General features: G+C 40.4%; 2 protein-coding genes across 2 annotated transcripts in view; one reads left to right on the top strand and one right to left on the bottom strand.

Moving 5' to 3' along the window:
* Positions 1-6299: 6299 nt before the first annotated feature.
* On the top strand, positions 6300-42850 carry NAALAD2 (N-acetylated alpha-linked acidic dipeptidase 2; the record flags this gene model as incomplete). The annotated part of the gene is made up of 19 exons (XM_082491666.1): positions 6300-6381; positions 7922-8033; positions 11061-11247; positions 12649-12750; positions 13571-13696; positions 14693-14879; positions 16002-16095; positions 16369-16467; positions 18634-18719; positions 19315-19434; positions 19872-19954; positions 22730-22793; positions 25463-25530; positions 31133-31224; positions 32662-32752; positions 33406-33670; positions 39681-39762; positions 40689-40781; positions 41639-42850. The coding sequence occupies 19 exons, from the start codon at positions 6300-6302 to the stop codon at positions 41826-41828; spliced, it is 2223 nt and encodes a 740-aa protein (XP_082347792.1). The 3' UTR covers positions 41829-42850.
* Positions 42851-52650: 9800 nt separating this feature from the next.
* Positions 52651-60948, bottom strand: part of CHORDC1 (cysteine and histidine rich domain containing 1) — a 19173-nt gene continuing 10875 nt past the window's right edge. Inside the window, exons 7-11 of the mRNA XM_082481799.1 lie at positions 60345-60415; positions 60034-60139; positions 58242-58361; positions 57512-57574; positions 52651-56967 (exon numbers count right to left, since the gene is read on the bottom strand). Of these exons, the coding sequence (XP_082337925.1) occupies positions 56824-56967; positions 57512-57574; positions 58242-58361; positions 60034-60139; positions 60345-60415 (504 nt within the window). The 3' untranslated portion in view covers positions 52651-56823. The remainder of the gene's footprint in view (positions 56968-57511; positions 57575-58241; positions 58362-60033; positions 60140-60344; positions 60416-60948) is intronic.

Raw genomic sequence — 60948 nt, 5'->3', positions numbered from 1 at the left:
CCAGATACAGGAATAACTACTATTTAAGCATCTGTGGTTTTTGTTAGATCTGCCAGGGTATCTCATGGGCATAGCTATTAGTTGACTCAAGCCCTAAGTGTGAAATCGTTTCCTATACAAGAATTCAAGATAAGGTTTGTGTGCTAATTGTCCTTCAGCAAAGTAGAATTTGAAACATAAAAAAGTATTTTTTCTAGACTTCTACAGTGAGTTGAAATTCACTCTTAACACTGCCAAGTGCAGTTGACCAGATTAGCTGTTTTGGTTCTCAAGTTTGATATTATTCCATAGGAAGTGGCCAACTACTGTTGAATTAAGTAAAAAAAAAAAAAAAATCAGTTGTTAACAGGAACAAAATCCAAAATCAACTAAGTATGTTGAATTTACAGTTTACTAATCATCTAACACGAAACAATTATTCATGTAACTACAGGTGTTTTCAGCTAGAGATGGCCATTAGCAGAGTTGTTTACTATAATCAACTTTAGGTTCTTCTATTTTCTAAATATGCTGTAATTAATACCTGGAAGAACGGAGATCCTAATTCCAGACAGCTTCTTTCAAACACTCATTTGGCTTTTACAGTTGCTGCAGGCAAACTCACCGAGTCATTGATTTATGTACAGCATCAGATGACTTGATTACAAGATGAGCTTTAGAAGTACTTAGTAAGCAGAGGGAGGAACCTAGCTGGCACAGTGGCATTGTTGAGAGCATCCTTTCCAATTTGAGGAATTACGTTAAAGAATTTGGAGATGAAATGAAAAAGGAACGGTATTTTTTGAAGAATACTTCCTATCATATGATCACAAATTGGATGCTATCAAAATTTTCCAAAGAACTCCAGACAATGACCATCCTATGCACTAAGGGTTCAAATCAAATGAAATGAAAGCATACTCATGTGTGGAAAAGGTAGAAACTATACTTGTATTAAAATGAATCCTTGCTATTATGAAACCAGTAATGTCAATGTTACTTTGGCTGGAAAGTCTGTTGACCTGGTAGCGTGATTTCTAAATTCAGGTGCTCTCAACACAGATCTTACCTCAAGTGTTGAGGTTTAGCTGAGACAGAGCAATCACTGGTAGTCAACATCTTTGAGCTGGGACCTGTGCTCGTCCCTGCTGGTATGAGCAGTTTGAAATGAGCTGCTGGACTACAGACAGTACCGTGGTGGAGCAGAGCAGCCAACTCTCACAGCTGGAGTCAGTAAATTGTAGACTTTCACTTGATGGACAGCAGCTCCCCAGGGCAGAGGATTGTAATGAATGGATGAATATCACACAATCATAGGATCATAGGGTTGGAAGAGAACTCAGGAGGTTTCTAGTCCAAACTCCTGCTCAAAGCAGGGTGAGCTCCAAGGTCAGACCAGGTTGCATGGAGTTTTATCAAGTTCAGTCTTGAAAATCTCTAAGGATGGAGACTGCATAACGTCTGTGCAACATACTCCGGTGCTTCACTGCCCTCATGATGGAAAAGCTTTTCCTTATATCCAGACAGAACCTCTTGTTTCAGTTTATGACTGCTGTTTCTCATCCTCCTGTCATGCACCACTGAAGAGGCTGACTCTGTCTTCTTGAGAAACTGGTGCATGCTGGAAGATATCATTTGGTTTATGTTCAATGCACAGTCTTTTACTCTCTCTGCCTCACTGAGTATATTCCTCTTGTAGAAGAAAGGGTCAAAGTTTGCAAGCCGAACTTGTCAGCTGCAGGCAATGTAAACTTTATTTTAGCTGGACTCTGGTAATGGACTCCTGAAGTTCAAGATAACAGAGACTCCAACTCAAAGCATCAAAATCTACTACCCTTTTAATCTGGCAGTCAGATAGACTGCAGAGGCCGTGAGAAAGTTCCAGGGGGCTGTGCAACTGGCAGAGTCAGAAGGAATCTACTGATTTGAAATTGCGGTAGAGCGTTCCCCTGTTGCCGTTTTTCCTGCCACAGCTGCCTCTCCCACAAACCGGGGCCCTTTGATCTCTCAGGACACGAGTACCACCTTTAGTCAAACAATAGGTCAAGCAGCACAACAGCAGCATATCTTTCTTGCTGCAAATAACCTGTGGGGCCCAGTAGCTGAGCAGCTGCTACCAACAGTTTGCAAGCCCTGGCATTTATTCTGTGTATTCTGTATTTTTATGTTCTGTTGCTGGTTTTGCTAATTGGCTGCATAGCATAATTATGCATTCAACAAATGCATGCTACCTTTGCATTTGGCATGTGTATCTTTGCTGTTTGCAGAGCTTTTTGAGTTTACTAGGGATATATATATTTTTTTTTTTAACTAAGTAGAACATATGTCTGGAGTAGAATATCTGCAAATTCTGCTAGGTTTGGCTGAACCTCACTTGTTTTCACTCTCAACATGTGCAATTATCACCACTCCTGAGGTCAATATAAGGCCTATAAATGATTGTTTTCTTGCTGGTTTTAAAAGTGATACTAATTTGAAGAAGTACTGTGTGTTCAGGAGTTCATCTGTGTTTTGGGCCTTTCTTCAGTTTTGTCACCTGGTCTGAGGAAAGAAATCGCTTTTCCTAGTATTTTTTTCACACTGCTTGTCTTGCAGAATTTTTGTGACTTACTTAGGACTGGTTTTATCCCTCATCAGCCTCAAGTCTTGACTTTGATTAAACATAGGCTGAGGTTGTTTTTTTCAGCACTGAATAAAATACCCAGCTATTATCCGAGAAGCAGTCTGAGCAGTATCTCACACTGGTAATACCTTAATTCTAGCAGGAAACCCCCCTGTAAAAGAATAGGGTGGCTGATAGATGTGGTTTTGATTTGGTCAGGAAGTGCTTCAAAGAGAGATGAGTCTTATGGGATACTAATCGTCTTACCAGCTCTGAGCTCTCTCCTTGGCTGCTAAGTGAGGTGCTCAGTAACAGCTAAGAGTGAGATGAGGTTTGGTTTGGAGCAGCTTCTTCCACCTCCTCACAGATGTGCCTTTGCATTCCAGGCATGCTCTACTTTAGATCTCACCATGTTGGGCTCATTGTTCTCTGGCTCCAGTTATTCTAAGGAGCATTTGTAAGACACAATACTACAGCTTTTGCTTTGTGATTTAGTAATGTGTAGAGTGGGTTATTTAGGCCATGTCCCAAGACTCTGGAAACAGGGAATATGCAGGATAGATACTGCATGCTGCATATTGTGGAACAAGTAGTACCAGCAAAGGAGAGAAAGTAAAGGAAGTACAGAAACAAAAAAAAAAAGGGGGGGGGGGAGGACGGGGGAGGACGGGGGACGACACGACACAAGAAAGGAGCAGCAAAACAGTGCTAAAGAAAAGAGAACCCGAGAACCCCCACTGCCAGCCCAGGCAGAGGAAGATGGAAGCTGGTATAGGAGGAGGTGGCTTTATTCCACCTCCATTCTTTTGGAAAACTTAGTTCTAGCTGCTCTCTCCCCACATTCTTTAAGAAACCTCTGGATTGCTGCACCCCGTTCCCCCTTCCAAAAGGGAAGCCAGCTGCATCTATAAATTCTGTTATCAAGCGAAAACTTCTGTTTCGCCTCGGTAAATGGTATTTATTTAGCCTTTATATGCCATTTTTCTCATCTTCTTGGGAAGTGTGCAGATGCGATAGCTCAGGGATACTTATGCAACATATGAGCAAGCAATTTCAAATATCTGTGTATAAAATAGACATGATCTGAGAGGGACAACAAAAATGATTGTGTAGTAATTTCACTCCTTACACTGGCCTCCACAGCATAACAGGCTGGTTCATAGAATAGAATAGAATAGAATAGAATAGAATAGAATAGTTTGGGTTGGAAGGGACCTCCAAAGATCATCTAGTCCAACTCCCCTGCAATGAGCAGGGACATCTTTGACTAGATCAGGTTGCTCAGAGCCCCATTCAGCCTAACCTTGAATCTTTCCAGGGATGGGGCATCTACCACCTCTCTGGTTGTAAACCCACCCTCATTGTAAAACTTTCTTCCTTATATCTAGTCTAAATCTGCCCTCTTTTACTTTAAAGCCATTACCCCTTGTCCTGTCACAACAGGCGTTGCTGAAAAGTCTGTCCCCATCTTTCCTGTAGGCCCCCTTGAAGTACTGAAAGACCACAATAAGGTCTCCTCAGAGCCTTCTCTTCTCCAGGCTGAACAACCCCAATTCGCTCAGCCTGTCCTCATAGGAGAGGTGATCCATTCCTCTGATCATCTTCATGGCCCTCATGGAAGAAGCGCTAAGTCATCCCTTATTCAGCTGGGACAGAAGAATAAATGTTTCAAGAATTTAAGGCTAGAAAGAACCCAAAATTTCCAATTTATGAAAATAGGAGTTTTCAGAATGTGTTTTTTATTCAACACTGGCATAGGACTACAACAATTTGTGAGAAAGAGACCAACTTTCTTTAAAACAGTTGATTGCTCAGTTGTTTAGTAATCTTTTCCAGCAATACATATATGAAGGTCATTACTTTTCTATGCCTGATGTAAAGCATGATGGTAATTGGGAAGTGATGTCCCTGTCTTTATCTCAACCCATGAGCTTTTTTATCTTATTTCCTGCCCCTGTCCTGTTGTGGAGGGCGTGTGATTCAAGGCACAGATTTATACTGTATGTTATACTTGCATTTAAATGGAATGTAATGTATTCCAGTAGTGGCCAAACCATGGAATGTAAGGACGTGACACAACTAATAACTAATAGTACTAGGACTGTATTTTAAGTGGTAGAAGCTGCTGGGTTACTACTATTGTTCAACCTCAGCATAGCTGATGTCCTTATCACTTTAAAAAGATGTAGGCATAAAAATAAATACATTTCATACTTTCTCACTGCTGCTATTCTTACGTTCTTTCTCGACTGATGTTATCATCATGTGAGGTCTAATTTAGATAGTAATCTCCAAAAGCCCTTGTCACTTTACTGTCTATTATGTGCCAGTCCTACACCTGTGGTGCTGTATAAATGCTAATAATACATCAATATGTTCATTCTTTGTAAGTTCTGTAGGTGGAATTCCATCTGGTTTGTATAATGTCAAATGAGATGTTGGTGTGAAAAGTCCTTGCTGTTCAGAATTCATGATTGCTTATGAGCAGTTGGGAAACGACAGAAAAAAAATCGCAAAACTGGACGTGCTTATGATTTGAACAAAGACGTCCAGATGTATGCTTAAGACAGTGGCTGTGACTGGTGCAGAATACCCAAGTGGTGTAATTCTCTAATCTCTGAAGAGCTTTAGTGAAGTAATTAGGACATTAACCAGTCTCTTCAGCTGTTTCTGAATATTTTCAGCTCAACCTAGTCTATTTAAGAAAGTTTGGATACTTGGAGCACTGCCATTTCTTTGACATGATATATCTGCTTTGGACTCTTTTGGGAGTGAGTGGTAAGAGCTCAGAGCATGTCCAGGCTCCCAGAAAAGCTTTCTCCCTTCAGCAGGATGACTGGTCTCAGGTGGGCAGGTACTCAGTTCCAGAGACATCAGGCTTGGCTTCCACGTAGCTGTGCAGGAACTCACCAGCAGGGAGTGATGTATGAGGCCAGGGTAAGTTTGTACAAAATATTATGATTCTGTGATTCTGTGAAAGTACCTTGACTATTCCCTGGGCTGAAGTTGTATCCTTTGCCATGAGATACTGGTGGATTTGGCTGAATTAGACTAGGAAAACTTGATCCTAAGAAAATTGTAATCCAAAATGTAAAAAGCTAGAGAATATAGATGATAGTTACGCAACGTTTCCCAGTTGCAAATGTGATGAGGTCTGGAAGTGTCTCCATTGGCTAATCTAAATTGTGTTCTGAGCTGCTCTAAGTATTCATCACTTGCCAAGGATTAACGTAACCACGGATTACAAAGGGGAGCAATTCAATGCTTCCTTGGTAAAGAGAAAACAAGTTTTCCCTTGCTCCATTTCATCTCTTGGCCACTTCCACTGGAACAAATACTGATTGTGATTAAGCCTAAAACAGGAACTTTCACAACCATAAAGTCCTGATAGTTAACAGATAGCAGCAATAATGCATTGCTTGGTGCACAGTCTAGATGCATATTTGTTGCAGAGATACACATGCAGCTACACACAAGCTGCCTTGTGGGGTGAGACTAAGAAATGGAAGTGCTTTATTGCACTCAGAAAATCATATCATCACCATTCAGGGCTTGAGGCTGGTTAGGCAGGAGGAGAGCTGAGAATCGCAGAAGCCGGGGCAGCCCTGGGACTGAGGGCGGGAGGAGGAGGAGAGGGAGGAGGAGGAGGAGGAGGAGGAAGGCAGCTGCTTGCCTGCCCTCCTTGCAGCCTGCAGAGCTGCCGGCCACCGGTGCCGGTATGGCCAGGAGCAAGGCCACCCTCTGCACATGGCTGGGCTGCCCAGGGCTGCTGGGCTGCTTCTTGCTGGGCTTTCTTGCAGGTGAGTGGAGAGACACCAGGGCTCAGCTCACAGCCTTTACCCTCTACGGATACTTCTCTGCAACTCCTGTTGTGATTAACTCCCTGTCAGGGAGCTTTTACTGCTTTTTAGGGATGTTACATGATACTGGTCCCACTGTTTGTCTAAAGGGTTGTTCTTTCTAGCAGTTTTGGTCTTTAGGGGGTGAGGAGTATAACGGCTGCGTGCTTCAGCCCAAGATGAGCCCTGGTGAACCGACAGCTTCCTGTAATGGGTAATCAGATATTCAAAGAGGAGAAATTAATAGAAGAGTTTGAGAATTCTGTGATTGCAAAACGTCCAGGATTATTTTTTTGTTGTTTGTATTTCCTGATTTTTACTGAAAATGTGTTTAAATGCTCCCATTCAGTTGCTATTTTAGAAATCAAAGGGCAGAATGTAGAGGAGGAGTTTTGACAGACAGCCAAGATTGGAGTTGCTGAATTTTCCATCATGTAAAATGAACTTCACTAGAACATTAGATTCTTTTCTGCGGTCACTTGCAGCATTTGCTTTTAAGTTTAAAATTAAATGTCTGCATCTGTTCTTTTTAAACTTGTATTGTAGCACACACCTAAGGCTAAAGCATGAAAGAAAAATCCATGAGGGCTATTAAATATAAAAATCATTAATTTGATTTAGGAGATCCCTGAGCTGCAAATTTCTAATGCTTGTGCTGTTCTCATACATTTCCCTGAACCTCATCTTTTGGCGAAGCTCCAAAAAAGAATACTGGGAAAGACGGACCTTTGGTCTGATCCAGTACCACTGTTATGTTCAGAGCGTTACTACAATTGCATTTAAGTCTGAGAGATCATGTATATTGTGCATGTGGCAGGACATATATGTGGCTTTATTATTACAGTTTTCTCAGTTTGGGATTTTTCTAGCTGGAATAGGAAAGGACTTTTTTTTTTTTTTAAGACAAATTCATGTAGTTAGTATACTCTCACCTTTCAGATTTATGGCAACTGAAAAATCTTTAACTTTTAAAAACTGACTAGGGTCATAGTTAACTTTATTCCTTTAATTATTAAATAGACTAAACCCACTTTTCCCCAAATCTATAACAATTATAATGCTGGCAGGGTGGCTGTTGAGTCTTAGACCTTCGCTTTAAATTTGCACATATTTTTAAATATATAAATAAATTAAATAAAGGGATTTCATCATGAGTATGAGTAGTTCAATCCTCCCACTGCAAACAGTTAATTGAGAATTTAAACTGTAGTTTAAAATTAATGAGACATGAATCTGCCTTAAAAAGGGGACTGTATTTAACTGATATTTAGGGTGTGCTCTTTTAAATATCTCCATTTTTTGGCAATTCAGTCAATGAAGTATATTTAACTTTTCTATTTCACTTCTATGTTTGAGCCAGCAAACACTGACAGAGGGTGCTCTAAGCCCAGTTCGTCCTCCTGGTTTTAGTGAGACTGTTCAGTACTTTATGTGCACATGGGCTCAAATATGTGAGGACTGGGGTTCTTGCTAAGCAGGAAGCTTTTCAAATGTGTTTCAGGATGGTTTACAAAACCGACTGAGAGAACACCCAACTCTTCAGATGGCTATCAAAATGTGAGACACAAACTTGTGGCTGAAATGAAAGCAGAAAACATCAAGCGTTTCCTTCGGTAAGCCCTGCGCGTCTTGGTTTTTGAATAATTTTATCACTCACAGAAGCCAGAAAGTGATAAATCAGCTCCAAGGAACAGCCTCAGAAAGCAGAGCTGTTTAGATGCTTTGGAAGTATTTTGGTTGGTACAGAATGTCTGTGGGGAGGAGAAGGGAGAGACTCACAACCCGTCTGTCCCCTCCTCCCTCTTTTTGAAGTTACCTTTTTGGAGTGGTTGTAATGTTAAATGTACGTTCCTCAAGATTCATTACTGCCAGTGCTTGTCATGCTTTTTATTATGGTTTTCCATAGTCTTGATATAAGTATAAGTTTCAGTTTTTTCCTCACAAATGTCTGAAACTCTAACATCAGATAACTTTGCTTTGTCTCAGACTGATGATTTTACTGTATTTGAGATACACTGATAGCTATTAATTACATTTGATTGATTGATAATCTGTCCAGTGTCTGTTTAGACTTTCTATTTGAGTGGCTAATAGCCCAATTAGTCTAAGTAGAAAATTAATCTCTTCAAAATGCTACAAAGTTTGCATGGCACTGAGGTGCACGTATAGTTACAACTGCTAATTCCTTTAGTGTGGCCAGATTGGATAATGTCCTGTTAAATTGGATGCTTGAGATCCCATTACACCCTGTCTTCTGACTCAGAAGGTGAAGGTCCCTGTCCAAGCGCAATGTGCGTTGGTTAAGTTTTGCATGATGCAATTGTTATTAAATATACTTTTTTGCATCCTAGTTTATCTGTGCAGTTCTTTCCAAACATCTAAAACAGTAGGAATGTAGAAATATCCTCCCGATTTTCCATCTATTTCACTGAAAAAGAAAAAAAATCATTCTTGTGCATATTTGTATCTTCTACAAAGGAACAAATATATTAAAAATATATTAATACAAAAAAGTAAACAAATATAACCTCTGGTTAGTAACATGTTGATATTCAGCATGTAAGTCAGCAACTGCATCATAAACATCAAAGGTTTGCTGACAAATTTGATTTCTGTCCATTTATTCTTAAACCAAAAGGTTTCATTTCTAACACCAATTAGCTTTTTAAGTCTATAGGCCTTATCTTATTTTGTATTTGTTGCTCTCAGTAGATTGGAGAGTTTCTGAAGATTATGTTTGAGTGAGAGTCCAGGCAACATAGAGATTGATGACAGCATGAAATAGTGCTCCAATTATGCTAAAGTTTCTTGGGCATAGGGTATTAATGGTGTCTGGTTTGCCTGCTCACTTTGATGATGGGCCAAATTCTTCATACTGGGTTTTTTTTTTTCCCCTAAATTCAAATAAAAAGCAGGAACCGCAGAAAAATTATACTAATATGCAATCCAAAAATTTGTTAAAAGCATAAAAAATGTGAGCTTGAAAATTTTTGATCCCTATTCGTAGTTATTCAGACTACTAAACCTGTTTTTATCAAGTGGGGAAAACAAACTTTGAGTCTCAGAAAATGCAGACACCTTGACCTTTGCATTGAGTCATAGCTCTGGAAAGGATGAGACTGTTTGGAAGTGAAAAATTGCAAAAAGGCATCATGTTATTCAGTATGTTTTTCCTGATGGCATATGTAGTATTTAAACTAGAGTACTTAAGGAATTAAAAGGTACTTAAAATACTCTAGAGAATTAAAGTGCAAGAAGAAGACAGGCAACGAGCTTTGGCAAAGGTTGCTTCCAAACCTCGGTGCATACCTGCACAATTAAAAGAGAAGGAAAGACAACAGCAGAGGGCAGAAGGTTGTGGTCTACCTGGAGAACGTTGATGCATTCAAATCCAGGGGGCCAGGTGGCATTCGTGTGAAAGACCTGGAAGTTATGACTGCAAGGCTGCTGTCTATGACAAGTTCTGGTGATTGGACAAGGCTGATGTCCCCTACTTTAAGTAAGGCAAGAAGGACAATCTGTCGGAACTGTGGCCCTGGAAAGTTGACAAAATATCCTTCTGGAATCTGCTTCCAAACACACGAAGGACACAGAGATAATTAGGAACAGTCAGCATTTTTTTTAATATGTGTTTACATGACCGCTCTGATCAGGGTGATTGTCTTCTGCAAGAAAATGGCTGGCTGCGTGTATCCATGGAAATGTTAGAGTGGCTGAAGCATCCTTGACTTTAACAAGGCTTTGGCCATCGTCTCCCACAGCATTCTCATTTGGAAGCTGAAGAAGCGCATACTGAAGAGCATGTCGTTACATGGGTTGAAAATAGTCTGAACTGACAAGTTGAAGTGGTACTAATCATGGTACTTGGCACCACTAATTAATGGTAATTAATGGTATTTGACATCCGTGGGGCAGCCATTAACAAGTAGCCTGTCGGGAATTGGAAGTTGGTGCTTCGTGCACAGCTGACTGATCAGCATTCACCATAACTCATCTATTCAGTGGGCCAAACAAATTGTAGGCAGATTTCTGTAGGGTAGCCCAGAGGGGCTGGTTATTGTTTCTGACTATTTGTCACCATTATGCGTTATGTCTTATCTGGATGTAAATGTTGTTTAGAGGCTTTCATTATTCAGGCTTTTATTAAGAAAAAAAAAGAACAAATCTGTGCAGATAATTTGTCATAAAGATTTTCAAGTTAAACTTATTAGTATATGTTATGCCAACAGTGTACAAACCCATCATCAGATACCAGAATTATTTGGAGGGCTTGTTTCTGAATGGGTAGCTTTCCTGTAGCTATTTCTGCTCCTTGCATACTGTTCATATCCTGATGCTGAGTGTCTTTGACACTGATTTTCATTGCTTGTGCATAGATGTGGCTATTTCTGTTACTCAAAGAGAAAGGTTCAAATGACTTATCTTAAGACCTCAGGAAAGATCCTCTGCTCTGACTACATTTTGTGCTTATGCTGATGCAGACTCTGATAAACAATCGTGTTATACAGCTCAGACTTTAACTACAAGACCTTCCTTTCCATGCGTGTGGCTTGAAGACAAGCTTTATACACACTGATCTGCGTTCAGCATTGTGATTCTCTGCATTTGCTGCCTACTAGCGATTTTCTGTTTTATTTTAGCTCATTTACCAAGTTGCCTCACCTCGCAGGAACTGAACAGAATCTTCTTCTTGCCAAACAAATCCAAGGCCAGTGGAAGGAATTTGGACTGGATTCAGCAGAACTTGTTCATTATGATGTGCTTCTTTCGTACCCAGATGAAAAGCAGCCAAATTACATCTCAGTAATTGATGATCAAGGGAATGAGGTGATCTTTTTAATGACTAAACTATATTTATGTAAGATCTCTTTAAAGAAATGGTGTCTTTCTCTGCTTTCCCACCCACTCGTCCCAGTATGTGCTTTATAATATGAGAAAAAGTCCAGTGCAAAGGGACCTCATATTTAGAAATGATTTTCCAGACAGTGCAGCAGAACAGCGGAAATCTCAGTGCCTCATACAGCAGAAGGCGGACGTGTGGAGAGGCTGCAATTAGCACCAACAGATCATAAGGTGTAAGAATGGCCATACTGGTTCAGTTTAAGGACACATCTAGGCCAATATCCCGTTTCCATAGAGAGCCCTAAGTGGATGCACTGGGAAGTTTATGAACAAATAAATGTATTTAAGGCATGCAGTTCTTCCAGTGTCTAGCTGTTTTCAGCTCGTGTTCTCTGAAAGTGATTAGTCTCTTTAAGAATCTTTATTAGACCTCTTTTCCAAGTATTTATCCAGTTAGTGACCCTCGTTAGATCTCTCTTCCAAGTACCTATCCAAACTCCTCTTGAACATCTGTACAATTTTTGCTTCCATAAGATGCTGAGAGGTAAGGAATGCCACGCAAATACTCTCCATTGTGTGCAGCACTGCCTTGTTTCATTGGCTCTGAACCTGATCCTACTGGCTTCCTGTGGTGTCTCCTAAGTTAGTGTTGGAAGTAATAATGAACAGTCAGTCTGTAGTCACCTTCTCCATTTTTTACACCCAGGGGAATAAAGAAGTAGATGTAGAATCTGACACGGAGCCTGAGCAAGGAGAGGAGATGGGACTGCTAGAGCAGCATCATAGCACATAGGTGGGGATGAAGAGCCCTGGTAGAAACTAAGGCACATGTTCTCAGGGATGACTTGAGCTTAGAGGTGAAATAATAGAGAAATTCTTCCCAAAACTCCCTAACACAGTCTCTCAACTATAAACTCACAAGGTGAGAAAAGAGTGGATGTGAACCTTGAGGCAACATAAGTGTTGCAATAGATAGTGATGAAAAGCAGCATGTTTAACTGGAGCGTAACTAGCAAAGAGAGGAGTAATGCAGGTGAGAGTAATCACAAAAAATACCTGTGATGGCATGGATGAACTAGGTGTCTTTTTATGGTCACCACTTCTTGGCAATTTTCAGCTACTTCTCTGCTTAGGTTCAGGCAGTGACTGATGAGCACCTGACAAGTGATCTACCTCTGTATTCATACCTGCTTTCTGTTATAAAAATTCAGCTATGTATCCCTGGCTGTTTTTTTTTTATATGAATCTATGTGTGTCAGTTAGAATTGTATTTTTTGCTAACAATTTATGGAAACTAGCATATCATTTGCAATAATCAAGTTTACTGTACAAACTTGTGCCTGGAGGTAGAGTGTTTGACCAAAGACTTCTGGTTTTTATTGATAGATTTTCAATACATCATTATTTGAACCAGCTCCACAGGGGTATGAAAACATTACTGATATACTGCCACCATATAATGCTTTTTCAGCACAAGGAGTGCCAGAGGTAAGAAAAAAAAAAAATATGTAAGAGTATTATTAGCTGAGGTCATACATTGCAACACACTTGCTGGGATAGATTGCTCCAACTTCTCGAAAGATTTCTTGTAGTAGTTTTAATTAACCATTACTATAAGAGAACATGTGAAGATAGCTAGGCCACATATTGTGTGAAAGTTAGAAGTCTCCTATTAGAAAAAGAGCTTTCTCAAATTGCTAGAAATTTGAATCACATAATAAGTGAAAAGCTTTTATCTTTATGGAAAATGTTGGATACATCTCAGGTTACTCCACATTACTCAATTATATGGAGAGGACTTGCTTAAGTTGTAAGGACAAATAGCAATATATAAATCAATTTGGAAGACATTTTGGATTAAGTGAATGTCTTCAAAGGCTACAAAAGTCCCTCACTTAATCTGATAATTCGTCATGGAGGAACAAGTCAGGGACAAGTTTGCATTGCATAGATGAATGAAATTATATAATAGTGAGTGTATGTGCAAGAAATACCACAAGTTTTTCACGGCCACAGAAGTTTGTCAGTTTAGCAAAGTACATTAGTTTTGTTTCCAACCTCAGTTTATAGGCTTGCTGTTAAGTGAAGGATAATATAGAAAGGTAAGCAGTTTGAACCAAGGCATCCTATAGAATATTATGGAAATCTTTTGCTGTTGTTTTTATAGGCACTGGTTCTCATTTGTAGAAATGAAAAAAGGACCCCAAACTATATCATACATAATGAATAAAACTGTGTATTGCCAAAAATAGATATTTTGTTTGTTGAATGACCAGTTGCCATGAAACTGCTTTTCTTTTCTGTGCAGGCAGATCTGGTATATGTGAATTATGGCCGCACTGAAGATTTTTTTAAGCTGGAGCGTGAAATGGGAATTAACTGTACAGGAAAGATTGTCATTGCCAGATATGGGAAGATCTTCAGAGGAAACAAAGTAAGCATTGTGTTTTATTTTTTTCTGTGTGGGTCAGACAGTGCTCATAGCTAATGCAGGCTGTAAGTTGGAACGTATGAGCAGAAGAAAGCCTGCAATGTGTCCATTGTGACTGCATTCTAAGAATAACTTCCAAAACAATAAAAAACAGATGAATGTATTAATCTCCTGAGACTGAGATGACTGCAAACTCCTCAGGCAGTTCTTGCAAGAGATTGTTTTAGGGAACTGAGTAGTTTGTAGGGCCAAGGCTTTCGATGCTTTTCATATGGAATCACGGAATCATGGAATCACGGAGTTTTCAGAGTTGGAAGGGACCTCTAGAGATCATCTAGTCCAACTCCGCTGCTAAAGCAGGTTTGCCTGGAGCACATTACTCAGGACTGCATCCAGGCGGGTCTTGAAAATCTCCAGAGAAGGGGACTCCACACCCTCCCTGGGCAGCCTGTGCCAGTGCTCTGTCACCCTCACCGTAAAGAAGTGTTTCCATGTATTTGAACGGAACTTCCTGTGTTCTAACTTGTGCCCATTACCGCTCGTCCTGTCACTTGGAACTATTGAAAAGAGCCTGGCTCCATCCTCCTTCAACCCACCCTTTAGATACTTGTAAGTATACAAGGAACTGTGTTATTTTGAAGAAGTATTTGACAAGGAGTCTGATGCACAGAAGTTGAATAACTAACTCTTCTGACTTTAGAGAACAACTGACAAAATTGGTGATAGTGGAACAGTGGAGATAGTGGTCAGTTTTTGTGCCTCAGTTTTATGTCCTGTGCTTTATTTCATAGCCTTGAGCTATGACTAAAGGCGTGACACAAATAATGTACATACTGTGTTTCACTGTGGTTTGTTCTTCTGCTGAGTCTGTGGTCATTTTCACTCTTCCACATACACAACTTCTAAAGCTATGTCCCCATGGAAGTAAATTGCAACATTCAGATTTATTACTGCATTAAAAAAAAAAAAGGCATTTCTTAAAAGCAAATAATTTCACAGGTTAAAAATGCCATATTAGCAGGAGCCCAAGGGATCATACTTTATTCAGATCCTGCTGACTACTGCGCCCCAGGAGTAGATGCTTATCCAAATGGATGGAACCTCCCAGGCAGAGGAGCCCAGCGTGGGAATGTGTTAAACCTGAATGGAGCAGGGGACCCTCTGACACCAGGTTATCCTGCAAAAGGTGACTGAAAGATCTGTACCCTGGGCCATCAAGTACTTTATGAGCCGGTGCTGAAAGATATTGTGGCTCTAGAAATTCATCTCTCTTCAGTACATATGCAAAGAAAAAAGCTGCTTAAAATTATTTTTAGCAGTAGTTCATTTTCCTATTGCAGACTAAGTTCTACCTGTATGTCATTTCAACTGGTTGCTCTTTAGTTAGTCAGGGAAAGTAAGTTTTTAAGAAAATCTCTTTGTATGATCCTAGCTTTGTAACTCTTAGAAAAGAAGGACACGTAGGTTTACAGGCTGTGAAGCAGTAGAAAATGGCTGAGAATTTATAGCCATTTTTAAATATCTGCGTTTCTCAAGAGGACCAGTTTAAAGTAGATTATAGTCTACCATCAAAGAGGAGTAATAGTTTTACTTGGAGGTGTGTTTCTTTGCTGATCCTGAATTCCAAGCAGAAAAACAATTTAAAATCCTCTTTACAGGGACTAAAATTTCTGTATTAAAAATAACAGCAGCTTGGAGTCTTTTGAAACTTGGCACCGTGTACTTGTCCTGTCCTTGTAGGCATCTTAAACTCAGTATGAACTAAGGTGCCAACCAGTCCTGTCTGCCAATGGGATGGGAACACACGGGTGCTTCTGGAAAGCTCACTGGCTTGTGTGACCATTGTTGGGTGCATAAGACAACACAATACTGAAAAAAAGATAGATTGTGTGTGCCTGGCCCACCAGATTCAGAGAGACATTGACTGTCTTCGACATAGGTAAATGCATCTGTGAATGTCCGCTGCAGCTTGTAAACAGGCTGCATAGGGGCTGTCTTCACCTCACACACCAGCTTGGTTGTCCCACAGTCAACTTTGAGGAGATGTAATAATATGGGTGGACAGCAAATCTAACCTCCCATCAAATTTGGGGATTTGCCTTACACAGTTGTGCAGATGCGCTCTTGGGTTTGTGCCTCTGTCATTACATTTTGGTTTCCTTGAAGCAATATTTAAGAAACAATGTAAGAATTAAAAAAATGATGCATGCTTGTGGCTACTGTGTGGCTGCACTATTCAAAAGTATTTCCAGTTTGGTGAAAGTTGCTAAGAACACTATAAACATGACATTTTGTTCTGGTTTCTCAGAGTACACTTTCAGGTATAAAGTTAATGAAGGTGTAGGGATTCCCAAAATCCCAGTTCATCCCATTGGATATCATGATGCAGAAGTTTTATTACGGTGAGTATACATCAGTCCTCCTCACCAGAAGTCAGTATGTACAAATGTGCCGCAAATTTTTTTAGATTGAGGTGGCAAAATCTATGCTGTTACCTGTATTTATAATTATTTTGTAGTAGTGTGTACTTCAGAAAATGTGGAAAATTCAAAGCAATCTGTTTCTGGCATAATGTTTTTAAGAATTTTGTAAACCCACCTTGTTTAAGGTGCAGTAAGGGAATTAAGGTTTTAGCCTACTGGCCAACTGCATTTGTCTTGTTTTTCACTTAACAGTGCAATGGGAGGATCCACAGCTCCAGACAGCAGCTGGAAGGGAAGTCTCAATGTGTCTTATAACATAGGGCCAGGATTTGCAGACAACTCTTCTACAAGGTCTGTTTTAACACTTGCCTGTTTATAAAATATTGGAAAAAAAAATCTCAACAAAAAAAATCTGTGAAACAATACATCTAGATATATTCTGCAGAAATTTACTTCCTTCTGAGTGGGAAACACTTGGTGATATCTATTAGAATTTGAAAATCAATTATCAAAACTATGGTTTTGCTCAGTGTCCCCAGTGTCAATGGATAGACAGATTCAGAGTGTATAGGTCCAGCCCTGTCATTCCAATTTCAATCCTTACTTTAAGGTTCAGACATTGTTTCACTGGTCCTTTTAAAAAATGGCTATATAGCAGTAAGTAGACATTTTATTCATACTGTTGAATTAACCCTAAACTTCTTTCTAACTTCAAACTTTGGTCTTTTCTTTCCTGTTTCTGATGACTGAGGTGACAATAGGACAGCCAGCCTATAGCAGTCAAACAGGGAAGGACTGATGATTCAGTAGTTCTCTTCTACTCACGTTTCCCTTGTCCACTGGAAGTCTCATGGGGTTTCTTTGAGCTTAGAACTGTGGCAATGATTTGGGAGTCCATCAACTGTTCCCCAAATCTGCAAGGCCCCATGATTTAAAGCCCTGAACAATAACAGGACAGAAGAGCCCAGAGCACATATATCTTACTAATTTGTTTGGGAGGAACTACTCTTTGACCAGTTGGATTAGCAATACTGTGTTGGCGGTTTACATTTTTCAGCCCTAACAGAGAAATACAACTGTCCAGGTCTCCAGCACCAACAGAGTCACGCTCTGGCAGACCAAGCCACGTAACACTTGCACTTGACGATCAGGGGTTCGACTGGCTGTCAGGGACTATTGTAGCATTCTTCCTTGTTTATAACTGATCAGCTGCAATAGATAAAGCTAAAGATCACTTCTATCACCTTTTCACATAAAATACTTTCAGTTTACATGAGGTATTATTCTCTGAGGACTGGTAGTGGGCCACCATGAACAGTGTGTAAAAATGGTGTATCATTGTCACTGCTCCACCTCCTGCAAAACAAGAGTTTGTCTGAATATATAATTTTATACAGACTTCATTGATCATTATTCTTTTGTGCTCTGCTTTAACACTATCTGAAAATGAATAAAACAGGAATAATGAATAAGAAAGCATATTTGACATAATTACGGCGCCATTTAGAATGTCTTGAAGACCAACAGTGAGAAAAGAAACAACATGATTCAGCCACAAAACATACACATGGGAAATATTTTTGAATGCACTTTTTAACATCTTACTACTTGATATGGTAACAGTTTTTGTAAATATGGGCTAATCCTATATATACTTCTTCTCAGAGTAGCTCCATATAAAAATGAATCTTTTGAGACTAGGTAGAAAGTCACTTGCACATGGTAAGTGTGCAAGTATATGCATGCTTAAGGCACTGGTGTCAGTTATGCTCTGGGCAAAGATTCAGTAGCTGTCCTGAAGTAGGTTTTGATTTTGACAGCTATGCAGATTTGCTGCTGAAAAGATAACTTCAAATGTGAAACTCTTGGTGTTTTGCCAGACACAAAAAAAAGCATTACTGGATGCTTTGTTTCTTCCACAGGTTCAGAGGGGCTGCATACTACATTATTTTTAGCTCTCCTAATACCTGAATTTACTTCCGTTTTTAAAAATTTCACAAGTGGATTTTACTGGGGAGAGGGGGGGATGGAGGATTGACAAATCTTGTTCACGTAGATCTGCTGTCCTAAAGAGAGATTTCAGTTTATTCCTGGATGAATATTTCTAATGACCTTCTCTCCAAGTTCGATCATATTACATGGAATTGTGCTACAAAACCAAAGTGTATTCTTTATAAAAATATGTATATCCACAAATATCATTTTGGTCAAAATCCATTACTGTATATGCTTTTCAGTTTACTCCTCTAATACACAATTATCCAATTGACTTCCATAAGTAACAGTTCAATAAATTCTGTAAATGTCTGAAAGTTTATAGTTTGACCCACTTCATAGGGGCATCTTTCTGTCAGCAGGTTAACCTGAAATGAAAAATGGGACACTGATACAGCATGAACAGTGCTGAGCACACAAAACAGAAGAGAAGCACGAACTTTCTGGCTTACAAGCTATTACATTGACTTTTTATTGCCTTCTCAGTCAGAACTGATTACTCTATACTGCTTTTCATTTCAGAAAAGTCAGAATGCATGTTCATACAAACAATAAAATAACACGAATTTACAACGTCATTGGCATCCTCAGAGGAGCTGTGGAACCAGGTGAGCACTAGGTGCTTGAGGATTTTAATTGCTTCTTTAATTTGTGTTTGGTGAAATTGTTCTCATGTTGCAAGAAACTTCAAGTTTTTTAGATAGCCAGGTAATATGGAATCTGAGAAACCTTTAATAGTTGTCCTGTCCCTCCCAACACACTTTCATTGGCATTCTGCAGAATATATTTGAATGGGAATGCTGGAATGATAGATGTCAGGCATTTTTTTTATAATACCTGTCATTTTACGGTAGGTTTCCCCTTACATCGTTCATACATTTTGCGTTTGCAAAAATTAACACAATGCAAGGTACAGAAAACTAGTGATGATTTGGGACTTCAATATACTATTCTTGATACTTAGTAGCAGGCCATATACATGAATGACTTTTAAGTGGAAAAATATGTATAAAATAGTTCTTGTCTTCATTTATATACTTAGTAGAGTAAGTGAATGATTGCAGGTTACCTTAAAAAGTAAATTTGTAGCACTGGTATTAAACTTCGTATTTCATATGAAATAAGTAGGCATGCAGTCAAAGGAAATACAGGTAATTCAAATGCATTTTTAATTAAGGCTTGATATTGTGTATTTGTTTCCAGACAGATATATTATTTTAGGAGGTCATAGAGACTCTTGGGTGTTTGGTGGTATCGATCCAACTACGGGTGCAGCTGTTCTGCAAGAGGTTGTACGGAGCTTTGGTAAAATAAAAATGGAAGGTAAATCACTTATTAGAGACGTAAAATGATGGATACAGAAAACAGCAGCTTTGAAAAACTGTGTTGAATGTTCCCATAAGCAGTTGTGTTGATTTAACTTTTCATCTCTACGGAAAGTTGTATTTCTCATTATGAAAGATGCAAATTCATTGAAGAGATGCATATGTACCATCGCATCTTAGTTGGCTGAACTTATTCCCTCGTGTCTCTCATCAGTGTAATAGTACCGTCTTAGTAGTGTGGCATGAAAATATTGCATTAAGAAGAAATTCCTCTGCAATAATGTGATCCTCTAAGGAGTTTAGAGAGAATTTTTTTTTACTGCTATATCAATTAAGTGCTTTTTTTTTTTTAAATTATTTCAATTAACTGTGGTGATCTTTCACTAGACTTTCTAACTTTAAGTTGAATTTTCAAATTTAACTATGTGTTTGCAGGTTGGAGACCTAAGCGAACTATTATTTTTGCTAGCTGGGATGCAGAAGAATTTGGATTGTTGGGATCCACAGAATGGGCTGAGGTAAATAAAAAATAGTGTAAAGAAAGCAAAACTTGAAAGTCTGTTGCATGCAGCTGCAGTACCCAGTGGCGTCTATTCCTAGACTGCAATCAATAGCTCCAAGGTAAAATTGGAGCACAACAGCCTCCTTCAGGTGCTGTGAGGACCTCATAGATTTATACAAATCACCTACCTAACTTCTTACAACACAAGTGCACTAACTCTTCTAAGATTTAAAAATCTACTTTGATTCAAAGCTAATGTCCCTCAGTGGTGTCTGTGTGGAAATCTATCCCTTCATTTAAGAGAATGATAGCATTTTATATAACCTAAATTGGCTTATTTTCTAACTTTATAATTGAGAAATTCCTTATTTTCTATAAACTAAAGTCCAGATCATGTGCCTGTGATCCATCAGCACGCCAAACCCTTTGTGTGGAAATTAGTCCTCCTGGGCAAAGTAAAGGGTGGGTATTCTTTGAGAGAATGCTTTCAAATTCCTGTGAAATTTCCAGTATCATAGAGTCTCAGGGGCAGGACAATTGATAAATTCTGTAGTGGGATCCCTGACTATATTGCTGCCTGATAGAAGGATGTTGCGAAATTCAGAAATGAGGTTCTGAATGTTTTTCTCTTCCTTTTCCTGTTGGGCATGGTCAGTTCTTAAGCCTGTAAGTGGATTTGTTCAGCCCTGCTAAGTAATACAGGTCTTACCAGTTTTCATTGCTTTGTCTGTAAAATCCAAATTAGAAATAGAGCGGGCAGAACATTGTCTGATGAAATACATTTCTGCTGAACTATGCCAATTTATTAGTATGAATGGTTTAGAAGAAATGTGTTGTCTTGTTCTTCTGTTAGAATTTTATTTACAAGGTTATATTTAGATATGTGGATAGAGCTTTCAAAATCTATAAAATAAAATATTTTAATTTTTTTTTTTTTTTTTAGTTTATTGGCACGTATTACAATAAACCAAAAAATTACATAGCAAAATTACACCTTTCAGAGGAGGGAACAAAACCAGAATGATGCTCCCAAACACCAAAGAGATTCCATCATTCTTCTGCTAACAAAGCTGAGATTTCTGTTCCTTTGGATCTGTGCTAATTCTCTCTCCCATAAACTATTTGGCTTCCAGCTGCGATAGGCTCTCTGCATCTCACTGTTGGTTTATGAGACACTAGATGAAGAAACCATAATTTAAATTATCTTTTAAATCATTTACTGAGAGATTTTAAAGAGTTGGCAATTAAGTTTCATCCCACCTGAACTCCACTGGTGACAAAAGTATACTGTATATAAAAAATTATTTGTGATTTCTTTGGCCGTGTATCTGTGCAGATATTTAGATGCTGTCAAGAAAAAACACACGATTGTATTAACTATGAGGAATATAAACCAATGATACTTAAAAGATTAATTTCTCTTGAGCAAGTAATGAATAAATTAGGAGTATGGGTTGTTTACATATTGCTACTGCTCTTCTGTAGTGTTTTTTGTTTAATAATTTAATATCTAGTAATCTATCATCCCTTATTTCATGAAATGGCAGCTGTGCTGGATTAGAAAACCATGAACACAATTCATATTTGAACCTCATTTTTGTTATATTTTTGTTTTCTTGCTTTATCTTGGTGTGTGTTCCTCCTCTTTGGCACCTAAATTAGATTCAGTTTCTCTAGGGACATTCCTCACAGCTTACATTCATGTTTTCTGCAGCTGCCAGAACTATCATCTCCTAAATCTTGAGGAAAATTAACCCATGATATTCACTGTCTTCTGTGCAACAAAAAGACTCTGCAACTGTGGCAACATCCTTTTGTTACATAGACAATCTCCATTGCTCATAAATGAAGGAATTTCTTCATGTTGCAAATATGCTTTTGCATATATGCAAGGTCTTATGTATACATATATAGGCTTGCTCCCTCCCTTCATATTCTTTTTCAGAATCTCCTTAACTGTTTGTTTTGAAGATATCAATTTCTTTATGAAGTTATCAATTACCAAACCAATTTTTATTTCACATGACTTACAAATGATTGGTTGGGTTATAAATGGAATTAATCAAATAACAATTACTAACCTAATTAGAATATCTATCACAAAGCCAAGACTTAGTAAAATACCACTTACTGATGAGAATATCAATTTCAAACATAATGACCAGTTTCCAAGAAATTAAATGTGTGTGTATATATCTAGCATGAAAGCAATGCTTGGTTGACTCAAAACAGTCAGTCAAATTTATTTGAATAGGAAATGTCAGTGCTTTGACTCATCCCTTTTTGAAACAGAAGAGTGTAGAAATGACAGCAATACTCGGTTTAGCAGGGTTAAAATTGAGTTCAGTGCTGAGACCGCACATGAATAATTAGGGATTAAATTGGTGGGTGGCGGAATTCTGGCAGACGTCACAGTCACATGTTGCATGTTCACGAAGCCCTGCAAGTGTGGACTTAAAAATACATCTATAACCTTAATCTACCCTGGTACAATGCTGTTCCGTACTTGTCCTGTTCCATCTTGCTCCTGCGTGATGCAGCAGGCAGCACCTACATTTTGTGGACAACACAACAAAATTTCCACAACAAACTAAGTCCCAGAAAGCAGGAGGGAATTTCGCATGCCCAGATCATTGACCCAGCCTCAAACATTAATGTAATTAGTAAGGTACATAGTGCTACTTATCCTGACTGAGTTCTTAAAGGTAATGCTGTAAAAAACTATGCACTTAACATACTCTTGACTAAATGTCACTAATTGGAAGTAATAATTACACTTTTACAACCCCAGGAAAATGCCAGAGTCCTCCAGGAACGGGCAGTTGCTTACATCAACACAGATTCTTCTATAGAAGGTGTGTCTTTTATTTTTAAACTCACTTTACTTCACAGATGTCAATTTTAATAGTTCACTATGTACTCTTTATTGCATCCAGAGTTGGCAAATGTAAGATAGATAATGTGATGTTCAGAATAAGCGTAGCAAGTACTGAATTAAGTGGAGAGAGAGAACAGTTTAAATTCTCATTTGCTTTGTTGTTGCAAATAGCACCATGCGTGAGCTGCAGCCTACATGTCTGGGGTCCAGAATGTCTCCTCTGGAGGAGTTTAGTATTCTGTGCTAATGAACTGAGCAGTCTGATTGTTAAACTCTCTCTTAACTGCATTAGCTTTAATTTACAATTACAGTTTTAATGTATTACAGACTACTGCTTGTTCTCTTTGCAGCTCCAGCTCCTTTCCCTGTGGAGTTACAATATTTTGGGACGCAAATTTATTATGAACTTAAGACAATTTGTGTCAAGACCTTAGGCTTACATTTATGTGGGAGGGACCAATTTTGGTGCTTTAGGCCAGTGTGGTCACCTTTGTTCATTGCTACAAGCAGGGAGAATATGCAGCGAGTTACATATGTATAATGGCATGGCTCTTCTAGAAAAATCAGTGCTGAAGTGTGTGTCACAAAAAAACTAATCCCCCATTATCCAATTTATAATGCCCTTCAGATTATGAGAAGAATCTGTGATATAGGAATGCTGCTTAGAAACTGGGCTTTGAATTTTGGGTCCAGCACTATGATCTACATCACAAAATCCTTAAATTATACTGAGCTTTATTACAGGACTTCATATACTGTTATCTGTGCTGAAATAATAATCAGTAGAGTCCTGTGAAGCTGTCCTGCATCATAACCTCAGTTATTTAGGGCATTGCTCTTCCCATGTTAAACCCTACTTATTTGGGCTTGCTGTGTGTGAATAAAATGGGTATCAACAGGCATATTTAAGAACTCTTTTTATTCCCGGCAGCAGAAAATTTTGTCTGTCACAAAATGATTGGAAGAAAAGAAAAGCCAAACCCAGTTTCTAAATGCTCGGTTGGAGTGGAGGTATAGGGAGGGTTAGAGCTCTTCCTTCAATTATACAGTCTACATGCTGTGTAAAAAGTAGAGCAGAATTTCACGCCTAGAAGATCTCACGAATGAAATAATAGCTTTACAACTGCTTCATATTCTCAGCATGGATTGTAACACATATTTTTAGTTGGTTTGCAGCCAACATGCTGCTGCCTTAACAATTTTCTTCCAAATCTTGGTTATTCAAACGTGTCTCGTTCTTTATGCATTAAAGAAAATGTGAAAGTAAAAGCACTGGAAAAGAAATATGTAATACGGAAAAGAACACCGTATTCAGTGTACTGTTTCAAGTATCTTGGACATCTTTCACCTGACCGAGCATTAAAATCCCCTGTAGAGCCATAGCATCCATGTACTCTGCCAATTATTTTGTTTATCATCATACGTTCTCCACATCACTTCTTATGCCATGTTTTGGACAGCAAATTATTTCTATTCATTGTCCTTTAGCAATGAAAAGAAGAATAGCGGGTCCTCCTTTTAAGCATTTTTGGGACTTTAATTTCCAGTTCTCAAATACAGACTCTCCTTGGAAATATTGTTAACATTATCTAGTATTTTTTCCATCATCATGGGGTTTTCTGTAATTGTCAGTCTAGTCCTCTTCTAAGTACACACTGTACAAAGGATGACTCAAAGGTCTAAAGCTGCATCAAAACCTGATAACAGTGTTATCTGAAAGCTTATGTTTTATTATGTCCAAGCCTCCTCACCCCTCTTCCCCTCTTTGCTGTTGTCTGTGTTTGAGGGCAGAGGTGTTTGCCCAGCTGCTGTGTGGTGGCTGTAGTCTATAGAGAATACTGCTTTATACTCCTGCCTGCCCCAAAAGTGGCCATAGTTTCTTTTAGATGGAGCCCGTACTGCTGTAACGGACAATTTGGGTGCGAGATACTCACCGAGCTCAACATAGCCTGCAGGTGGTGTGGAAACCTCAGGGGTGTGAAGTGTAGAAGCCATAACAGGGTGGTAAAAGGGGAGGTTTAGGAGACAGTAGATGAAAACATTACTGTGCATCTTTATTGCCTCCTATTTGGGTGAGACTTAGTTCTGAAATATAAAATGCCAAATGTTTTTCACGTCTCTTACTCAGAATATGACCTGTTGCTCAGATACACTCTGCAAAAACATTGAAAAAATACTCTTTATGATAAGAGAAGAAGCAGCTACTTTGAAAGACTTCTTAAAACATCTTGCAGAGAATATATCTTTCCTCCTGCACAGTTCCTGAATGCACTCACTTTTTTTTTAACATCGTACAAAAAGCAGGATGTTACCACTGCCTTCTGTCTAACACAAGCTTCAGGGAGTGTATGAGTGACAAGGGCTTGTAGCTAACGAGGGACAGTTAGGCATATTTTAGAACTATGGGAAGGCTTAATTGCATTACTGTGTATATACTGTAACCAATGCATCATTGTCGGGTAGTAGCGGTAGCTTATACAGTGTGACCAAGTAGTCTATTTCTGTATGTATTTTGAGGCAAGATAGAAATTCTTGCCTTGGAGTCAAGAAGTTTGTCCAAGAAAGGACTGCAGGGTTTAATCCATTACGAAGATAATGCCACTGGTACGTGAAGGGAAAAATTCCATGTCTTTGTTTCATTTTCAGGTAACTACACATTGAGAGTTGACTGCACCCCTCTTCTCTACAAACTGGTATATAATCTGACAAAAGAGGTACAGAATCAGAATGTCTATTATTTGTGACTTTCTAAGAATGTAGAACTGCAAGTTTGTTGGATAAAATTGGATTATTGAATAATATTGGATTTATCTTATAGCTGTGCTGGAAGAATATTGATAGCACCAAAATCAATAGCAAAACATCCTGTCAGTGGTACACAGCCCAGGCTCACAGTTCCTCAGTATTCTTAGAAAGGTTGAAATGTGTCACTGACATAAGTGGAATATTATTTGTAATATATAGTAAAAAAATAATAATAAAAACAAGATAATAAAACACTTGAGCAAGATCAAGTCTCTAAAGTCATAAGCATTCAAAGAAATAAATTGCATTTTAAATTTCGATTTCATGTACAGAGAATGTATTCATTTTCACATTGGCTACCTACTGTTACCCCCTGTCTGTTCCCCCGGAATCTCTTTCATATCTCACTGAGCCCCTGAAATACTGCGATAAATACTGAAAGATTGAGTGTTTTTTTTTAGCAGGCCAGATGTATGGATTTGCGTGATTACAAGTGGTCTAATCTTGCCTCCTTTGCTTTCACCTCTCAGGATGAATTATCATAAGGCTGAAAGATTGTTGTCCATTAAAGCATGAAATTTCATTGGCCGTATGAGGAGTTCACCAGATTAGACACCTAGCGTGAGCTATTGCCACTCTCCTCAGATCTGGATTCATCTTAATTAGCAGAAGACATTTCTATCTGATTTAAGTAACATAGGCTCCCTTCAAAGGCAACGGGTAGAAACAGGTACCTTTAGGATGAGATTCATTTGACCAAATGTGGTTGTCTACTCTTGTACACACAGAACTCAAAAAATGTATTTTCTTCCTGATATTAAGGGACTCCAGGTGACTTGGTCCAGTGTAAAAATCTGCACTATAATGGCATTTGGTAGGGTGACTCCAGCTATTAGTCTACCATCCCATTAGATGCATTCATCCTCAGTTATTCTGAAATGCAGTGCACTTTCTTTTAACACTGGAAATTCCATGGTTTGAATCTGGGGTGGTTTATCTATGATATTCCCATGTTTTTCTTTTCTTTTTTACATTTTCTTTTCTTATCAGTTCTTTCTAGCTTACTCTTTCTTCCTTGCTAGGGAAGAAGCTGTGCTTGATCAAACGTTGGCTGTGACACTTTGCATACTGAAAGGCATTTTGTTTCACCTGTAAAAATGTCTATATCCCTAGTGCTGCAGGGCCATGGATCACGGAATCACGGAATTTTCAGAGTTGGAAGGGACCTCTAGAGATCAGCTAGTCCAACTCCCCTGCCAAAGCAGGATTGCCCGGAGCACATTACTCAGGATTGCATCCAGGCGGGTCTTGAAAATCTCCAGAGAAGGGCACTCCACACCCTCCCTGGGCAGCCTGTGCCAGTGCTCCGTCACCCAAACTGTAAAGAATTTTTTCTGTGTATTTGAACAGAACTTCCTATGTTCTAACTTGTGCCCATTACCCCTCGTCCTGTCACTGGGGACCATTGAAAAGAGCCTGGCTCCATCCTCCTTCAACCCACCCTTCAGATACTTGTACGCCATAATAAGGTCTCCCCTCAGCCTTCTCTTCTCCAGGCTAAAGAGTCCCAGCTCTCTCAGCCTTTCCTCATAAGGGAGATGCTTCAATCCCTTCATCATCTTAGTTGCCCTTTGCTGGACTCGCTCCAGCACTTCCCTGTCCCTCTTGAACTGGGGAGCCCAAAACTGGACACAGTATTCCAGTTGTGGCCTCACCAGTGCAGAGTAGAGGGGGAGAATGACCTCCCTCGACCTACTGGCCACACTCTTCCCTATGCAGCCCAGGATTCCATTGGCCTTTTTGGCAACAAGGGCACATTGCTGGGCCATGGATAATTTACTGTCTACCACAACCCCCAGATCCTTCTCCTCCGAGCTACTTCCCAGCAGGTCCGCCCCTAACCTGTACTGGTGCCTAGCATTCTTCCTCCCCAGGTGCAGGACCTTGCACTTGCTTTTGTTGAACCTCATTAGGTTCTTCTCTGCCCAGCTCTCCAGCCTGTCCAGGTCACGCTGGATGGCAGCACGGCCCTCTGGGGTGTCAGCCACCCCACCCAGTTTGGTATCATCAGCAAACTTGCTAAGGATACACTCTGTCCCCTCATCCAGGTCATTAATGAATATATTAAACAAAATTGGACCAAGTATTGACCCCTGGGGGACACCACTGGTTACAGGCCTCAAAATAAAATCATTTACTTCCCTTCTGCAGCAAGCCACTTACTCAGGGACCCATTTTTCTGCAAAAGATAAACAAAGTAAAAAAAATGCTCTGGGCTAAAAATAGTACCTCACTTTTGATCTTAACTCAACTATTCAACTAATGCTGGGTTTGAGTAGAAAAATTCCATTAAAGTACCATACAAAGTACTTGAGACTGTCTTTTTTTGAAAATTTTCCTATTCTGTGTTATTTAAGCTTTTAACAGTAGACGCATAATATAAACAACGAAAGTGTGACAACTATTTCATAATTCCGTGCTCTTTCCTTCCTAAAAAGCTCCTAGAAGTACATTATATTCATCCATATTCTTTATCACTTCATTTGTAAAGGGAATTATTTTATGGTAGAGAGTTATCAGTGAAAAGTCTCACTATTTCTTGAACTCCTTAAAGCCGCTGTTGAAACATCTTAGATCTTTTTTTCTTGTTAGCTTGGTATAGACAAAACCCCCAACTATTTTTTTTCTGTTGTTCCACAGAGCAGTACTCTGCAACAACATTCTCATTCTCTGCTGTTCTCTGCTTTCTATACAGATTTGAAGCACACTTTCCCCAGTTTTACCGTATTGTCTCCATCCAAAGAATCTCATGTGCAATCCTTTTTTTCTTTTTACTTATTTTTTTTTTCTGTCTCACGATATAAATTTGAGACACTTCTTTACCACATTTTTCTAGAGGAGTGTTTTCCTCTTTTTTTACTGCTAAACCTGGGACCACCTCTCATCTTTTTGAAAAATATAGTCATGGTTCAATTTTTACAGTGATTCAGCACATTAGTTTTCATTTCCAAACCATCTTTTGTTTACCAGTGTTGAAGTGCCACCAGTGACCTCCACTGATCCATAAATCACAGGCTCTGAAACCTTTCTCTAGAACACTTACACTCTTTTGGTTTTTCTGTAAGATCCTTCATAGAGATTGTTGGAATTTTCCCAAGGAAAAAGATGTTTTGATGGGCTTTTGGAGAACCAAAGGGCGTTTGCTGAAGGACCACTTCTAACTCGGATAGTATTTTTGTTGGCGTAGAAACATGTATACAGATGACTGATAGACTCTGTAGAAATGTGGCACGTTTTTACTTGGCTCACTGCTTCTAGCGTCACAGAATAAAATTCATTTGAGGGTTCAGACATCTTTATTCTCTGGGTCTCTAAAAATTCCAGTGAATTGGATTAGCAAAAGAAGGAGAGAAACTAAAGCAACAGCTGGAACAGGGAAGCTCTGTTTTGCAGAGGGATCTGCTTAATTTTCTTTATTCTTTTTTTCTTTACTTGCTTTTAGGTAGCCTCTTATAAAGATAACCAAAGACTGATAAAGATACCCGAAGACTACTCTCTGTGCCTTTGCTAATTAGTTGTTTCCTTTTCACTAACCAGAAAAAAAAGCCCTAATTTCTGTAAGAGCTAGAAGGACTAAGGCAGAGTGATTATATTCTTAGTTTTGCTATTTCAACTGCAATGCATTTGGGTTTGGATGACATTGGGAAGCTAGATGTACACATCAAAGCCTCAACCCATTAAGTCTTTGCATATCCTGCTTGTTAGTTTCTTGAACAGGAATCGTGAGAAGTCCTGCACACCTCAGGAGTCCTAGCTAATTCTTGGAAACAGCAAATGGAACCGAAATGTTCCCTATGCTTTGCATTAGGCTTTTGCATGGGATTGAATTTCATTCAGGAAGCCCAGTTTGTGAAAGAACATTAGTGCACATGTAGGTAATTATGCACATCCAGAAGAAATTCATTTCTGTTCATATTAAAAAGACCAGCTTCCAACATCCCAAGATCTCTTTGCTCTTCCTGTTTTTTAGTGAGCCACTTCTCACCAAAAAAATGTAGTGTACACATGAAGTGACGTCATTCAAGGAGTTCTGCGTTTAAGTGTGGTTCTCAGCATACAGATGGGACACTTAGCTGTTGAAGGTCTTTTTTGGCCCTGCTCTACTGCTAGGCTTTAGACAATTGGTCACCACCAGCCAGCGTCTGCAATAGTGCCAACTCCAATTCCCCTGTTCTGATCATGGCATCATTACTTCATATTTATACTTAAATACTTAAAGAACTCTGCATCTTGCCTTGAGGTAGCAGTAAGCTTATGCTGATTCTAGATTTGGATCTAAGGGCAAATTGTATGTTTTACTAGGCTGGCTGTGTTGTACGAAAAAGCTGGCCAATGGGTTTTACGTAACCAGAGCTGTAAGAATAACATCTCTGCCAGATGTTATGTCAGAGTTCAGCTTGCTCTTATTAATGTGCCATTTTCAATTTAGTCCTAGAACTTGACCAAAGTGCCCTGAAAATGACAGCAGCCAAGCAGTTACTTCACAAAGTTGTTATTTTTCTGCTAGCTGCTGACATAATCTCAGAGGTCAGAACTCCTTGGGTTTTCAATTTGGAGTCTGTATATTTTCAACACAGAATTCAAGTCTTGACAATACTGTGGGACCATGTATCTAGCCGTGAATATTTATGCTTTGTATTTTGGAAAAAATAATAAAAATCCCAATCCTCTGCATATCATAACCAACCTTATATTTAAAGAACCATGATTATTAAAGGTTGTTTAAGTGTAGATGGAGACCGGGGCCAGAGTCCTGATTTATTTTTACCTCTGCCACAGATTTTCTAAGAGCTTTGGTCAACTAATTTTATAATCTTTCATAGTTTTCCTGGCTGTATGATGGCTGTAATAATACTTACTTTTTCCATCCTGTTACATAGCTTTACAAGATAAGGTAAGGGTGGGACCTACATTTGTACATAGAGTGTTTTGCACAATGCTGCTCCAGTCCTGCTTGAGTCCCCTTGGCACCACTGTAATATAGTTATTGACTGCTTTTGACACTTCTTTCTAGCACAATCCTGTTGTACCCTTCCTATAGCAAAAAGCAGCCAAATTTCAGGCTTAGCTTCTGGAGAGAATATTGCTGCTGTGTGGGACAATCCTCCACAGGGTTGCTCTGCTCTCCCTTGCCTGCTGAAAGGAAAGCAGCTGGGGCATCCTGGCTGCTGCAGAGGTTGTGTGTGTACGTACCCAGTGCAATAACAGGGTGGTAAGAAGTCCTAGAAATCCAGAGGACCTGCTTCCCCCCAAAGTGGATAAGCTCCAGCTAGCGTCCTTTTAGCCTTTAACCTGCTCTTCCCCACTGTGTTCCAAGAGCCTGTGAGATGCTTTTCGTGGTTGGGAACCATAAAGGTACGTAGCAAGTGTAAATAGTGTGTGTGTGTGTGTACTTCCCTGCATGCAGCAACGCTGTTGATTAACAATGATGCAGATAGCAGTAAAGGTCCCCTTTGATACTGAATTAAGATAGAGGTACTTCCAATGAGATTATAATGTTTTCCTCTCCAGATTTTAAGTCCTGATGAGGGTTATGAAAATAAGTCTCTTTATGACAGCTGGCTTGAGAAAGATCCTGCAACGGAAAATAATAGCTATCCCAGGTATGTTGTTAATCTGGTTTTTCTTTCCCAATATTTTCATCATATCATAGCATGGCTACTCTCCAGATTTTTTCAACATGTGCTGTTGATGACAGCAATAGAAAACCTTTTAGTACAAGGTGACTCTCTAGCAATATCTTTTAAAGTAAAATAAAATAAAATTTTATGACTTTTTTTTTTTTTTAACGATGGTAACATCTATGCCTGCTGTAAAATGAAACCTCACACTTTTTAAAGGCCTTTTATTAGTAAAAAAGCGATTTGGAAAGCAATCAGAAATGACCAAGGTGGGGAGAGTTCAAAATATACTTTAGTCACCCTACTGGATGAGATAATACCAAAATTGTTAGGATAAGCAAATGCTCAGTTGAAAGAAACTGCCTAGAGCGGTAATTAAAAAGCTCTCTTGATACTTATTCTTTGTTTATACAATAGATGTAAATGTAATACATTACAAATTTATATCTGCAGCTATAAAAACTTCATATTTGAACATATTAAAACTAAAAAACCACTGTTTGAGCCTGTGACTTGTAGGGCTAAATCTTATTCACAATGTGAACAGATATTCACAATGTAAACAGAACTGCCCCTTTGTGTGATTTGACCAGTGTTCTGTGTGTGTTGCCCTGTTTTTCAGGCCCTGATGGGTGTCTAGATTCATTAGACTCGCTGAGATTTCTGCCTTTTGAAAAAGCTAACAGATCTGACCTGTCTTAGTCGATACAAATAGTTCCTTACAGAAATTTATACTAACAGAAGAACTTTAGCTGGGTTATTTTTCTTTTTTAGCTGAGAAACACCAATTATTCATCAGGCTAGACATATAAACCTAAAACTTAATGTAAAAAATAAATATTTGAAAATACTTAGAATATTACATCTGTCATAAATTATCATTATTCTTTTCTTTTCCTCTGTCTTGCCACACCTACCCAGTAGATGGCAATATTTACTTGTAAGTAACAAATGCTAATTTTGTCTCCTGCAGTGGAATTTTTTTATCAGTCTTTTATTCTACTATGGAAAATGCAAAGTATATAAACACATCTGTCTTTACATATATTGCTGCCCAATTCATATTATTTTGGAAATAGATGATTAATGTTTTAAAATTGCAGAGACATGTCTGATACAATCTTACAGCACTTGTGCATAATGTGTATGTTGTTTTTTAAATGTGGTCAGTGTCATAAGCAGGATTGTCACCTTTGAAAGATCTTCCTAGTAATATGGGATACTGAATTACTGTAGTGGAATAAAATCAGTTAGAGTAATTAAGCTTTCCACTCATCTAGTCTCTGATCTTACTAGTGTCCCTGATGTGCCCTCCAGAAAAACTGACCTCCATTTCTTTGAAAAATCTGCATTTTGCCTAAATTGCTACCATACTATAAAGTAAGTGATCTCACTAAGATTTGTCTTTTCTACATGTAGAATAAACAAACTGGGATCAGGCAGTGATTTTGAAGCTTACTTTCAGAGACTGGGAATTGCATCCGGCAGAGTCCGTTATACCAAGAATAGGGTAAGTCTTCCAGATTGGTTGAAGGACTTTGATAGTGCTGAGCAGTCATCTTTTAAAAGTATTTATTTATTATTAACAAAAAAGCTTCAAAGAATCTTTGACTGGTTTGTATATCAGTGCCATCTCTTAATTTAGCAAGAAACCTAAATGTTTGGAGAATAAAACGTTTCAGTGATGCATATATTCTGCAGGCTGTCAAGTCCACAGAAAGGTATTTATAGAATATGATTGGAGGTGTATATTTCATTCCACCGTACTATTAATAGGACCCCAATATACAAATCATCCATGATTGTGTTCAGAAATAACTACACAAGGAGCCATGATTGAGGATTTCTGCTGTCCAAAACCCCAAACTGTTTTCACGTTTAGCGAAGGCAGTCTCTGTACGATGGAACCAAAGGCAGGTCTGTGTAGGTAGAAAGAAGGAAGTCTGCTCACTTAATCTTGTGCAACGGTCCATAGACTCAGGTTGGTTTACTTTCCTAAAATGAACACACAAAAATGGAAGGATAGTAAATTGTGTTTTGTAGCAAATAGCTTTTTTTTTTATTTGGAAACTGTGCAAAACATCATAGTCGTTAAGTGATCAATACATCCCTTAACTGCAGTTAGAGTACAGGGCACTGACAAATTTGCTTGCTCTTTTTCAGAAAGCGGACAAATTCAGCAATTATCCTGTTTATCACACTGTGTATGAGACCTTCGAGTTAGTGGAAAAGTTTTATGACTCCACCTTCAAGAAACAGCTTACAGTTGCCCAGTTACGAGGCAAACTGGTTTATGAACTGGCAGATTCCCAGGTCATTCCATTTGACTGTAGAGATTATGGAGAAGCCTTAAAAGGATATAGCAATAGAATTTATAAATTGGCCAAGAAACATGAAGAACAACTGAAAACTTACGAAGTATCATTTGGTGAGTAATAGCCACGACAGTATTTCTTACGTGCATTGACGAGAATTGTGCAATGATGTGATATATCTGTTATAGCGCTGAAATTTAATTCCTTACTTTCCTGTTTCAATTCTGCCTTCATAATGAAGAGCCTCCTTTTTTTTTTTTTCTTTTCTAAACATAACACAGGTTGAATGCATAATAGATGAGAGGGTTATAGATGAGAGGGTTACAATAACTTTCATACATATTACTAATTTTTGGGCATTATTGCAGTGCTCACAAGCAGTCATAGAACCCAATCAAATCCAGAACAAAGAGACAGTATCAGCCTCTGCTTCTCATTTTTTTGCTTAAAAAAGAAGGCAAGTTAAACATTTATGTCAACTTCCTGGAACCTGGGAGACACAGGTGCCCATTCCTCCTCAGCCAAACAAAGACTTCATCTGACCTTGGGAAACTTGCCATCTCAGTGCCTGGATACTACTGTAGGCAACAGAACCATTTTGGTAACTCTTCTGCATAAATACATCCATTTGCTATGCACTTGTACACATTGCAATGAAGCATATAAAATACGTCAGAAGCAGCAGAGTGCTCTGGATCCCAAGCTAGGATAGCTTCCACAGTAATCTTCTTTCTCTCCCCCTCTCTCTCTTCTTTCTCTCTCTTTCTTCTTTCTTTCTCTATTTCTCTCTTTCTTTCTCTCTTTCTTCCTTTCTTTCTTTTAATTCTTTTTCCTCCCTCCCCCCTTCCTCCCTTCCTTCCTCCCTCCCTTCCTTCCTTCCTTCCTCCCCCCCTTCCTCCCTCCCTCCCTCCCTCCCTTCCTTCCTTCCTTCCTCCCTCCCTCCCTCCCTCCCTCCCTCCCTTCCTTCCTTCCTTCCTTCCTTCCTTCCTTCCTCCCTCCCTCCCTCATTCACCCTTTGTGTTTTTGCACCAAGGAGGATTTTCAGTCAGTCCTAATTGACTTGGTATCTGAGGGCCCCATGGTTTAGAGACATAAAGTAGCATTTTGGAGATGCAGTACTCTCTCGGGTTCTGTCAAACATTAGAAGTAACTCAAATCAAATCCTCATTTGGGGAAAACAAAAAAAGTTTAAAACTTAATGTAATGGCTTGGGTGAAAAAATCTTGACTCTTTTGAAAAGTCACCTTTTTTTTGTAAAAAGGCCACTCAAGACAGGAAGCCTTACATAGAATCATAGAATCATAGAATCATAGAATCATAGAATCATAGAATCAGTGAGGTTGGAAGGGACCTTTAAGATCATCAAGTCCAACCATTAACCTACCCTGATAAAAACACCACCACTCCTAAACCATGTCCCTAAGCAGCTCATCTACCCTTTTCTTAAACACCTCCAGGGATGGTGAATCCACCACCTCTCTGGGCAGCTTATTCCAATGTTTAATAACCCTTTCAGTGAAAAAATGCTTCCTAACATCTAATCTAAACCTGCCCTGACATAACTTGAACCCGTTTCCTCTTGTCCTATCACTTGTCGCCAGGGAGAAGAGGTCAGCTCCCATCTCTCTAAAACCTCCTTTCAGGTAGTTGTAGAGGGTGATAAGGTCTCCCCTCAGCCTCCTCTTCTCCAGGCTAAACAACCCCAGATCCCTCAGTCGTTCCTCATAAGGTTTGTCCTCCAGACCCTTCACCAGCTTTGTAGCCCTTCTCTGGACACGCTCCAACACCTCAATGTCCTTCTTGTAGTGAGGGGCCCAAAACTGAACACAGTACTCGAGGTGAGGCCTCACCAGTGCCGAGTACAGGGGGATGATTACTTCCCTAGTCCGGCTCACCACACTATTCCTGATACAGGCCAGGATGGTGTTGGCCTTCTTGGCTGCCTGGGCACACTGCTGGCTCATGCTCAGCCGGTTGTCCACCAACACCCCCAGGTCCTTTTCTGCCGGGCAGCTTTCGAGCCACTCCGCCCCCAGTCTGTAGCGCTGCATGGGGTTGTTGTGACCCAAGTGCAGGACCCGACACTTGGCCTTGTTGAACCTCATACCATTGGCCTCAGCCCATCTGTCCAGCCTGTCCAGATCCCTCTGCAGAGCCAATCTACCCTCAAGCAGATCAACACGCCCCCCCAGTTTAGTGTCGTCTGCGAACTTACTGAGGGTGCACTCGATCCCCTCATCCAGATCGTTGATAAAGATATTAAAGAGAACGGGCCCCAGCACCGATCCCTGGGGGACACCACTCGTCACTGGACACCAACAGGATTTAACTCCATTTACCACCACTCTCTGGACACGGCCATCCAGCCAGTTTTTTACCCAACGAAGAGTATACCTGTCCAGGCCATGAGCAGCCAGTTTCTCCAGGAGAATGCTATGGGAAACGGTGTCAAAAGCCTTGCAGAAATCCAGGTAGATAACATCCACAGCTTTTCCCTTGTCCAGCAAGTGGGTCACCTTGTCATAGAAGGAGATCAGGTTTGTCAGGCATGACCTGCCTTTCACAAAGCCATGCTGACTGGGCCTGATCACCCTGTTCTCTTGCATGTGCCGTGTGATGGCACTGAGGATGATCTGCTCCATGACCTTCCCAGGCACCGATGTCAGACTAACTGGCCTGTAGTTCCCTGGATCCTCCTTCCGGCCCTTCTTATGGATGGGCGTCACATTTGCCAACCTCCAGTCAGCTGGGACCTCCCCAGTTATCCAGGACTGTTCATAAATGATGCACAGTGGGCCGGTGAGCACTTCCGCCAGCTCCCTCAGCACCCTTGGATGGATCCCATCCGGCCCCATAGATTTGTGCACCTCCAGGTGCTGAAGCAGGTCCCTCACCTTTTCCCTTTGGACTACAGGGGCTTCACTCTGCTCCCCATCCCTGTATTCTAGCTCAGGGGTCGGGGAATTCAAGGAACAACTGGTCCTACTGCTGAAGACTGAGGCAAAGACGGCATTAAGTACCTCAGCCTTTTCCTCATCCTTGGTTACTACGTTACCAGCCCCATCTACTAGAGGACAGATATTATCCTTGGTCCTCTTTTTATCGCTAATATATTTATAGAAACTTTTTTTGTTGTCCTTGACAACAGAAGCCAGGTTTAGCTCTAGCTGAGCTTTGGCCCTTCTGATTTTTTCCCTACATCGCTTTACTACCTCTTTGTAATCCTCCTGGGTGGCCTGCCCTTCCTTCCAAAGGCCGTATATCCTCTTTTTTTCCCTAAGCTGCAACACTAGCTCCCTGCTTAGCCAGGCCGGTCTTTTTCCCCGCCAGCTTGTCTTACGGCACACGGGGACAGCCTGCTCCTGCGCCTTTAGGACTTCCATCTTGAAAGACATCCAGGCTTCCTGGGCTCCTTTGCTCTGGAGGACTGCCTCCCAGGGGACTTTGTCAACCAGGCTCCTGAAGAGCCCAAAGTCCGCTTTCCGGAAGTCCAAGGTGGCAGTTCTGCTGACCCCCTTCCTTGCTTCTCCCAGAATTGAGAACTCTATCATTTCATGGTCACTGTTGCCAAGACGGCCTCCGACCATCACATCCGCCACAAGACCTTCCCTGTTTACAAACAACAGATCCAGCAGGGCACCTTCCCTAGTTGGTTCTTTCACTAGTTGTGTTAAGAAGTTATCCCCAGTACCTTCCAGACACTTTCTAGACTGTTCCCTCCCTGCTGTATTGTATTCCCAGCAGATGTCTGGCAAATTGAAGTCTCCCACGAGGACTAGAGCTCGCGATCTTGAGACTTCTCATCACTTCCCCATCATCAGACATGATGGGGATCATCTTGTCTCAGATTTTGCGTAACACAAGGATTTATTTCTGTATGTCCCTGTGTTTACTGCAACATATCCTGTAAGGAAAGACCAAGCCTGGACTTTATTTTTCCAGTAGTAGAAGACCTACGAAAAGTTCTGTTAAATGTTTTATTTTCATTGTTTGGGTTTCTTTCTCATTTCAGATTAGAAGTTGCCCAAATTACCTTCTGACCAATGCATCTTTTTTTGTTCCTAAATTCTAGAAGCAATCTTTTTTTTTTTTTTGCTTTTTGCTTCCCAAATATCACTTAACCTTCTCCTTAATAACTTTATAGATATGTCACTTTTTGACTATTTTTTTACAAGGCATAGTTTTTAGTCTTTTAGTCTTTAAAAAGAATCTTTTTAAAGATTCTTCTCTAATGCCTGATCAGTTTCAAGTTATCTCTTGAATAAAACTACAATTTCTAATTTTTGTTTATTCTGTTACATCAGAATGCATTAAAATGTATATTTAGTTTTTACAATACTTTGAAAGATATAATTAATTTCACTCAGAATTTTAATGGAATTGCCTATTCACAGCACTGAATGTCAGAAAATTGTTAATTAAGCCTGAATAAATCACATAATTGTCCTTCAAAATAATAGGTTAAGGTTTTTATTTGACTTTGGATTCACATTTCAGCTGCTCCTCTGCAACAATGAAGGCTGGAAACCTTTTTTCATTAAATGTGTACTTGTAGTCATATGCTATCAGGAACTAAGGTTTGCAGGGAGAAAAAAAAAGGAATGTGATATTTTCTGAAAAAAACAACTCTGAAACTCTGACAGCACTGAATAGCTAGTGAACATGAGCACAAATTCTCTTACATGTTTTCACATGACCTTTCTTTTTTTTTCTCTTAAATCTCCTCCTACTGCTTCTGAAATATAATCGGTTGCCATGATATAACAATGATGTCAGCAGAGCAGAACTGTGTCCTCTGGAAAACTTATAACTATTGCCACAGCTGTGGACAAGTGTAAATTCTCACCCCGACAAGGTGACAGGGGTCTGTCTATACTGCAGTCCGTAAACAGGTCACATACATAAAATCTGTGCCTCTAATTATGTAAACTAAAACCAAGTATTAATACAAGAACGAGCAAGTGTAGGCTGGTGATGAATAAAAAGTTTGCTAGAAATAGAAGAGCAAATGAGACTGCAGAACAGCTTTCAATAGGAGTCCTGGGAACAGAAAGCCTGTCATCCTAAATAGGGTGATAAATTTGTAAACAGTAGCGATAAATTTATAAACAGTGAAGGGCCATAATTGCCAACAGAGGACCAGATTTAGGAGATGACCTAATCTTATGCCTCATTATCCTGTACGATCAAAGAAAGGATAGTCTGGTTTATCTAAAGTTTTCTGAAAACTGTGGGCAAGATGTACAAGTTATAAATCTTCCTTCTTTGTAACTGAGTTGAATTTTGGTAAGGCCATAAGTTCTTCCCCTCATAACATCCACCTTTTACTTACTCTACAAAAATTAGTTGCATAAATTGATAATTTTTCCAAATAGACCCTTCCCCAGGAAAATCATCATAGCTGGTATCGACATTAAAAGAAAGGACCGCTGCTTCTTTGGCTAAGGCATTCCACCTGGCTTGGACGTGCTGCCAGGGACAGAGCAGGGACTGAGCGACCCACCAGCCTGCCTGCACACGGTCAGGCACAACAGGCAAAAACCCGGGGTTTGAGTATCAGCACTGTGGGATGGCGTACAGGGTCACAGCAGAGACACCTCCCACGCTGTAACAATACTGCACATGCGCAGCAAGCGATCCGCTTCAGTCTATCACTATGTTCCATAACAGTTGTGTCTTTTACGCCTCACCTATTCAATATACATATTATGATATGAAGAGGACATAACATTCCAAGAGGGAAATCCTGCTGTCCTTCCACAGCCTGCTGGAAGGGCTGGTGTTATATAAAAAGTCAGGCTTTTTATACCTAAATGCTGCAGCACACCCCTTTGTTAGAAAGGAAACTGCAGAGTTCTTCATTTGCAATGCCAGGCAGAGGGAAGGGGTATACTTGTGAAAACTTTATCAAGCATTCTGCTTTATTGCTGGCCTCTTTGTCTATTGCTGTTAGTAGTGCAGCTCTTCAAAGTCTGCACTAGGGAAAGTAATGAATTGTGGAAAGACAACAAAATTAATGCAATGGTATCACCAAAACAAATGTAGCTTTTCACCGGGCAACTGAAAGGTGTATTGCAGTCAGCAGATACTCTGAAGTTGCTCACAAAGTCCTTCCTTTTTTAGATCCTCTTTTTTCCGCTGTAGTGAACTTCTCAAAGGCTGCAGCTGAATTTCACAGGAGACTTGAACAAGTTGACAAGAAAGAGTAAGTCTGAAAAAAAATTGTCTCATATATATATATCTGCCTTAGGTACCCAGGGTGGCAGTTCTTTCTTTCCAGTGACTACACTAATCTCTCTGATTAGTGTAGCATAGAGCCCTTGAACTCTGAGACAGGCAATATCTGCTAGGATGAATTCTTGAATTCTGCTTCCTGTAATGAATGGCATCAGCTGTAGAGCTTATTACTAGCATCAGTTTGTCATTAAAATTATTGTAACACATGGAAAGGCAGGTAGCAGTGAAAGTTAAAGTTGGACTGAGCTCTGTATATAGACACCTACACTTGAGTGTTGTAGGTGATGCCAGAATTTGTACTTTCAGCCCACCTCGAGGAGACAGGATGATGCTTCTGAGTATCTAAGATATCCGCATGATGCTTGCAAACCTAAGGGCCCTATAGGATTCCCGTGCCCTCCAGCAGTGGCTGGAGGGCAGGTGCTCCAAGGCACCTTGTATGGTACCAGATAGTTGTGTTCAGGCAGCCGAATCCCATCCTTACTATGTTACTGTATGGATTAGAGTGGGAGTTTGGACATTTGGCTTATTGAATGGACAACAAAACCTAAGTATCTTTGTTTTGACATAAATCTCAGCCTTCCTCTTCCCTCTGTTAAGTGGGATGTTTGTAGTGCCGTTTAATACTAAACAAGTGTCTGACACTCTCAGAAAGTCTCACATTTTATTTTGCATAGTGTGAAATCTTGTAGTTGAGTTTGCTGACACAGAAATCCTAATGCATTGAGATAACATGTATTGAATATCTCCATTTGCAAAACCTCATCTTTTTGCAAACTGTAGACCATCTTTGTGACTTTTTTTTCTTTCAAAAGGAGAGGAGAAGTGTTTAAATGAGACTGGGAAGTTATGTTTCCTCATTGTGTGAAATGTCTCTGTCTCCGTTTTCTGCAGTCCGGTCGCAGTGCGAATCATGAATGATCAGCTGATGTTTATAGAAAGAGCTTTCATTGATCCTCTTGGCTTACCAGGAAGAAAGTTTTACAGGTGAGGCAACAAGTTTCTTGACCAGCTGTCCAAGGCACTCTGCTTTTGCAGGTGAACCCCACTCTAACTGACCAGTTAGTTGAACTGCTGTATAGGCCTCATATAGGAATTAGAGCGCAATGGATTCTTGTTTAGGTGCGATCTGGTGAGTAGTGGAATTTGTTTATAACCCCCAAGGAGAATTCCTTGGCTGCACCAGTCTTGTGGTGCCTAATTCCTCTTCTTAGGTCTGGCACTCTGATTTTTTTTAGCCGTCATACTCTGTGACTTTTATTTGCAGGTGTGTAGTACTACTGTTCCCACTTGCTCTGTACAAAGTGAGGATTCAGTAGAGCATCAACTGCATGGAAAGAAAGGAAAAACGAGAGTAGAGTAAAAGGGAGGAGAGGATGAGAACAGATGTAGTGAGGGAAAGATGAAGAGAGAAGTCCAGATTTTTTTTTTTTAATTGCTTGCATTTATTAGTATAGTTTCAGTGTTTATTTTGATTTGGGAGGACTCTTTCACGTGCTGCAAATGTGCTTTGATACTTCATATGAACAAAATCAATTTAAAAGCAGAACTGAAACTATTAATTATTTAAGAAAAAAAAAAAAACACCGACAAATAAAATTGATATTTTTGTGCAGTTCTGTTCCAGTACGATCACCACTTCTCTGAAGAATTCATGCTCTTCTCAAGAATTCTCCCATAGGTTTTCTTTTCCCTCTTTTTCCATTCCTTTCCCATATCTGCTGACCATTGTTCAACTGTTTAGGTGTTTTGAGGTTTCTGTTCCACTCCCTGCAATGAACGCACACACCGCTAATAGTTATTTTATTTATATACCTCCTTTTTTTTTTTTTCTTTTCCCACAGACATGTCATCTTTGCTCCAAGCAGTCACAACAAGTATGCTGGCGAGTCCTTCCCGGGGATCTACGATGCCATGTTTGATATTGAAAGCAAAGCAGATCAGCATGGAGCCTGGGAAGAAGTAAAGAGGCAGATTTCCATTGCAGCCTTCACTGTGCAGGCAGCGGCAGGGACACTGAAAGAAGTTGCATAGGATGATGGCTTCGAAAAGCTCAGTCTGAAACGCCCTCTAGTCAGGCTATGACAGTGCCGCCGTCTCTCCTGGCTGCCTGCCTATCTGAGTTTCCAACCTTCTGAACGCGTGCGAGTGTGCTGGTAGGGTGAGCAGGAGCTCTGCGTATCAAAGAACTCCTGAGCTAGAAATTACTGCTTCTCTGACACTGGCAAAACTGTAGCTTTAAGAACAACCTTAGATGGAAGCAAATTTGGGAGTGGGGAGAAGGAAGAATCAGTTCCCTATTAGAGTTTTCTGAAAGATCTGCCAGTTTTGAGGACCTGTTATTTTGGATGTGCAATTACAAAACCAGTCATTTGCCGAGCTACCTGTAAATCTCGTCTGTAGCAGTGATCAGCAGAAAACACTTCAAGAGAAAAAATATAACACTTCACCGTATGTGCATTTTTCTTGTTCTGATAATTACTTTTATAATATAAGACACCAAAGGCATCGCTGTATTTTATAATCTGTTCTGCAGGACTGGTGAGTACTCATTATACTGATTTGCTTTCTTCTCCTGAAAAAAAAATAAAATACTGTCCCTCCTGCTGATTGCCAAAGCAGTCCCTGCCATTCTTGATAATGAGAAAACAGCTGCTTATATGTAGAAATTTGAAAGTATTTTCTTACAGAGTGAGTGTCCATGCCTCTGAAAGACAGTGTGCACCTTCCTCCTTTATTTGCGCTTTGGAATGTACAGACTGGGGGGATAACCAAAAGCTGCCCTCCCTGCTCCTTTTGGCACTTTCACTAGTCGCAAACCCATAGCAGCTTTTGTTCCTATTTTTTCCTGGGAGATGTCTTTCATGCAGATGTCTTCTTCCAGTTGAGGGAGCTGGAGGTTATTCTGTCTTCAAATAAGACCTGAAGAACCTTTCCCATCAGGAGCTGCTTTAACATTCAAAGAGAAACTGAAATGCACGAGAAGAATAATTGTACAAAACTGTTTAATTTGTAAAAAAAATTCGTTCTTGCTTCATTTGCCCTTTAAATGTACTTCTCATCTACATGCTTTACAACTAATAAAATTGCTAGCATTTTATTAAATCACATTCCAGTTTGTGGGATCAGATAATAACCAATTTCTTCTCTTATGTAAAATATAATACAGTTTTTCTCACAACCATAAATTGCACCAGGTTGTGGGAATAAAATCCCTTTTTATTTTATGGGGAATAGAATGGACGTGCTACTAAAACAAAGACAGAATTAGAAACACTACAATTACTAGGCTACAGAAAGAGTTGTTCTCATCTCAATTGCCTTGAAATCAGACAAGGGAACCAGAAATTACTATAGTTCAGTCCTGTGGGAAGTTCTTTTGGGAGGTGTATGCCACCAAGAAGAGCAGCTTTCATTGGCACCACTTCCAATAAGCCCCTCTGAAAGACTGTGTATCTAAGGCTGTGCGCCCCCTCCCCATCCGCAGAAGTATTTATTTCTTTGCTGGAACGTGTCCAGAGAAGGGCAACAAAGCTGGTGAAGGGTCTGGAGCACAAGTCTTCTGAGGAGCGGCTGAGGGAACTGTGGTTGTGTAGTCTGGAGGAAAGGAGGCTGAGGGGAGACCTTATAGATCTCTACAACTATCTGAAAGGAGGTTGTAGCCAGGTGGTGGTTGACATCTTCTTGCTCGTAAGAAGCAATAGAACAAGAGGAAACGGCCTTAAGTTACACCAGAGGAGGTTCAGATTGGGTACTAGGAAAAATGTCTTCACCGAAAGGGTTATCAAGCATGGGAACAGGCTGCCCAGGGAAGTCGTGGAATTGCCATCCCTGGAGGTATTTAAAAGACGTGTAGATGTGGTGCTGAGGGACGTGGTTTGGTGGTGGACTTAGCAGTGTTAGGTTGATGGTTGGACTTGATGATCTTAAAGGTCCCTTCCAGCCTGGACAATTCTGTGATTCTATGGATGTTGTGCTCATAATTTGCTGTTAAATTGCTTTTCACAAATCAAGCCTTAGGCCCATGAGGAAGAAATTATGCTTCCTCAGTCCATGCTTTACCTCTTCTGTTGGAAAAAGTAGCTCTTAACTGACCTTGTCAGGATGCACGTAAGAGTCATGAGTAGTCAGTCAATGCTGAGGGCACCAGAAGAGTAATCACATTTTTGTTATTCTCTTTACTTCTACCTAACTGGGACCACTCACAGTTATTAAGTTGTTCATCTCCCCATCTGTAGCTTAAGGTGTTGCTGAAGGATGTGATACCCTGTCAATGGTGACCGGTATGTAACCGAACTGGTTTTTCTTCCCTTTTCCCGCTCTTCCTGCTCCATCATAGCGTTATGTTTATGGGCAGTGAGTGAATTTTCCCCAAAGAAGGGGCAGGATGTCTGCAGGGTGGAAAAAAGCCACTAGTGCCCCGAGCAGCCAGCTTTGGAGCTGTCGGTGGTCACTGCCGTAGGATCATCATAAAGCAAATAAAGAATTTCCACGTAAAAAAAGGAAATATCTGACGAAGTGTGCTTCCACCCTGATTTACAGAAATGTCTTTAATAGTATAAAGCAATGAACAAATGTTTCACCAGTAAACATACTGTTTCCATGGTGGTTAGCCTTTGAAGTTCTGGGCCGTTACCACGCTGCTGCAAAAGAACAGATTATCTCTTCTTGTTTCCGTGTGCAGTTTGAAGCTGTGAGGATAAATTACAGCTCACATCAGGCCGAACGCACGCTGGCATCGATTGCTTTGTTCCTCTTCTCAACTTAATTGATAACTCCGCATGAATGTGCAATTCATCATGACCCACTCCATACCGAGAAGTGTACAAAATAGCTTAAATCTATTTCTACTCCTCTCTGTAAAGTTCTTCCGAGGGAGAGTGGTATCCAAACCCTTATAAATAAGGAAACCAAACCGCTTATAAATGGCTTATACTAATTTATATCCATAAAGTCCCATACTCTTGGTATTGAAAGGATCAGAGCTGAGATTGCCCTCCCTGCTGCAGGCAGTAGTATCTCCTTTTCTACAGGTGGGCAACCGAGCAACTGCTGCTGTCTCCCAGCCCAAAGGCTGCTGTCCTTGTGTAGCTCTGCCTGCCCATAATTTCAAAGTGAGGGGAGATTTCTCAGGCTCTCCTTACAGATGGGTGACACTGGATCCCCCGCTCTGTCCTTCCCTGGTCCTGTTTGCATGGTCCCTTCACTCAGCCTGGCTGAAGCGACCTGTGAGCGACGCAGCGGGGAGAAACAGACCCTTCAGCCTGGACTGGGACTCCAAAAACCTTTGGCCAAATTAAACTTGGGTGAACCGAATATCACCTGGATATTTGCCAATTGTCTCTTTAGAAAATCGTTTTCAAAGGGACAATGCCAGAGTGGTGGGTTGACCCTGGCTGGACACTAGGTGCCCACCAAAGCTGCTCTGTCACTGCCCTGCTCAGCTGGACCGCGGAGGGAAAATATAACAAAAGGCTCATGGGTTGAGGTAAGGACAGGGAGATCACTCAGCAATGACCGTCACGGGCAAAACAGACTCGACTTGGGGAAAATTAATATAATTCATTACCAATCCAATCAGAGTAGGGTAATGAGAAATGAAAAAACAAATCTTAAAACACCTTCCCCCCACCCCTCCCTTCTTCCCGGGCTCAACTTCATTCCTGATTTCTCCACCTCCTCCCCCCGAGCGGTGCAGGGGGATGGGGAATGGGGGTTGTGGTCAGTTCATCACACATTGTCTCTGCCGCTCCTTCCTCCTCAGGGGGAGGACTCCTCCTCACACTCTGCCCCTGCTCCAGCGTGGGGTCCTTCCTACGGGAGACAGTCCTCCACAAACTTCTCCAGCATGGCTTCTTCCCACAGGCTGCAGTTCTTCAGGAACTGTTCCAGTGTGGGTCCCTCACAGTGTCACAAGTCCTGCCAGCAAACCTGCTCCAGTGTGGGCTCCTCTCCCCCTGGGGCCACAGGTCCTGCCAGGAGCCTGCTCTAGTGTGGATTTTCCACGGGGTCACAGTCTTCTTTCACCTGCTCCAGCGTGGGGTCCTCCATAGGCTGCAGGTGGATATCTGCTCCACCGTGGACCTCCACAGCCTGCCTCACCATGGTCTTCACCATGGGCTGCAGGGGAATCTCTGCTTGGGTGCCTGGAGCACCTCGTCCCCTCCTTCTTCACTGACCTTGGTGTCTACAGGGCTGTTGCCTTCACATATTCTCACTCCTTTCTCCTGGCTGCAACTGCCCAGTTGGGGTTTTTTCGCCCGTTCTTAACTATGTTATCCCAGAGGTGCTACCACCATCACTGCTGGGCTTGGCCTTGGCCAGTGGCAGGTCCGTCCTGGAGCTGTCTGGCATTGGCTCTATCAGACAGAGGGGCAGCTTCTAGCAGCTTCTCACAGAAAACACTCCGCTACCAAAAACCTCGCCATGCAAACCCAATACAGCCGGAAAGTTTGTTTCAGATTCTCTTATGGCCGAAATACCTTTGGTTTGCCTTTGGAAAAGAAGCCATAACACTTGGTCAGTTTGGTGATGGCTGGAAAGCGGGGATGACCTGCGTGCTCCATTCTCCACTAAGAAAGTGAAAAACACAATCCAGTCACAACACTCATTCATCTGCACCAAAACCGGCAGTAATTTAAAAGAATTATTCTCCCGTTTTTTTCAATCAATCAATGAATAGAAATAGAACCACCTAAAAAACGCTCTGCACATCTTAAGCTTAATGAAATCTCAAACAAATTCAAAACCTTTGAAGATGAAGCTTCTGGGATTAAGTGATGCCAGTGCTTCTCTCAACACCCTGTCATTTAGCCACCCTGCCCGCAGCTGACTCACGCGTCAAGGGGCTGCCTTTGTGGAGCAATGAAATTAAAATTTCCCTATCCCAGTCTCCTGATGACTGACGCACAAGTACACCGGCTGAAGAAGTTCCATAAATCTTCCCCGTAACTGTACAGTTCAGGTGTTAGAACGGGGCATTTGAATTTCTCCGGCTTTTTGGTTCAGCCAAAGCAATTTGTCGAGCCCAGCTCAAACTTTTAAATTGCTTCAGCTGATCTCAAATTGCGTTCTTTGACAACAATGATAAAAATAAAACACACTGTGGAACTCAAGTGTTTCTAGTGAGAAAAAGACACTGCAAGAGGAAGGTCCCAAAGCGGTCCATCAGCCCAGGGAGAAGATGGTCACAATCAGTACCGGTGCTGGTCGCTGATTTTTCCACAGACCCAATTTCTAGTGTCCTGTCCTTCTTCCACAGATAGCCAATAAAATAATCTCTGCATGTTCATAAAGGCCAAGAGAATTCGAACTCTATGCACTGCAAAGTATTTTGCAATAGAAGAGGACCTGAACACGTGGGCAGCAGCACTCAGCGACCTCAAACCCTTTCCTTGCGTGGAGGAACTACGGCTGCTCCTGCCCATGCCACCAAACAACATATCAGTTTAAAATCACAATATCACAGTATCACAGTATGCTAGGGATTGGAAGGGACCTCAAAAGATCATCTAGTCCAATCCCCCTGTCTGAGCAGGAACACCTAGATGAGGTTGCACAGGAAGGCGTCCAGGCGAGTTTTGAATGTCTCCAGAGAAGGAGACTCCACAACCTCCCTGGGCAGCCTGTTCCAGTGCTCTGTCACCCTCACTGAGAAGAAGTTTCTTCTCAAATTTAAGTGGAACCTCTTGTGTCAGCTTGAATCCATTACCCCTTGTCCTATCATTGGTTGCTACTGAGAAGAGCCTGGCTCCATCCTCATGACATTCCCCCTTTATATATTTATAAACGCTAATAAGATCACCCCTCAGTCTCCTCTTCTCCAAACTAAAGAGACCCAGCTCCCTCAGTCTTTCCTCATAAGGGAGATGCTCCACTCCCTTAATCATCTTAGTTGCCCTACGCTGGACTCTCTCCAGCAGCTCTCTGTCCCTCTTGAACTGAGGGGCCCAGAACTGGACACAATATTCCAGATGCGGTCTCACCAGGGCAGAGTAGAGGGGAAGGAGGACCTCTCTCGATCTGCTAGCCACCCCCCTTCTAATACAGCCCAGGATGCCATTGGCCTTCTTGGCCACAAGGGCACAGTGCTGGCTCATGGTCATCCTGCTGTCCACCAGGACCCCAGGTCCCTTTCCTCTACACTGCTCTCTAACAGGTAGCTCCCCATCCTATACTGGAACCTGGGGTTGTTTCTGCCCAGATGTAGGGCCCTACACTTTCCCTTGTTGTATTTCATTAAGTTATTCCCTGCCCAAATCTCCAGCCTGTCCAAGTCTCTCTGGATGGAAGCACAGCCCTCTGGCGTGTCAGCCACTCCTCCTAGCTTAGTGTCATCAGCAAACTTGGTGATAGGACACTCAATTCCCTCATCTAAATCATTGATGAATATATTGAATAATATGGGCCCCAGTACCGACCCTTGAGGCACTCCACTGGTTACCGGCCTCCAACTGGACTCTGCCCCATTGACTACGACTCTCTGGCTTCTCTCCTTCAGCCAGTTCGCAGTCCACCTAATTATCCGGTCATCCAGTCCACACTTCCTCAGTTTAGCCATGAGGATGCTGTGGGAGACCGTGTCAAATGCTTTACTGAAGTCAAGGTAGACCACATCCACCGCTCTGCCATCATCCATCCACCTCGTTATTTCCTCATAAAAGGCTATGAGGTTGGTCAAGCATGACTTCCCCTTGGAAAAGCCATGCTGACTGCCCCTAATAACCCTCTTATCCTTGATATGCCTTGAGAGGGCACCAAGGATAAGCTGTTCCATCGGTTTCCCAGGGATGGAGGTGAGGCTGACCGGTCTATAGTTACCCGGGTCCTCCTTCTTGCCCTTTTTGAAGACTGGAGTGACATTTGCTTTCCTCCAGTCCTCAGGCACCTCGCCCGTTTCCCAAGACTTGGTAAAGATGGTGGAGAGTGGTCCAGCAATGACTTCAGACAGCTCCTTCAGCACCCGCGGGTGCATCCCATCTGGACCCATTGATTTATGGATGTCCAGGTTGCTTAACTGGTCTCTGAACTGAACTGAAGGGATTACTCCCGCTGCGCGTGATTAGATGGTGAAGCACCGTCGCTACAGGAGCTTGTGAAAGGCGAAATGGGTTAAAAAAGGATCAGATGCAGGCAAGGGGCGCTCACGCCTCATGATTCACGGAATCACGGAGTTTTCAGAGTTGGAAGGGACCTCTAGAGATCATCTAGTCCAACTCCCCTGCCAAAGCAGGATTGCCTGGAGCACATTACTCAGGACTGCATCCAGGCGGGTCTTGAAAATCTCCAGAGAAGGGCACTCCACACCCTCCCTGGGCAGCCTGTGCCAGTGCTCTGTCACCCTCACCGTAAAGAAGTGTTTCCGTGTATTTGAACGGAACTTCCTGTGTTCTAACTTGTGCCCATTGCCCCTCGTCCTGTCACTGGGAACCATTGAAAAGAGCCTGGCTCCATCCTCCTTCAACCCACCCTTTAGATACTTGTACATCATAATAAGGTCTCCCCTCAGCCTTCTCTTCTCCAGGCTAAAGAGTCCCAGCTCTCTCAGCCTTTCCTCATAAGGGAGATGTTCCAAGCCCTTCATCATCTTAGTTGCCCTTCGCTGGACTCGCTCCAGCAGTTCCCTGTCCCTCTTGAACTGGGGAGCCCAAAACTGGACACAGTATTCCAGTTGTGGCCTCACCAGTGCCGAGTAGAGGGGGAGAATGACCTCCCTCGACCTACTGGCCACACTCTTCCCTATGCAGCCCAGGATTCCATTGGCCTTTTTGGCGACAAGGGCACATTGCTGGGCCATGGATAATTTACTGTCTACAATCTGTCTACTGTCTACTGTCTATATTAAAAATGCGGTTATACCACATAACTATAAAAGGGGAAACAAAGGTAAAACAAATAAGGCAACAGCCACCTGGTCATGAGGAAACCTGTAACAGCCAAACGAGCCAAAGCGGAGCTCCAGGCGGGCGAGGAGAAGTTGGGACAAGGTGAGCCCGGCGAGTCCTGGGACCCCGCCGGGCTGGGACGGGGCTTGTGCTCTGCCACGAGCTGCGGCAATACCACATTTATGGAGCTGTCAGCAGAGACAGACGCTCCGGGACTGCCCGGGGACACCCCAAGGATTTGAAAGAACAGTCCTTAAGGAGAGCTGCTGATACATGGTCCTGTCTGTAGTCCTGGCAAACAGGGAAATGGATGAAACGGAGCGAGCTTTTCTTTCTACCGTTTCAAACCGTCCCGGTTCACATAATTCAGCCTGACTGGACTCTGGTTTTGCAAACACCCATCGTTCTTGTCATCTGCGGTCCGATAGGTGGTAACCTGCCTGAGAACTGGACATTTATTTAGGATTCAGAGCATAACTGCTCTTACGCACTGCCCAGCCCTTTGCCCCTCGGGCAGTAACATACTCCTCTCGTTACCAGAACATGGAGAAGCTCCAGCACAGTCCGTCAGCTCTCTCACGGCTACTGCGCCTTCTGCAGACAACTCTACGTACAATTTCAGTGAGGAACACCGACCACGTCTGGAGGGAAAATGAGGATGTACAACACTGCAGACTGCAATATACCCTTGAAAAGATGTTTACTTAAGTACCACCATGGGACAGTTTAAGATAAAACAAATAAAACTGAAATGCAAAACCTCATGAAAATGGCACGCGCTTTAGCTTAAGAATTGTCCACTCAGCATTTTGGTACCACCACGCAACCGTGTTGAAGTTTTTGGCCACTTTTCACTGTACAAGTCCCAACCACGCGGCAGTCTTTGGGCCACATGCAGCAATGTAACGGTTCAATAATAAATGCAATAAACTTGATTTTCTGCATTCTAAAGTAACATATTGTTGAGGAGAAATAACAGCAAAAGAAGAAATGCTGAACAATGCCCCTGTGCTCACGCAGCACACAGCAACACGGGGAACCTCTATAAAGATCCAATTATGAAACAGCGATCTGAAAAGCTTCACGGCTTTGGCTCATTCACAGTTGGAGTGGTTGCTCTCTGTTAACCTTCCGTCCTGCCACGGTTTGGGCGGCGGTGGCCACTCAAACCGGGACAAGTCTTGGTATGTTTTCTATGAACTATTTCATTTTTCTATAAATGTGTGAAAACTTCTGTTAAAAATTTATTTTCAACTACATTTTAATATTCTCCATTCATTGGAGCAGCTTCATCTTCCTTACAGCTGTCAACTGCTCTTGGAAAGCGTAAGCATCCCGGTTCATTTATAAATCCATTAAAGTAAAAATCTGGTAACAGAAGTGCTGACAGGCTTCCCATTCGCAGAGCTACAATTAAAGAACAATTCTGACCCGAACACTTTTGTTGGAGGTTTCGCTCCCGAGTAGACACTCCAAATGTTAACGGCTTTCCCAGATGAAGGCAGAGTATTTACAGTTTGGGTTAATGTTTGTGTATACAACAATATAACTTGATTACAAGGCATTTCTTTAAAAAAAAAAAAAAATCAGTCCCTTGGGGTGCAGAAGCGCTCAGCATCAACTCTGGTTCTTATACAAGTCTGATCTTTCAATAAAGGAAGAACAAATTAGGTTAAGCATATTGGGCTAGAAGCACATTAAGGTAGTTTTCTCCCAAGCACTGAATTCAGCAGTAATATTGCACTATCCGTATTTATCATAAATTTAAAGAACATTCCAGAGAACAAGGTTTCTGGACTAAAAATATTTCCTAGGTGGTTGTAAGGCAACAGCTCTGCCTCCAGCCAGCTTGGAATGACTTTTGTTGCAATGCAGCTTTTATTAATATTTAACCAGGAACTAATTTTTCATATACTTGTTTCCAGTAGGTAACAAAAATGTTTGATTCACGAGGATGATTCCTTCTCACACAGAAGTGCACTGGCTGAAAAAAAAAAAAAAAAAAAAAAAAAAAAGTGCCCTTACAGGATGGCCAGAACCAGTCCTCGTACAGGTTGATCAATTTGGCTGAAGAAAACCCCGCTGATGCATTTCACGCACCTCCAGGAGGTCCCCGGTGCCTGTTCCTCCAGCCCCGTCCTTTGAGGCTCACAGGACTGACCACACACACACGGTTGATGGTGGTCACGTACCGTGGTTCTTCACTCCTGGTCAGGCCAACATTGTGTCAGGAAAACAAAATGTTCAGCAGTTCAACAGAAAAATGTCAACTTTATGAAGATGAGTTGAGATCTGTGCTGCCTGGAGAAGTCTTAAGCCGCACACACTGCCCACCCGTCCTCCTCCCCTGCACCGACCCCTCATTCCGCAAACTCAAAACCTGAATTTGCCTCACCAAGGATCACTGGGCACAGAAACTGTGCATTAGTTTACGTCGTCTGTGACAGCATCTTCGTTACCTTTGGTTAAAACACCTACCCAAATTTTGAGAAAACACGAAGTTGTTTTTACCGCAGAAAACGTCAGGCCCAAGAATTGAATCCTTTTTCTCTCCATTGTGGGAATGCCAGGTTTTTTTAAAAAAAAAAAAAAACCACCCAAGAAAATAGGGAAAAAATAAGAAAAGCAGCAGAGCTATAGTATCTTCAGCATTCCTAGGGACAACATGTTTGGGATTATTCCAATAAGTTTGTGACAGCTCAAAATGCTTGGACAGAACCACCTCCGTGGGTGAGCCGGGCCCCCACCGGAGCAGCCAGGCTTCCTCCGGCTGTGCGGGGCTGTTGCGTCGGAAAGCAACGGGCAAAGCAAGCGCGGGGTGGGGAAAAAACCCTTTCCCACAGGGTTTCCCTCCGATATAGACTGACCTGTGGAAAACGCCCACTTTCATTTTATTGCGCCAACCCTGTTGCAAGTTCAAAGGGAAGTTCTCTCCCATAACAAAAGTCAAAAAAATCCTCAAATGCAACCAGTGTGTAATAAGAATTTTATTGAGTACATTTAGAAAAAAAAAAACAAAAACAACAGAGCATGAAGACATGAGATTAATTTCTGCATGTAAGTTTTATGAATGTGCAGAATCAAACAACCATGCAAAAAGACATTTCCCCCCTTCAACTGTAATTCAAGACTCTTATAACGGCAAAATTATTACCACCTTAAAACAGTGTTCCAGACACGTAACTCATTACTTTAAAAAGGATCTCGTTCCTGAACGGAGATAAAAAAATTTTAGTAGCAGTAGGGAAAGACCAATGATTAACAGGTACAGTATGTAACCAATATTCATGCCATGTTTAAAGAACGCAAGCAAAAAAATGCATGGTTATGTAGAATAAGTTTTTTTTTTTTTCAAGGCAAAATTCCTATTAAATCTAGTCCCTAAACTATTGAAATGGTGACTTGATAATGTACATGTTCCAGGAGATCATCCAATGGAAGATTTTTTTTGTCAAGTTATATCAGCGCCATGTAAAATCTAAGAGTCAGAGTAGCTGAGCAGCCCAGGGCTTAACAGTGTATTAACGTTAAAAATAAATTCCTCCTCCTCCAAGAAAGGTTGAGTATGTAACGCTAAGTAGCAAAATGGGCTTATGTGTGATGGAAAAGATTAAGATTTTTTGTCACAGATTTGCATACCCACACAGTATTTCGTATGAAAAAGGGATCGTGAAGAAGTTTTATATGCACCCGGACAGTCAGTTCTGAGACGCGCAATATGCTGTCTACACGTGTAACATGAAAACCCATACTGAAACACACTACAGCTTTTAAAGACCCGTTAATTATAAATATGTAACTAGACTGTAGCACATTAACCAACTTGTTAAATACAGCACAACTTCTGAAAACATGAAAAAAAGGCTAAATTTAACAGCAAGTGTTCCAGTACATACTTGTTTGTACTTTTATCATTTGATTTCACTATTAGACAGGTGAAAGCGTAAGCGATCAAAAATTGCTCAGCTTAGTTTTCAAATTTTGCTTTCGAGAAATACTGGGATCGGTTTGGTATACTACAGCTGGTTTCAGCTTCTCTTCACGTTTGCTAATAAAAGTTACACCCAAACCAAAACTCCACTGAGGCGTCAGCTACCGCTATCCGTGCCATGATGTCACCTCCTGAAACGCCGGGGTCGCACAGCGGTGTGTTGAGGACTGTGCCGAGCGACTGCTCGAAGCACTCCCATTCAGGGACACAGCTTTTGCAGCTGGATGATGGGTGCAGACACCTGGTTATAAAACGCTGCTGAGAATTAACGCGGTCAAACAAGAGACTTATGGCAGTCCACACCATCTGAAAGTTTATCCTTTTATTTTGAAAGCCATCACTGGCCGTAGGAAACGAGGCTGTTATTTGTAAAACTGATACCTTCAGTGCTTGGGAGAAAACTACCTTCTTTTTCTGGTTTTTTTTTTTTTTTTTTTTTGTTTGTTTGTTTCCTTGCTTTTTTAAACAGCTGAATTTTAAAAGTGGTTTTATTGTCACTGATGGGGAAAAGTATGTTTAATTTTCTGCTGAAAGTATGAACAATAGGAAAAGAGTAGGAGGAATGTATAAAAAGCAAAACTGATGACAGTGTTCACAGTAGCTTTCTTCCACTTATGACCAAGTTGACTCAGCTACCAGCAGAATGTGCGTTAGAAGAGTGTAACGAATAGTTGGGGGGGTCCCAAAGCCATCAGCGTCAACAGCAGAAGGTCCATTCATCCACATTTCTCTCCACTTAGCGTTTGGCATACTAAGGGAGCGTACAACTTGCTTCAAAACAGAAGTTCTGTTCTCTCAAGAAATTCCATTTCACTTGCAGTTCTTTAAAATGGGTTTTATGTGATGTGAACTTACTGCACGAGGATGCAAATAAATCAAAAATATGTAAAAAAAAGAATGTGGAAACCAGAAGATATTTAGGGTATTTATGTATCCATCTGGATAGACGCACATTTGAACTAGCCTGTCAAATGAGAACTTTATCCTGGTGTTTAAACACTGCTCATTTTGCTTCCAAGTTCAGAGTTCTGCACACAACACCGCAGATGGCACGCTACTATCTGCAGCTATCCGGAATTTTTCATCCACTGAAGGGATTGTTCTCAGTATTATACTAATAAGAGCTATACTTGTTCGTTCAGAATGCACGAGGGAAAATCTGTTCAATTTTTAGAGGACCATTTGCAGACATACATTTTTGTAAGCTTGTACCCTATGACTTCACAGCACCTGACATTTTTAAATTTATTTGAAAATAGAAAAAAAGAAGGCATTATTAGAGATTAATAGAATCATTTAGGCAGGACTTAGAGCTGGAACTTCTAATAGGGTCAAAGGGAGTGAGCAACCATGCTCCCTCCAAGTCAATGAGGAAACAGGATCTTGAAATGAAGGTAAAGCAGCACCAAACCACATTTCCTAAGTACAGCACCGGTGCTCCTTTCTTGGTGTTTGGGGATGGTTTCTTTGGTCATGTATTTCCTACTGCTTTAAGCATGAAATAGGATTTCCAGTACTGCTAAACAGAACTCTAAGCTCAAGTCAAATTATAACTGTTGGAAAACAGTAAGATTCTTAGAAACCCCTATTTAACTTCAGAATGCCTTTACTATAGTCTGTGTTTCTCTTGGCATTATTCCAGGTCTGCCAAGGTAGGCAGAAGAGGATCCACACATTTCAACAGTCCGCAGGGTCACTTGTTTACATATATAAGTTTTGGCACAATAAATAATGGTACACATTTCGCATGACTTTTTTTTTGTATAAAAACATTGTTTTCCTTCCAGCTGCAACCCCAAATTAAGAAACTATTTCAAGCAGAAAGAGAAAGCAGCATTACTGCATGAGTTGCTGCTTGGATAAAAGTCTCATCTTTATCCTGTTTTCAGCCACAAATCTTTACGGATGGAGAACTGAAAACAAAAATAAGGTCTCGATTTCTAATTACAGTGTTTTGCTTATGCTGTTCAAAAGAAGTAATATTTTAATTCAAAGATACAATTGTGATTCGAACAAGACATTTTAAAGCTTGTTATTTGTTTCTCCTAAGATTTGTCCTGTAGATAAATTGAGTTCTTAGATTACCATCCTCAGAAACAAGAGGATGTTTAAAAAAAAAAACAAAAATAGAGATATGCATATCTATACGGAAATAATTTTTCTGAGACACCTACAGTGTGTAGTGTCTTCTCCTACTACACATATGCACCTACTTTGAAAAAAATATTCATAATAATTTTGAACATTGTAGAACAGGACAGAATATACATTATAAAGACTGTCAAATATATACAGCACCTTGGCAATTTTACAAGAGTCTGCTGTTTGTATATTCTCCACAGCTGAGATCCTGAGTCATTCAGCCATTTCACTGTCCATTCACTTCTGTATTTAACAATTCAAATACCAAAGGTAGAGGAGTAAAAAAAAAAAAAAATAAAATAAATAAAATATTCCCCTCTTGCCAACTTTGTTTTTATTTTAATCTGATCTCTTGCTTTTATACATGAAAGACAGCAAAAGAGTCAGAAAATACCGAAATCCTTAGTAAAATACCATTTATTCCATCCCTCCATAGCCAACAGGTATTGAAACAAACCTTAGTTTCAGAAGACAAAAAAGCAAGTCTACAAGTGTTCTTTCTTATTTATGTTGATGTATATTTTTATTCTAGATGTAGAATTGTATTCTAATCCCTTCATAAACTCAGATTTTTGTGTCAGATCTTTGTATCTGTATTATTGTATGATTCATAAGGAACCGTGCTGAATTTAACATGCGCTACCCAGTAGATCCAGTCTAAACCGAACACTTGAAAAATTAACAAACGCAGCAGACTGAGAACACGTCTATTTGGATAGTCGGTGTGTGGTAGGTAAGGCTGTAAGCAGAGGGCAATAGCTCTTTTACTCTAAATCCCCATGGAGATGCTCCAACTAGAATAAATATACTCCTGGGAGCAAGAGCAGAAATAGCTATTACCCTGCGAGTTTACACCCCCATTTACTGTGCATCAAATTTCTTTGTAGAATGGAACATACGATCTAGCATAAAAAAAAAAAGAATCTATATAGAATCTATATAAAAGTTAAATATTTGATTACAGTAGCAAGTCACCACTTCATAATGGGAAATAGCTTGTCTCTTGGAATCATTATTGATCTGAATTCTCTTTTTTTTGTTGTGCGTTGGAAACCGGTAATTCAAGACTTGCCCATAATAAAGGCTCTGCTTTTCTCATAGTGAGCTCAATCTTTGTAGCCGTCATGTTCACATAACTCCTCTTTACATCGATTACCTACAACAGAAAACATATTTCACACTTCAATTTAAGAAACAGACTGCCAGATACTTGGGAATTAAGTTAGGAGAAGTACCTTATCACTAAATTTTAGTACATGTTTAGATAGATGGAGTCCCCTCTGTTATCTGGAAAAGTCAACGCTCTCCCATTCCAAAGCTATGAACATATGCCTGCGCATACGTCACATACACACTGGTCCAACACATACGTAAGCATGCAATTATATAGCATCAAGTGTCTTCTGCAACACCACTGTCATGGTGTTGGGATCTTAGGACAAATTGGCACAAAAGGACCTCAGGAGGTCACCTTCTCCTCAAAACAGTGTCAACTATGATGTTACACCTGATCACTCGTTAGACTCAGATTTAAATGTAGATTACTGAATGACAAGCAACTGAGTATCTTTGAAGAAGCACAGTAATAAGGAAATACCAAACCATTTTAAAAGACAGGAAGCTGAGGGCTTGTGTTTTGGGTTTTTTATTTGTTTGTTTGTTTTTTGTTTTTTAAACAGAAAAATTATTTTTATACTTACTCCCCATAATTTCACACTGCGATGAAATTCCTTTTCTCCTTCAAATACAATATGGATATTTAACTTAACAGGAAAAACAACAGAAAATTTTGTCAGTCTAATCAAACATTTGACAACTTAAGTATGTTTAAGCAAAATATATCACATTAGGACTCAGATCCTACAATCAGCAAAATGATCAGATTGTGCCTTGGACATAGAAGAGAAAATCAATTCTAACACACTCTGATACAGTAGCATAATAAATAGTGGCCATATATACATCCTGGAAGCTGTATCATTTTCTCCAAATGGGTGATTAAGTAATCAGAGATATTTTAACACTTGTTTAATATTAGCAACTGTGAAACTGCATACCGTGACAAACGATATTAAATTACATTAAACCAAATACTATTAAATTATGACTCTATAATTATTTACACATAGGGTGATGCAAAACCATCACACTTGGGTTTTAATTGTGAAAGTCAACTTAAAGATTTTTTTTTTTTTTTTTACATACTATATTGCAACTTCAAAAAAAAAAAAAAATCAAAGTACAGTTCTCCAAACAAAAGGGAAAAAATGGTATACATAAATGAACAAGCACAAAAGTCAAAAAAAGCTGATAATCAAGAAAGATTCTTTTGCTACCTCTGACATGTAAATAAAGCAGAAGCCAGATTTTCCTAACTTCAAGCTGCTGTAAGAATTAAAAAAAGAATTAAATCTTAAGGTAGATACTCACCATTGTACTATTTGCTTCTACATAGCTCAGATCAGGAACAGAGTTTTTAGCATATACAGAAATAGTCACTTCTCCTCCAGTCTGGTGCCAATCATGCCTGCATGGAACTACTTTCTTTCCCTATATAAGGTAAAAGTTACGGAAAAAAAGACTTAGAATTGTATTCAGGAGTATTTTTACAAGATTAATCAGGATAAACGCCCAGGACTATTTTAATAGCCAATAAGCATAGCTTATAAAGGACCATATTTCATGTTTACAGGAGACTGCAAGACTTCACTTACATCTTTTTTTACTAAATATTTCAGCTACTGGTCCCTGGCAAACATTAGAAAAATCAAGGCTTATGACCGAGACTACAGTAAGAAACTCAAGACACTGTGACAGAAAAACAAAACAAACAACCCCCCAACTAACAAAAAAAAAAAAAAAGGTACTTGTTGGGATTATCTTCATTTCCGAGACTACAGTTATCCAGCCCATAGTTGAATGGAACCAAACAAAGAAAAAGAAAGCCAGGACTCTAAGAAACTTTCATATTACTGCAAAAAATTATTTAGTACTACCCTTTGTTCTCTGATGCAGGAAAAACAAACAGTGAATAACACCCAAAAGAATAAAAAAGGTAAAATCAAAAAAATTCTGTTAGCTAAAAGCCCGTTATTTCAATATTCACACATTTAATAAACACATAGCTTCTAAACATCTGGGTAAACTCTCTATAAGAATACTCTCCTGCTTTAGGCTCACAACTTCAGTGTTTTTTGTTTTAATCCCTCCTTTCCATATTTGAAAAAAACTTCTTAAACACAAACATAAATTTCAAAGCAAGCAGCAATTACATGACTAAAAGGAAGGACTTGCAAAGTAATTGTTATAGAATGAGGTAACAGAACTACAGTTTCTATAATGTATCTTGATTTTCTTCTGTTAAATGCTACTGATGTTTGCAGTATCAAACTCATTTTGTCCCAGCAATAGACAATATATTCGTAACAAGAATTTTGTGTTCACCTGCATCCAACATGTAAGCAGCTAATGTTTTTGAAGTGGTCAGTTCCATCACTATGTTCTATAATGTTCTCTAAGAACCTTTTTAAATCTTGAATAGAAATACTTTTCACCTTTTGATTATGCAGTTTGTTCCCAACACTGCAATGAAATACCTACAAACTAAACAGATGCTCTCTCTCTGTATTTGTTATATTGGTAGCCAAACCAATTAGATTAGCCTGAATTAGATTCAGGCCAGAACAATATTCAGATATGTAAACAGAATTCAAACTAGACAGAGAGGGACCCTTCCATCTCCACCTCATCGACCTTAGCTACCCTGCCATGCCTAACTAAACAACAACTCAACTACTCTGAATGAAACCGGAAGCACACGTACGGCTGCTCTCTTCATGCTCTCTTCGGGGGAGGAAAGACTTCTAATAATTTTATTTTAAAGGAATATATATGGAATATCATAGACTTTCTTAGCTAACAAAGCAGAAAAGACTGCTACTTTTTTTTTCCCCTGAATTTGCCCAAACCACTTTTACTATAAAACAGTGATACTGTATGTACCACTTAAGGCTGTACTCTATTACAAGTATACTTCTACCACAGGCTCCTTTAAATGCCACTTCTCTGTTGTCATGCTGTGCATAGTACCCTCCATGTTATTTCAGAGGTACTGATCTGTAACAGCTCAACTACAGTAATAACCCAATCAAGCGACTAAATACATTTCAGTATTCAAAATTCAGAATGGCCAGGTACAAAATGCAACATTAATGCTACTTACCGCATCCTTTTTAGTCCATACATGAGTTCCTGTTGTGCAGCCTTCTTGAGCTAAAAACGTATTGAAGTCAGAGGTTTTTCTTTTACAGCAGCTCCAATACTTCATCCTTGAAAGATCACAAAGTAATTAACAAACAATATTTAGGACACTATTTACTTTGAGCACTTAAAATCCTTCCTTTGTGCAATAGTACTGTTAATTTAGTATACCCCCATCAAGCATTGCCATTTTTGACTGAAGAAGAAATACAGAATGAACACAAGGCAACATCTACAAAGAAAGCAGGAAAACAAAGTTAACTGAATACTAACCCTTCATGGAATATAGGTACACCAGAATGGTATATACATACTTCTTCTGTGCTGTGTGGTCCTTCGTACGTCTAGTAAAACAAAGCATTTAAAGTGTATTACTGTTACAGGATGTGGACCAAAGGAAAAAACAAAACAAAACATGACCCACGACAGAAACACTGAAAAGGTACTACAAAGCTTTTGAGTAAATAATCTAATTCTAATGGCTTGCCCTATTTTTCAAAATAACCATTCAGCCTTCATTCACAAAAGGTTCCCTGGCTCTCCTTCTAAAAAGCTATACTTTGATTTGTTCAATGGTGTACATTAATGGTGACATCTTCTATGCTCATAAAGGTCACTTGTAATCCTCAGAGATATCTATCCTTAAAAATACTCTGAATATTCAGAGAAAACAAGTACTTAACTGGGAAATAAATTTATCATTCATAACATACAGATTCTTACAAGGCAGTAAATTAAACAATATACAACTCTGCCACTGAGTATCATATCAGTTCTTCCTAACACAAACAAGTGACTGCTGTAAGTTTTCCTCCCACCAGTTTCAGCAGAAAATACAAAATCTGTCAGATGTCCAGTGAAACACCTATTTTAATTC

Source organism: Vanellus vanellus (genome assembly GCF_965231255.1).
Source record: "Vanellus vanellus genome assembly, chromosome: 1".
Lineage (NCBI taxonomy): Eukaryota > Metazoa > Chordata > Aves > Charadriiformes > Charadriidae > Vanellus > Vanellus vanellus.
This window is presented reverse-complemented; position numbering and strand designations above follow the sequence as displayed.